Raw genomic sequence first — 71339 nt, forward strand, 5'->3', positions numbered from 1 at the left:
AACAACCAGTCGTATATTACCCTAATATACATTGTATTGCAATAACAATCTTTTCTTTCTTTTTTTCTTTTTGTCTGGGTTTTTTTCCATGACATTCTTCAGTTTAAGATGAGAGTTTAAATACTTGAGTGTAGTGTAAATCAGGCAGAAACACTTTTATGTGTGGACCTGGCAATATGATTATACAGTCGATAAGAACTTGGAAGTAATTCAAGGTCAAATAGATGGTAAAGATGTTGAATGGGTTTGAAATTGGTGAGCGTGTGTTCTGTGTTATCTGTGTATATAAATTTAATCTGTGACGTGCCTGATCATGTGAAAAGGAGAATTTTAAGATGTGTTCACTCAATATAGATATGTATGTGCCACACTGTCCTGTGTGTACATTATTTGTTTGCAACTGTGCATCTGTATCACTTTATAACTCAATTTCTGGTTGATCTGGATTAAATGTACTTTTGAACGCACATGTGCTCCACTTTCACAGCATAAGGATTCTTCTCCTATCTTTTCCCTTTTTCTTTTATCTTTTCACTGTCTACTATTCTTTATAATTTTTCCACTCATCCATCTGTCTGTCTTCTATCCTGACATTTATCTTCTCCCCTACCCTCTCTTTCTCTCTCCTCTTCTCCATCCTTTCTCAGAGAGTCGAGAAAACTCGTTCAGCCGTTCCCGGAGCTCTAGCGTTTCCAGCATAGACAGGGAGACTAAAGAGGCCGTAACCACCCTGCAGTTTATGGAGTCATACGGGCGTAAATCAGACCCCCTGCCCACGCCATGCCTGTGGGTGGGCACAAGTCTGGGCCTGGTGCTTATCATCCCAATGTCCATCCCTATGGATGAGCAGGAACGTCAGGAAGACCCCGTTACTGTGGTCCCCACTGGTATCTCTTGATTTCTTCCTTGTCTGATTCTTGAATGCCTCTGAATGCAACATTCCTATACAGTTTTCAACAGCCAGGTTCCGGAAGTAAAGACTCCCTTCATTTTTTCCTTAGGGAATTAGATTTTTGATCAATTATACACCTTTAAAGAAAGACCTGTTGTGAGCTCCGCGGTTGTTATTTGCCGGTACATTTTTGTTGAAGCCATCTGTTTGCATTACTTGATTTTAGCTCTGCAGGGAATGTCCACTCACATGAAGCACCACAAATTACACATTCAATTCGGTCTCCCTATGCTCTCAAAGTACTTAAATATCACACATTTTCAAATACTTTTCAAATGCCTTGAATAAATGCAAAATTTGAAATGTTGTGATTCACCTCATAAATGGTTGGCTTGGTTCTTGGATTACAAGACAAATTTTGTCTGTTTATTAACTTGCACAGATAATTGTTCACCACAAGACTAGTAATGTGCGCTTACAAAGTAGATGGGGTCAATTTCGATTTCATAACAACTTGAAAGACGACTTTTTAAATCCCTATGGGAAAAATGAATGGAAAAAATATTTTCGGAACCAACACCAGTGAAAAAGTGGCCGGGCATTAATGCACTATATTATCATGTTTTTGTTCTCTTCCCTCTTAGGCACAGTGTTAATGCTGAAAGGCTCCATTCTGCGGTTTAGTTTTCTGGATTTTGGGGGCGCTCTTATCCACAGTCCCTACGAGGTGTGGCGGGACCAACAAGCCCCAGGTGACCCAGATCGACCCCGCAAGCGGAAACTGGTCAACTTCTCGCCCTCATCTTCTCAAGAGGCCAGTGGAGACTGTCACTTAGCCGTGGTGTGTTCGGAGAAGCAGGCAAAGGTCTTCCTAATGCCCACCCAGGCCTGTTTATATGTACACAACATCACAGAGTCATCCTTCGTGCTGCGGGCCGACGTGGTGTCGGTTTGTAACAGCGTTTGTCTGGCCTGCTTCTGTGCCAACGGACACATCATGACTTTGAGGTTTGCTTTCCCTTTTTTTTTTAAAATTTGGAAATTGTGGTGTAGCTGGTAGACCTCAGGGCTGGTAACCAGAAGGTTGCTGGTTCTAGTCCCTCAAGCAAAGTGCTACAATTTTAAGTTTCTAATATCTTAATTGGTGATCAAATATTGACACTAAAACAGAAATTATTAAACATGTCTGTCCATGGTAATTGACAGAATCGTTCAAATTGAATTGATATTAAGCTCTATTGCTTATGGGAAAATTTAAATAAAATAGAATTAATTTAAAAAATATAGAAAATAAATTATTATTATTGTTGGTTTTATTATATCCATTATTGTATTACTGTTTTTACAAACTGAGGGACAAGTGTAAAGGCCTTGTAATTGACATAATTATTATTACTATTAATAGAATTATTAAAACTGAATGGAAGCTCTATTGACTGTATCCATGGCGTGGGCAGTAGGGGGAATATAGAATTAATTTTAAAATTAAAATAGTATTTTAACTTTTTACATGAAAAGTATTATTATTATATCCATTTTTTCACCCCTTTTATGACCATGTAAATCCTGTAACATGATCTGTTTACATCTAAAATCTAACCACAGAGATTACACTGATAATGCAAACTGTTTTTGTTAGTCCACAGATTTATGTACAGAATAATTAAGATAAGTGCATTAGCTAGAAATATGAGCTTTTAAAGCCTACAGAACGCCTTTCTATTGTAAGTGCATTATTGTAAACAGAACATTTTCTTGTTTTCACAAACTGAGGGTTGAGTAAAAATGTCTGTGTTAATCCACAGAATTTGACCGTTTCCGTCGATAGAGCTTAATTCATATTTAGCCTGCAACATTCCTTTAATACCGGCTCAAAACCTTTTGGTATTGATTTTCAGTTTAATCCAGTTTACAGAAACCAGCTCAATCCTTCAATAAACTCCAATCCTCAAGACAGAACAGCTGCGTGGTGCTTTTGGTGGCTTCATATTAAATCCTGCCTTCAGTGCAGTGTGATATTTTAGGCATGAATTTCTTCATTCTTCACTATAAATTTGAGTTTTCACTATCATTTTCTATACAAAGGATATTGGAATGCAGTTTCCAAGTTTGTTATCTTGTATGTGTGTATGTTTTGCAGCCTTCCTAGTTTACGGCCTCTGCTAGACGTTAATTACCTGCCGCTAACGGACATGCGTATTGCCAGAACATTCTGCTTCACCAACGGAGGACAGGCGCTGTATCTGTGCTCCCCCACAGAGATACAGAGAATCACTTACAGCCAGGAGATGTGTGACAACCTACAGGTGGCTGTGCCTTTTTGTGTGTGTGTGTGTGTGTGTGTGTGTGTGTGTGCATACTGATGGTGGCTTTTGAAGTGAAATGTCATGCTTGTCATGGATGCTTTGAGCTCTGCTGAGCTGAGCCCTGCTGCATCTCGGCTGTAATTTCTGCCACACAGGTTGTCATTCTGTCCTTTCTCTCCCTCTGTCGTTCCCTCTCTGTCTGGTTAGGATGGAAATAGCATAATGCCATACTATTCTTTCTATTTCTGTATGCATAGAATGTTCGAACTGCAATACACTACTGTTAAAAAGTTTGGGGTCTGTAGGATTTGTGTTTTTGAAAGAAGTCTCTTATGCGCACTATAAAGTAAAAACTGTAATATTGTGAAATATTGTACACATTTAAAATAATGGTTTACTGTTTTAATATTTGGTAACACTTTACTTGAAGGGGTGTGCATAATAAGACTAACATGACATGTCATGAATATGAAGGCGGTTTTATGCATGTTTATGACAACTGTCATTAAGTGTCATTCGCTCAATTATGACATTTTTAATGCAAATATGACATTGTTTGAGATGTCTTTATGACAACTTGACATAAACCAATACATCATAACCTGTCAGTGTCTTGGTAATGACAACTTGACATTATCAAGGCAACATAAATTGTCATAAATATGTCATAAACATGACACAGCAGATTAATTATCAAACTTTATAAACTACTTAGCTTCATGGGTTAACATTACATTAAACTGTCATGTGGTTGGTTTTAACATTGGCTGTCATGAGCCCATTATAACTGTGTCATTAATATTTTTCTTGACCTCAACTAAATTGGTACAAATTGAATTTGTCATTAAAATGTTATAATGGGCTCCTGACAGCCAATGTCAAAACCAACCACCTGACAGTTTAATGTAATGTTAACCCATAAAGCTAAGTGGTTCCTTAAGTTTGATAATTATTCTGCTATGTCATGTTAATTACATATTTATGACAGGTTGTGTTGTCTTAGTAATGTCAAGTTGTCATGACAAAGACACTGACAGGTTACGATGTATTGGTTTATGTCAAGGTGTCATAACAAAGACATCTCAAACAATGTCATATTTGCATTAAAAATGTCATAATTGAGCGAATGACACTTAATGACAGTTGTCATAAACATGCATAAAACCTCCTTCATATTCATGACATGTCATGTCATGATTTTGAAGGTGTCATGTCAGTCTTATGCACACCCCTTTTAAGTAAAGTGTTACCTAATATATTTTTTTAAATGTAATGCATTCCTTTGGTAGCAAAGCTGAATTTTCTCCATCAATACTCCAGTCTTCAGTGTCACATGATCCTTCAGAAATCATTCTAATATGCTGATTTGGTGCTCAAGAAACATTTCTTATAATTAGGCCTATGCATGATGAAAACTGTTGTGCTTATTATTTGAGTGGATATATTTTTGTCAGGATGTATAGAATGAATAGAATAGAAAAGATGAATAGAAGAAAGTTCAACAGAACAGCATTCATTTGAAATATACATCTTTTGTTAACGTAAATATTTTTTACTGTTACTTTTTATCAATTAAATGCATCCTTGCTGAATAAAATATTCATTTATTTATTTATTTATTTAAATAATAATAAAAACATTAACTGACCCTAAATTTTTGAACATTAGTGCATTGCAAATGCGATTTTGATCTCCTTCCTTCTACATTATTTTTTATTAAAATTAAGATTTATTTAGCCCAAATTTAATTAGAAATTGAAAAAAAAATCAATTTGCATTCAACTGTTTGAATTGTTTATTATTGCATAAAACATGATTCACATACTATGTTTCTTTATAACTGTCTCTGTCAAACACACAAAAGAGAGAGACAGAGAGAGAGAGAGGTTTTTCTTGTCAAAACTTTCCATTTTAAATAGTGAAATGTTTAACTGTACTGACATCTGCTGGTGGGTTTTTTAACTGACTGTGCTGCCATTGCTTTTGTTGCAGTATTTGTTATGATTTTTCTTTATTCAACACTTTGATTTACTATTCTCGATTAATTGCAGGAGATGTTAGGGGAGCTCTTTACACCCATCGAGACCCCTGAGGCACAGAACCGTGGCTTTCTCAAGGGCTTTTTTGGCGGCAACGCCCAAACCTTCGACCGAGAGGAGCTGTGTGAGTGGAGTTATTTATCATTTCTGTGTCAAATTCTCACAGATCCAGATCACATAAAGTCTGGTTCACATTTGAGCTCAGAACTGCCCACTTAGACAGGAAGGAGACCATGAGATTGACAATGTGAACAGTTTTAATCTGAAAAATCTTCTAATTAGTTTTAATCTGTAAATCAGACTATCTACTATCTTCCCACTACCCCTTGTTTTAGAGTTATTTTACTATTATTTATATACTATAGTATATATTAATATTTTGAATTAGCGTTTTATTTTTATATTTTCAGTTTTTATTAAAAATGTTTTTAATTTTGCTTAATTTAAAAAAGGTTTTTTAATACATTTCTATATCGCTTTATTAAAAAAAAAAAGAAAAGTTATACCCTTTTAAAAATAAAGGTTCCAAAAAGGATAGAAGAATACCATAGAAGAACAATTTCTTTTTAGTTCCCCAAAGAACCTTTCAGTGAACAGTTCCTTAAAGAACACTATTTTTCATGGTGTGAAGAACATTTTGATAATCAAAAGAACCTTTTTTCACTATAAAGAACCTTTAGTGTAATGGAAAGGTTCTATGTATTTTATATAAATTCTTCATGGAACGTCAATTCCAATAAAGAACCTTTATTTTAAAGAGTGTAGTTTTAGATAACAATAACAACCTTGCTTTTTTTCCCTTCGTCCCTCTTGTTCTGTAGTTGGCGAGGCATCAGCGGGTAAGGGGTCCCGCAGCCTGGCACAGCACATCCCTGGACAGGGTGGAATGGAGGGCATGAAGGCAGCAGCGGGCGGGGTGGTGGGGGAACTGGCCCGAGCTCGTATCGCCCTGGACGAGAGAGGACAGAGGCTGGGGGAGCTGGAGGAGAGGACCGCTCTGATGATGAGCAGCGCCGAAACCTTCTCTAAACACGCTCACGAGGTATGTAGGAGAGCGAGAGAATGAGAAAACCGAAATATAAATACAAATAAATCTTCATGTGCTTATTCAAACTCTTTGTTTTCCCTTTTTGCCCTCCACAGATGATGCTGAAATGCAAAGACAAGAAGTGGTATCAGTTTTAGAGGGTCCTCGAGGAGGGCGCACTCTCGTGTACTACTCTGGTACTTGGACTTTCACTCTTTAAAAGAGAGAGAGCGAGCGAGACGGATGGAACGAGAGACTTAAGGGCTGTTCAGCTTCTCTTCTGTCTGTGTACAGGATTGTCTTACTCTGATTGGTTAAAAAGGCGAAGGCCAGATTACGATATCGTTTATGAGTAAGTGGGGTTCCATACTCGTGTTGTAAATCAGACGTCATCTTCATTTATGTACAGGGGTTGATCGGGGTCTCCTCACTCACAAGAAGCAAATTGGCTCACGCCGTGTAGATACTCGTAAAGTTACGAAATCAACAAGAGTGCATGACACAAAATGGATGACCTATAAAAACGTAAAACTGCCATATTAAAAAGCAGCATGTTACTTTAAAACAAAAGGGAAATAAAAGATTAACAAACTTTTATTTAATAACCTAAGCCAATAATATAAACTATGACAAAAACTTTATATTTTTTGAAATAGCAAACAAATATATATAAACAAAAAATGTATACCTGCATTGCTACGAGGCCAAAATATTTCGTTTTTTTGGTGACGCCATACTGTTTCTTTCAGCGATGTATATTTTCAGAATATTTACCACTGTCTTGTCATATACAACACCAATTTATCCACTCTCTTACTGCAAATCAGGCCGCCGACGACTCAGTTGGCCACACCCACGACGTTCAGTCACAAACGCAAACTTTTTCCGTTTCCTTTGCTGCTAGCTCGCAAAAAGCACCACAAGCAACTTTTTAATCCGTCTCCAAAAGGTACTTCACCCTCTCCTAGAGACGTATGACGTGACATGGTTTTAGAAGTGCGAGTAGTAAAATGTATTTGGCGCCACGTGACGAGTGTGTGTCTGTGAGGTCCTTTTCGAGCGTGTTTCTCATATGTAATTCTTAACGTGCCATATTCTAGATGGGTGAAGTATCTTTAACTGTAAACTAGCGATGAATTAATTTGTCTGTGGTTGATGTTCTGGGCTCTTACATGTAGATAAGACAAGCCAGCCAAACTCAGACAGAAGCGTTGGCTCTTCATGCGTGTCTGTGAAAGTATAAATACGGTTTGATTTGTTTTCTAATTCGTCATGATGTTCGTTTTACTTTAAAAGACCAATTTCAGCTGGCCTGTTATTTAGTTTCTAGTCTTTTTGGTTGCCTCGGGGCATGTGTAACAAAGATTGGGCGTTGTTTTTTACCTCAACGAGGACAACGAGTGAATGACCTCTGTTTTCTCTGCCAAAGTTTGAATGCATCGTGGAGAGATTTACTTCACATTCCAGTACAAGGGACAACTTTTGTTCATTTTCTTATTTTTTTTCTCCCATTCAATATGACGTCAAAACGATGTTTTCTACCTTACTACTGTAGTGTCAGACGATTGTTAGCTTGTGTCTTCTGGTTGTCACTCGACTGTTGAAATGGTGTTTAGACTGATCAGTGGGCGCTACTATGTTTTTTGAATATGTGTCTGGAAAGATCAAACCGAGTGAGTCGCCCCGCGGTTCGCGCGTGACTTATAGTGTTACATGTAAGCAACATCTTCCAGAATCGTATTTGAGACTCATGTTGTGTTTCTATGATTGTTCTCTGATGACCTCTGACCTTCTAGTGCTTTACTGTAACAATCTCAGCATATCTTCCATAGTCCATGCCTCTGCCCATTTGGCTTTGTATATACAAGCTGCTACTCAGTAACGTAAATGTTGTGCATTGAAATACAAACTCAAGGCTCATGAGAATACACATCGTCAACCGTTAGACAAACTTGGGCTCTTACGCAATATTACCTTTTCCTTTATACTACTTTTACGTTAAAATAATAGCTCACAATTAAAGAAGGAAGACATTGCATGTGTGGAGATTTGGACTCAAGAAGGCACTCAAGACTCTTAAGATGCCAAAATCATGTAAAGATGGTCTCTGCTGAAGAAACCTGTTGGTTTTATTTCACGTTCACCATTATATTTGTTTCAGCTGATTCTCCAATGATTCCTCTTCAGTGTCGAAATAAGTAAAAACTGACTCTCACAGACAGGGTGTTTTGTTTGTATGTTCTCAGTTTTTATATGAAAATGTTCAGTTCAACCTGGAGGAGAGCGACATGGTCATTGAACTAAATTATGTGATTTGGATATTCCTCTGTGAATGTCGTACCTGTTTAAAGATGGTACCGTGTCTGATATTCTGACTGAAGTTCTGTAGGTCTAACTGTAGTTTCCTCCACCCCAACACCTGGTCCTCTGATACCTTCAGAGAAGGCAGCAACGTCGGTCTTGTTTAAATGGATAATGCCACCTTTCGTTCTTATCGATATTCTAGTAGTGTTATAGAGGTTATTGAAAATAAAATGGAAATAATGTTGATGCAAATCAAAATGAAATAAACATTTATTGATGTACACAACATCATAAGACTGGTTTGTTTCTGTTATATAATGGGCTAGTAAGTTGTCAACCAACAAGCCAACAGTACCAAGAATGTGTATTCTATGCTCACAGAAGACTGCATATTTTGAATATGCAAAATACATAAATATAGGCTTGTAACAATTTGTCTGTCTATCTATCTTAGTTTTTTTCTTCAAATTGCTTAGACACTAAAAGTGGAACTTGAGGCTCACTCAGTGAAACCATTCACTCGTGTACCGAATTTTCAGACCAAGTCTGCAAAACTAAAAGCACATTACGTGCTTTACACAACTTTTGCAAAACTCTAAACACAGTTCTCTACATTACACACGTTTCAAAACTAACAGCTCTTTTGTTTCATTTGGGAAACACCGCCATTTAAATGCCACATTAATTTAATGATTACCTACACCCAATGATCAACACTTATACATGAATTGATCACTTGGAAATCAAAAATCAGTGTTTTTAGAAAGAAATTATTTTTACCCCCTTGAATTTCTGTTTATAGTGTAAATATATATATATATATCAGCTGACATATGTTGAAGCGGTCTTCAAAGCATTACCATCCTCATCCTCGCTGACATCCTGCTCTTCAGTGTACAGCTCATCTATTAGAAAAACAAGACCCAGATTGACCATTACATCGACATTGTACGCACTCAAGTCAATACAATGGCCAAGCTACAAGAGAAACTCCCAGGAGCCATGAAGCGCTGTAAAGCAGAATGATCCTCTCCTCTGATCAGTTGTTGCCATGTTTACCATCCTTCTATCTTTCTTCTATCCTTCTATATATATACATTTATGTGTGTATATATTTACATATATGTATACATCAAATTTTTTAAGTTAAGAAATTAACTTAATAGCATTAGCATAGCACTTGATGAATAAGTACAGCAATTTAAAACATTTAATATACACTGTTCTCAACCAAAGCTCATGCTCCATTCGTCACCATGATGGTAACCCATAGATCTCAAAACAATGAAATTATTCAACTTACTTAAAATGTGTCAGTTTTGTGAACTCAAAAGAAAAAGAAAGTTCTAAATAATTAAGGTGAAGAAAGTTAATTTGATTGAACTAATTTGTATAATTTAAGTTGGCCCTACTCAAACCAATTAATATTTTGAGCGTTAGGGTTTACAGTGATTTTCCTACACACACACACACACACACACACACACACACACACACACACACACACACACACACACACACACAAAGCACTTTATAAATGTGACTTTCTGACTTGGCTTGTATGCATATTCAGTGTGTGTATATATATATAAATATACAAGATACAATATAGATTGTTTTTCAGCAACTTCACAATAGTAACAAATTCTAATTCTGCTGTAAAACAGTTCTAACAAGCCAATATAATAGTGTCATTATTCAGCTCAAGTCAGTTCAGTATTGATTCAGGTCAGTTCCATAACTGTAAAGTTCATCGTTACTGTACATCATTACTGTATACAGTGTACGTGTGACAAACTCCTGTAACTCCACTGCACACTGAACAAACAAAAAGCACTAGTAGTGTTTTACATTTTTTCACATCTGTCTGTAGTTTGGTGTGTGTATGTGGCTAACGTAATCATTCGATGTTTGTTTATGGAGTAACCACGCAAAAACCATTTTTGGAAGAGTTAAAATAGTTTTGAATTAAGTGTTTGCTTTTGCAACAGATGTCTGATGTTTTGCGTAGTTTTGTGTAGAGTTTCATAGTTAAAGAAAAACTAATAATAAGCCTTTACATATCTACCATGGTAGACCTACCATTGCAAGTGACAAGTCATTGTTGATGGAATCTCTTCAATAAAATTGATTTTTATTGCTGTGATGGATAATACTAATTTACCACAGGTTTTCTGTAGAAACAATACCATGGTCATTTTTGTACGTGTTATAAGATCATAATTTGTGATTGACGGATCCGCTGTGTAGCCTACAAAAACGAACAGCGCAAACGTCTTTCCTCTTCCTATTACACAGCCAATCAGCTTCCAGTAAGTTGCGTCATTAGCGTACGCAAGGTGCGAACGACCAATCACATGAGCGCACTGGGTCTGTTGCAGAGATTTTCTCACGAGGGTATCTGTGGGTTAGTTTGCACATCGAACCGCTGGTATTTTGGTGAATGTGAGTATGTGGTAAAATGTATCATTAGTGTTTTTAAGCAATGTTTTATTCATGTTTTATTATGAGCTCTTAAGAGGGTTGTCATTCTGATGAGGTTATGCACTAGCATCCACTACTGAAAGTGCTCTCACGCTCCATGGACATGTTGAGAAAACTTTTGCTGCTCTTGATGCCTTGCATCGTTTTCATGACGCGGAGATCAAAGGCAGCAGCGGCGCCCAGCGCGAGCAAAACTTTGATCTGGGGTCCTGGACTGGAGACAAACATTGTCCTTCCTGCTCGGTTCTTCTTCATACAGACAGTGGACACCACCGGACGAAAGTGAGTGAGTCCTGCTAGAAGACCATAATGGGCCGGTATGGCTTAGTGTTTAAACATCTGACTACTGTAAAATTAAAGTTGTAAGTTCAAAACCCGTCGACACTTAACTTCACGTTCAATTTTTATGCAAAGAAAGACACTACATGTGAATGGAAGGAATATGTGAATATCACCACACCTACCAAGCTGATTACAGGACATCAAGACAAGTATTACAAGTTTTCTGAAATGTTGTTTAAATATCCAAATATCCAAATTGTCTAATTAAATATGCATGGATGTTGCATTTCCTGAACAGATATTTGAACATAGATAAAGCCATGTTCAAGATTTAATTTAGTTGACATTGGAGCTAAAGGGTTTTTTACACACTGGATTTTTCTTAGCCAGAAAATATTTTTTGACAGCCAGAAAATATTTTTTTCAGTAAATAAATGTTTTTAATGAAATAAAACGTTATACAGTATAAATCAGGCGAATGATACATGAACATACTTCTATGTAAAGCCATTTTAGAATTAGATGGGAAAGTTTGGTGTATGTAAATGCTACTGAAGTGACAATTTCTGGATCAGTGCATGAGAAAACAGCCTTTAAAGGTGTGTGCTGTACAGACGCAAATACATAAAGTGTTATAAAATAAACACTTCACTTTTGAATGTGTTCTTTCCACTAGTCTAAAAAAGAAAGCTCAAATTTGTTCAGTTCCAACTAGAACCAAAAATTATATCATACACTAGTAGAACCTTCAGAGTTCCACCTAGATCATCTTATTCTGTAGATATAAACCATCTTGGTACTTGATGAAGCCAGAGACTAATACGCAGGTCTAAAGAACCTATAATGCAGCATCAACTAAAAGGTACTATGTAGCATAAAAATAGGCTTATCTGCAGATCCTAAAGTGATACGAACAACCAGAGCCCTTAAATTTAATTTTTAATTTTTAAATTAAATTTCCATTTAATCTAGGGCAATTGTGTGTTGTAAGTGCTTGACTAGATCTGCTAAAGGACAAATTAGTAGTGATTGATTAGTCTATGTCAGTCTTTTATGAATGTATGTTTGTCTCTAGACTGCATTGTAGCAGAGACTGTGTGTTCTGTGATAAATGAAACCGCAAATGCCTGGTGAATTCCCAGGACAGGTCTTTCTTTGATTTTCGCCAAGGGCAGTGAAGGCATTTTGTTTAAGAATTAATTTTAAGGCATCAGTTTAATTCTGTCATGGCTCAAATAATAATGTCTTTGACATTTTGAATGTCCTTCTCTTTAGTTTCACGACTTCTCCTGGAGAGAAAACATTCGAAGTGAAAATTACATCTCCAACAGACCCGTATGCCAGAATCTGGATCCAAATTTTAGACCGGAACGACGGATCCTTTTTGGTTCGGTACCGCATGTACGCCAGTTACACTGATCTGCACATTCAGATTCTGTTGAAAGACAAGCTGGTGGGGAAATCACCTTATGTGCTTAGAGGTGAGAAGAATCAAGTCTACTTCCATGATACAGAGATGAACAATGTCTAACCTAGTTTTCACCACCCAGGTGCAGTGTATCACGAATCATGTGACTGCCCAGAGCCCAGTGGTGCATTATGGGAGAAGAACATGCACTGTCCGGCCTCATTCTCTCAGATAGAGAGTGATTTATCCGGCTTTCCCAGTGTGGATCCAGATCGTAATGCCCATGAGATCCTTCAGCGTTTCGGGAAGAGACACAGCCTGTGCCACTACACCATCAAAAACAACCAGGTACACGCACATATACGCATGCAATGTGCTCATTACAATCTTTCTGTAGCCTTGCTACATAAAGAAGCAAGTGGATGCCAAAGTTTGAAATATGTTTCATAATGTCACGTGCCTTTGTATGCTTTGTTACTGTAGGTTTATATAAAAACACATGGAGAACATGTTGGATTTAGGATCTTCATGGATGCCTTCCTTCTGTCCTTCACGCGTAAAGTGAGTATTAGCTCAGTATACTGCAACTTAAAACATTTTATGCACATAAATGATGTGAAGTAATAATAATGTTATTTATAAACACATCATGTATGTTCTCAGTCATTTACTTTCAGAACCATTAGATGGCACTGTAACATAGATCGGTTGGAGGCATGCACAAAACAATTGTTTTTGTGCACGTATTGCAAAGTATTTAAGTATCTGTGCACGTATTACAAAAAAAAAGACTTTTATGTAGTTTTCAGTACTTATATTTTCATACACTACCTACTGTACCATTCAAAGGTTTGGGGTACATAAACATTTTTTTTAAAGAAATGAATACTTTTATTCAGCAAGGACACATTCAACTGATTAAAAGTGACAGTAAAGACATTTATAATGTTACCATAGAATTATATATCAAAAATAAACAATGTTCTTTTAAACTATCTATCACCAAAGAATAAAAATTGTATTCTACTAAAATAGAAAACAGTTATTTCAAATTGTATAATTTACATTTATTCATTTAGCAGACGCTTTTATCCAAAGCGACTTACAAATGAGAACAATAGAAGCAGTTAAACTAACAATAGGACAACAATATGCAAGTCCTATGCCTATGACCCTTCCCAGTTTAATCTAACGCAGTACCTGTATTAATATTTTTTTTGTATAAAATGTATAATTAAATTGTAAAAAGTAAAACAAAACAAAAATTCTTACAGGCCCAAAACTTTTGAATATTATGTATGTTATAAGTTAAATGTCTGAAATGAAAAATAAAAAGTCAATTTAATGCGGTTGTGTGTGACCAGGTCAAGCTTCCAGACATTGAGTTTTTTGTGAATTTGGGGGACTGGCCCCTGGAGAAGAGATGGCCCTCTGAGATGCCCAGCCCAATCTTTTCATGGTGTGGCTCCAATGACACACAAGACATCGTCATGCCAACCTATGACCTCACCGAGTCTGTTTTGGAGACTATGGGCAGGTAAAGAAAACTGAATTGTAACTCTTTTTAAACTTTTTATGGAACAACATAAAACTTTTTATGGAGAACAAAGAGTTTTAGGAAAATTTTGAACATAGAAAAAATGAGAAAAATGCAGTAAGGTAGTATATTCACTATTGGTCTCAAAGTTGGATTATGAGTGAATTCTTTTATAAGATATAAAATAATTTGATGTTAGGTAAAATTAGTGTCTGTTCATGAAAACAAGAGACAATTTCTATTCTAACCTTTACACAAATTTTACAACAAAAAATGTGATGAGGGGAAAAAATAATAGAAAAGTTCAGTATTATGAATAGTAAAATCATGAATCATGAATCATTACATAACATTAGGAAATCTCACTGAATAAAATATTTTTTCTTTGATCATTTTGTTTTGTGGCAGAGTGAGCCTGGACATGATGTCTGTCCAGGGACACACAGGTCCAACGTGGAAGCAGAAGATGAGCAAAGCATTCTGGAGAGGGCGAGACAGCAGGAAAGAGCGTCTTGAGCTGGTTAAACTGGCACGAGCGAACCCTGCCATGCTCGATGCCGCCTTAACCAACTTCTTCTTTTTCAAACACGATGAGAGCCTTTATGGGCCCCTCGTCAAACATGTGTCCTTTTTCGACTTCTTTGAGGTGCGTGAATTGCACATAACTTCAATACACACAGCATAGTTTTTTAAAATGTTTTATGTAGTGTTATTTTTTAACTGAGGTGACTTGTATGTTTCTCTTAACAGTATAAGTACCAGATAAATGTGGATGGGACGGTCGCAGCATACAGATTACCTTATCTGCTTGCAGGTGACAGTGTGGTGTTAAAACACGACTCCATCTATTATGAGCACTTTTACAAGCAACTCCAGCCGTGGGTGCACTACATCCCCTTTAAAGCTGACCTCAGTGACCTAGTGGAGAAGATCCAGTGGGCTAGAGACCACGATGAGGAGGTACTGTACATCATCCCCATTCACACACAAACATCTCATTTGAACACTAAATAATGTGTATTAAAAATTTTGGGAGCACAGAATTTTTTTTATCTGGATTTACCATATTGGGATTATTAATATTTTTAATAAATGTTGAAAAATCTCGAATCAAGGTCATGCATTGCAGTTATTTAACCTTGTGTTGCGATCCAGAAGGATCATTACAAATAAGGAGAGACGAATACCTTTACATTGCAAAATATCTGAGCTTTTTTTTACATTCTTCCTCAAAATGAGCCGAGATTTGACCATCTAAAGCCACAGGTATCGACCTGAAGGACAAGAAACTGCCAAGTCCAACGCATCCCCAGAGCAGACTCTCGCCGACAGGAAACATTCAGCTTTTGTAGGGAACGAAGAACACCTGCGCGACGGTGCTCCCAATCACGCCGCAATCAGCCAGTCACCTGCAAACAATACAGATGCAACACACACACACACACACAAACACGCACACAAAGCAAGGAACGGCCGACAGGGACGTCACACCCTCCCCCATAAAATAAAACTCAAAGAGCTATTGCAAGATTTACCCTATAATTACTCTGTTTCCAAGCATATCGATGTCACTCTGACACTGTATCAAAGCACATCTCCTTCACTGCCGCACCATCCCTACTACCCGACCTGGGTCCTAGGAAGAGAAAACAATGACAGACACAATAAAGGCATAGAGTAGCACATTAACTCTCAAGATAGAGGTGCACGGGACAATGCATCCGCCAAAAATGTTTTCAGTTCCCTTTATATGGCAGATCTCCAAATTATAAGGTTGCAGAAATAATGACCAGCACATCAACCTTTGATTAGGATTTTGAAGGGTTGTCAAAAACGTAAGGTTATGGTTATGATCACAATAAATCACAACGGACGTACCACCCCCTCCCACATAAACGTCAAAATGCTGAAGCGCCCAAACCAGCGCCAACACCTCCTTTTCAATAACTGAATAGTTTAGCTGATATGACTAGAATTTTCTCGAAAAGAAACATACCGGATGTTCAACTTCCTCATCGTCATCCTGTAAAAGGACAGCTCCCGCCCCTACCTTGCTAGCATCTACATGCAATTTTAAACGATCTATCCCACTGAGGACCGGCAAGGACTGGAGCACTAGTGCGCTTTAACATTCTCAAAGACATTTTGGCAGGTTGAACTCCAAACAAACGTACGTGACGCTTTCAACAGATCGGTCAATGGGGCAACAATTTCTGAAAAAAGTTCCTCCAAAAATTCCGATAGTACCCCACCATCCATAGGAAACACATCAACTCCCGCTTTGTACAGGGTGGAGATACTTATTGATTGCCTCAATTTTTGCATTCACCGGTCGAACAACGCCATGACCAACTACCTTACCTAAATAAGTCACGTGGCCCGAGCGAACTCACACTTCGCTAGGTTCACGGTCTTTCAAGCGATTGAACAAAGACTGAATTCAGAATAAATGTTCCTCCGATGAATCACTATACACAACTAAATCGTCCAAGTAAACCGCACACCCCTCAAGCCCAGCTACCACACAATTCATTAACCGTTGAAATGTGGCCGGTGCGTTTCGCAATCCGAAACTCATAACGTTATATGAATATGCACCATCTGGAGTAATAAAAGCAGCGATTTCTCGAGCACGCTCTGTCAACGGGACCTGCCAATAACAAGTCAAACTTGCTAAGATTTTCGCTGTACCCACCGATCCACGCAATCCTCTATACGTGGAAGCCAAAAAAAGGTCTGGTTTAGTGATTGCATTTAGTTTTCTATAATCTGTACAGAATCTAAATGTCCTGTCCTTTTTCTTTACTAACAAACAGGGAGAAGACCAACTTGAGAGTGACGGAACGGCTAGGTTATTATCAAGCAAATACTTAACCTCTGACTCCAGCTGTTTTCTTTTTTCCCACAGTACTCTATAAAAGCGCTGACGTATCTGAGGGGAATTACCCACATCAATGTCATGTTGTATTACGTGCGTCTGAGAAGGGACATTGGAAAACAAGGACGAATATTGCGGAATTAACTCACGCTTTTCAGTAGGAAGATGTTCAAGGAATGTTGGCAAATTTCTCAAAGTTTCCAAATTACTCATTTGAGGACACAAAATGCAGTCTTCAGGTTCCAATGCCTAATCTGTCAAAGGCTACTCGTCCCGTGATGAGCCCTGATCCACGGACAAAGCAACCGATTCTGTTTTATGAGGCGATACCCGTTCCTCCCGCACATAATAAGATTTAAGCAAATTCACATGACATAACTGGGTTTTAGTCCTTCTCTCTGGCGTACTGATGACATAATTTTCATCAGATTCCCGTCGTATAATGACATATGGCCCGGCAAATCTAGCTTTAAATGGAGATGAAAAACGGGCAACAAGGCCAGCATCTGATCACCAACACAAAAAGAACGATGTTCCGTCCTACGATCATACAAACGTTTCATTTTTGATTGTGCTTGTTCCAGGTTCACTTTTGGCACTTTAACCACTTCAAAAAGTCGTTTTTTAAAACCATCAACATACTCAGTCAACTTTTTCGGTGGTTCAGTAGGTAGCCTGCCATCTCGCAATACAGCTAATGGCCCACGAACGGTATGCCCAAAAACGAGTTCATTCGGGCTAAATCCAGTACTCTCCTGGGTCACTTCTTTTGCCGCTAACATAAGCCAAGGTAAGCCCTCCCAGTCTCGATCCAATTCCGTACAATAAGCACGTAATAAGGACTTAAGTGACTGGTGAAAGCGTTCTAACGCACACTGACTTTGAGGATGATATGCGGTGGATATATTATGCTTAATATTAAGTTGACGCAAAACCTCCTCAAACACACCAGAAGTGAAATTAGTACCCCGATCTGACTGTATAATTTTAGGTATTCCGAAAACCGACATAAATTGAGACAATGCTTTGATCACGGATTTTGCTGTGATTGACCGCAACGCAAAGGCAGCAGGATACCGCGTAACCTGCCACATAATGGTCAGCAAATATTCACTACCAGATTTGGAACGGGGCAAGGGTCCAACACAGTCCATGATTAGGTGGTTAAACGGTTCACACACAGCAGGAATCGGCCACAATGGAATCGGCTTTGGATTTTGATTAGGCTTACCTGACACCTGATATGTATGACACGTTCGTATGTATTTAGACACAACGCGTTTTAGGCGAGGCCAAAAGAAATTACGCATAACGCGATTATAAATTTTCTCCACTCCAAGATGTCCAGATAAGTCATCATGAGCGAGTTTTAATACGAGTTTTGAACGAAACGCCGTTGGAATTACTACTTGAACAACGGTTCAAGCTTTCAATAGCCTGAGGTGCCCATTTTCTTATTAGAATTCCCTCACAAACAAAATCCCCCTGTGCGGCACTGTTGTTGTCGGTCATTACCAGTGAAAATAGAACATTCAGAGTAAAATCTGTCTTTTGTTCCTTAATCAACTCACCCTGAGACACAGAGAAGAGTATGTGGCCACGAGATGCCTTCCTCCGCCAAAGATGGTTCCGCACTTTTTGTAGTGGCAACTGGCAGCACGCGTAACCACACATGCTGAAAAAACATCAGGTAAACTCTGCACACTCTCATCAATGTCCCCAGTAGAAACAGGTTTAGATGAAACAATCAAAGGTAAGGGCACATCACTCCAAACCCGCCCCCCAGCCAGATTGTTCCCCAGAATCACTGAAATTCCTTCCACTGGTAGAGCTGGTCTCACCCCCGATTCGACTTCACCTTGAACTAAATGAGAGTACAAAATAACCTTATGTAAAGGTACAGACATCTTAGTCAGACCTATTCCACAAATCAACAGTGAATCACCAGTAAAAGTTTCGTTTGAGAAAGGCAATAACCGATCCCAAAATAAACGAAGCAGATTCGCAAACGAAGCAGTCTCGCAAAATTTTCACCGGAATTTTTTCACCCTGCAGAAGAGATACAAACAAACCTTCAGAAACAAAAGGTGAAAAATCTGAATTGAACAAACTGTTTTGTTAATTTCTTCAACATCTGACGTGAAGCAAGAGGGAACCAAGCCACCAGTCATGGGTACTACAGCAGCCAACGCCGAAGGCTTGGAAACACTATAGTGATACATACATAACTGTTTGAATTACAGATGTTGAAGTTTTTCTTCTTGTTTTCAAAGCAGAAGGTTTACATGCAGCTTGTTATGTTGCTGTTCAGTAGTGTGAGATGCGGGTGAAAGGGGTTGCAGTCAACCCTTGATTGTAGCAATATTCAACTGAACAAACAATCCTGCAACCTGCAATTTCTGTTTGTTTTTTTAATCTTATAGGCGAAGAAAATTGCCCTGGCAGGTCAGCAGTTTGCACGAACCCATCTAATGGGTGACAGTATATTCTGTTACTACTTCAAACTCTTCCAGGTAATTTTTTTTTCTTTCTTCAGATCAGTGCTCTGGTGTATCTGTTGTGGCAAAGATTACACCAAGAGCGGAAAGGTTGTTGTTTCGCTGACACTACAGACTCTTGGTTGTATGCAGGGTTTCCACGGGGCATTAAAAAGTCTTAAATATGTATTTTTCCTTCTAGGCATTACATTTTAAGGACTTTTACCGTGTCTTTTTTTACATGGTACATCACAGTGCACGCTTCACCAGAGATGAGTAAGGGAGGGTTAGTCGCTTGAGAGAAGAGAGCAGGCAAAATGAGTGCTAATTTAACTCCCAAAAGTGCTAATTTAACTCTCAATATCTCGAAGATGACCCGTTTCAGAGATGGTTGGCAACAATGACAGCAACGAAGCAAAGCAATTTATGCCACAAGGCGTTTAAATTAGGCACTTTGGGAATGAAGGCGAATTTCTAATTATTTAGATTTAATGAATACTTTTACATCAGCTGGTGAAAATTTACAACATTGCGTGTGCATCCGCACTCTAATGTATGCAAGCCCAACATGGATGAGAATTATGAACGATTGAAGGAGACGCACTGAATAAAAATGCACATTCACTCTCTGACAGTAGATGGCGTAAGTTTGTTCTTTATATGTGTACAGTATTTTCATTTATTCAGGTCTTAAAAAGTTATACATTTGTTTTAAATTTGTTTTTTAACTCCTCTTTTCTGCTCACATTATTTTGATTTTATGAACTTATCAGTGTGTACATCTTATCCTCTCTTGATCTTCAATCTTCTTGCAAGTTTTATGTTCTCAAGGACTCGAAAGACAAAGGTCAGATAGTGCACGTCTTGCCATCTGCATAGCACACACATTAAGCAGTCATTTTACTGTATGTGTTGATAAGACTATGGTAATATGACTAGAAGCACTTTCCTTTATCATATAATAAAGACTCATGAGCGTGTTTCTGTAAGATTCAATCTTTCTAGGTCTGCTGTGGGTATTTACTTTATACATATTCAGTGTTGGATATATTTTCCCCATCATTTCCTAATTGTAAATTGTTCTGAAACTTGATATCTAGTAAATTAACCACAAAAACAAGTCTTATTCTAAATCAGTAATCACTAATTGGTGGTTTTGTTTCTTTACTCTGTATATCAACATTCTCAAAACAAAGGACAAAATTAGTAATGATTATAATAACAGCAGTAATATTCTAATAATTAAGACATTGCGATTTTTAAATATATGATTTATATCTAATCATTTATTTTTAAGTCATTTTGTTGTGCATATTTTTCATTTAATACATATGTATTTTTGATGTGTATTATGTATTGTTTGATTTGTTATTTTGTTCTGTACATGTTGACATGTACACTTTGAGTTTGAGAAAGGCGCATTGCAAATAAAATGTATTATTATTTGACCTTTTTAACACTGAGAACTAAATATCTGTAAAGGCATTCACCTCACTAAATATAATATTTTCCTTTTTTTCCATCAGATTTGTTTAAATATTTTTTTTAGCTGGTCCCAAGTTTCCTGAGTGCTCACAGTAGTCATTGAGCACAAGTATCCCTGAGGTCATGAACCTCAGCACTTTATGGTTTTCCATAACCATCGGCCCAAACATTAATCTTTAAACACACGTTCTGGCCTCAAAGCACTTCTCAGCAATAAACCTGTGTGTTTGAGGTGTGGAAGTGTTGGAGGTCAAGACCACAGCGGCTACTTGAATTTTATGTGATTTGTACTGCAGATAAAGATGCTTGTTTAGTGTGATGATGTTGCAGTTAATTAACATTTAAAAGTAAAAATAAAAATAATAGTGCTTTACCAGGACAATGAAAAGGGGTGTGTGATTGGGTGGATTAATCACAAATTGTGTAGCTGAACTTGCATATTGAGAAATAAATTATATATCTTTACTGCTCTGTTTTGCCAGTGAAATTGTGTACACCAAATGAAATTTCTGCTCTCATCTAGCTCTGTGTTTTCGTTTTTAGAAGTACTCTGAACTGCAGGTCACTGAGCCCAAGGTTAGAGATGGCATGGAGCTGGTGGAGCAGCCAAAGGATGAACTTTTCCCATGTTACTGCGCAAGTAAACAGGTCTGTGTGTCCTTGGTTATATTATTAAAAGAAATCACCAAAATGTGTACATTCATTGTTCGTAATTGAACCTATTTTACACAGTAGCAGAGATTGATACTAAAAAGTCATCATTGCACAATAGTCTATTCTTAGGAGTCCATCAAAATAAAATATCATAACCAAACTCCATTGGCCGCATTTACATTACATGGTTCAAGTGACCCAATTCCTATTTTTGTTCCCCTCTCATGTGGCACAGATCGGATATGACTGGCGAATGTGTAAACAGGAAAAAAACACATGGATTCCGATATTCTCAGATCGGTTTCAGGCCTCATTCATTTGTTGAAATAAATCTGATATAACTTAAATACATGGATTTTCGTCTGCCATGTAAGCGGACAGATCAGAAATTCCCCTGTCAAAGTGAGTCGTATAATAGAAAAAGCCACGGTGGCGAATGACGTCAACTCAAGTTGCGTACAAGTCGCATTTTATTTGGCTATTACATTCAGAAATAATGTATACAGGTAAATAAATTGAAATCATAAACACTAGGCTATTTTAGTTTCCCTCACTCCACAACAACATCTTTTAAATTCAACGGATATTCAGAACAGAACAAGAATGAAAAAAATAAATGTAGGCTAGCTATATAAACATTAAGCAAAAACAAATTCATTTAAGGCTAAACTAAAACAGAAACCGGCATTGGGCTCATGTAGCCTACCTCATTCAGCACAAATAAACTATTATTTACAGCTAAACTATTATTTATTGTTTAAATTATGGGCTTTGTACTTCACTCGCATTCCATTATCAACATAAAAAATCATCGACTGTGTTTATGCTGCTATTTGCGCATGTTAAACTAAACCCCTGGACAACAAATTTTGTTATTTTTAATGGGTCACAGATTCAGACTTATCCGTTGTAATTTAATTTAATTCTAATTTAACATCTTGCCAGTTACCGGTTAATGATCGGTTAACGGACGTAGGTTAAGGATAAAGACGAAATGAACATCCCTAAAGTCTACCTTGGTTGTTTCACTAAGTGTTGTGTAAATGCAGATATTGGATATGGGTCACTTTTAAAAGTTGTAAGGTGGTCATCAAAAAAATTGGATATAGTCAGCAAATCGGAATTGGGCATCAAGACATGCAGTATAAATGCAGCCTTATTGAATGTATACAGACATGTTTTCAAATGTTTTAACAAAGTTTCAGTTTATTCTGTTTTATACTATTTATATAATTAAATAATACTGTTAATCTTTGAATTTTCTGCACTATAAAATAAAATATTTATTGTTAAGAAACGACAGGGACTATAAAAGTTGTAAGGTAGCTACAGTTTACCACCATATGGTATAATGATGTAAGGTTAATTAAGTATCTGATGGATTTATTGTCATTTCATAAAGCAGACAAACTGGATTTATGAGGACAATACACTTTTATGACTTGGACTGATCAGCAGATTACTCTGATAAAATGTTTATATGAATTCTTTAAGTCTGCAATGCATTAGTCCTGGATCATATCAAACATTTCGAATTGTTTTTGTTTTTGTATACTGTAGGTCAGAGATGAGCTGTGATTCCTCCTGTTCCATCATGTAACAGCGGCCATCAAATTTAGATGGATTTGCACCAGAATATGTTTCTAAGGCCACAGACTTGGTGCATCAAGTGTCTTGTGACTGCAATGTCTTAACTGAATGTTGTTGTTGTTGTTGTTTTTTGTATTAAATCTTTCTATTTCTACACTCTTGCTGGTCTGGTTTATATGAATTGTATATTAGGTCCATTTTTGTTTAGAAAGTTTGATAGAAGGGCTTGCTTATTGCTTTAAAATCAGAGTAAACTTTAATATAAAATAACTATGCAATACTCACATGTTCCACCAAGATTGGACCAGAATAATCCTGTTATTTATTCGGAAAAATTAACTATAACAAAAAGGTCTTTACTCTTTTTTAGACAAGACTTTAATGTTTATGCGTATAAACTGACTTAAGCCTATCTTGAGAAATGTTTACTTGAGTAAAAAAAAAACGCCCTGGACTTAATTTCCTATCTAACATTAAGAACCAAACACACTTCCTTTTTTGAAAGCCTTTGTTTGTGAAGTGTTTCCTTAAAATAATAAAACGATGACATTCATATATTTTTAGTGTGCTCCATGTGTCTGAATTACCCCTTTACTTTAGGTGGCGCTGTTAATAACGTGATTCATTTGATCCGCATGTCTGGCGCGTCCACGTGTGAGTCTGTGAGAAAATTCTACCCGGGAATTTTGGAGCTCGACCCGTTCCTTCAACCACGCAAGAACTTACATTGAACTTCTACACTAGTCTTTGACGCAACAATTAACCCCTAAATGGAGTTTTCAGAGGTATTTTCTCTATAAAAAACATCGAAACCTACTTATAGTAACACTTTTCATTAAACAAATTGGAAAATGAGTGCTTCGCAGTGTTTTGCAGTTTCTAATGCCAAGCTTTACCAAGAATTTATTTATGAGAGCTTCGTTTTTGACACTTTTTGAGAGATTTTAATCAGCGGAATATTACAGGAGAGTGTGAGCATCCCGTTCGAGCAGAAAGAGCTGGAATGCGTGTTCACGGTCCCTGCTGACTTCGGCGCGGAATGCACCGCTGTGGTGTTGACGCACGGTGCGGGCGGAGACATGCACGCCAGACAGCTGGAGAGCCTAGCGCACGCTCTCGCACGTTCAGGAGTTCTGTGTCTGCGATTCACCTGCAGGGCGGTGAACTTCATGTACAGATTCAGAGCTTATCTCACCGTTGTGGTAAGAACTTATTTTTCAATATTATATGCACCACCGTGCACGTGAAATGTTTATATTGCAACCACATTTTATTATTGTATTGTTTTTAATACTACACCAAAACTATACAAATCCATCAGATACTTACATAAATGTATAGCAATAAATGAGAAGAAAATTGTTACGAATATTACTAATATTGCATAAATAACACTTTCAATTGTGCTATCTACCAGAATTACTTAAAGAGCCATGAGAGATTTGCACCAAACAGAATTTTCTTGGGAGGTAGGACTCACTCTTTTTTTTCTCAAACACTCTCTAATGGTATTTTTGACAAGCCTGAGAAAGTATACCAGGTTTTCTGTGAGAGATGAATTTGTTTGTTTGAATGAGCAAAAGTGTTCTATTTTTGAAGGAGGAACTGAAAAATTAGCAGATGCCGTTTTGGTTTTTAGAGGCTTTACTGTACTTCTCGGAAATACATTTCTTTATGTCTAATAAATTCTCTTTGTCTATTTGTTTCCAGGGCGCTCTATGGGTGCTCGTACAGCTGTTGCTGTTTGTGAACGTATGCAGAGACAGAAGGATGCAGTCCAGGGTGTTCTGTGTTTGTCATTCCCTCTTCATCTACCAGGAAAACCACTAACATATGTTGAGCGGAGCAGAGGCCTGCTTGCGCTGTCGCGAACTTCTGTGCTTTTTGTTTCCGGCACTACAGATAACTTGTGTGAAAAGGTGAACACGGATGAGAAGTTTTCCATTGATCTGGGGCTTAAATGAAAGTTGTTCCTGTTGAACCTTTAAAAGGAATAGTTCACCCAAAAATAAGAAATATTTTGATAATTTTCTCACCCTCACTTTATTCCAAACCTGTAGGACTTTTTCTATAGAGCACAAAAGAAAGTTTGAGAAATGTGTTTTTTTGTTCACACAATGAAAGTCAATGGTCACCACCAATACCTTTTGGTTTTCAGCATTCTTCAAAATATCTTTGTGTTCCACGGAAGAAAGAATGTCATACACAGGTTTGAAATGTGAGGGTGAATAAATGACATTTATTTTTTATAAAACATTTTTGGGTAAACTAGCCCTTTAACTTGAAGTTTTTAAACCTTGATTTACCTAATCTATCACATTCTTCTTTAATGATAAACAAAGCTTATAATTTGCTTGCCTTTCAGAGACTTCTAGAAATTATTAGGCACGTCATGAAAAACCCTTCTGCCGTTCACTGGGTCAAGGATGCTAACCATGGACTCAAAGTACGAGGCAGAACAGAAGAATCAGTACTGGAGGAAGTCAATCCACAGATTATTGCATGGGTACTACAACACAAATGAAATGTGCATTTATAAATACATAAATATTATTCTTACTGTTGGATGAAAAAAGATGGTGAGATGCTGAGCCTTACCCTAACCATCTGTTCCTCATTATATTAACTCCATTACAGATCATTTATATAACAATAATAAAGATCATAATATTATAAATATATATCGTTTTGTTTGTGTTACAGAAACATAAATAATTAGTATTATGGTTATTAATACTTTATTTGAATTGGATTACATACTGTACCAAACCGTCAAGTTTGATATATATATATATATATATATATATTTGGGGTGCAACGGTACACAAACATGACGGTTCGGTACATACTTTGGTATTGAAGTCACGGTTCGGTAAAGCATAGCATACTGTATATATCTGACCTATATATATTATTAATTTGTTTAAACTATATGATAAACCAAGTACACCTTTGATATTACAGTGGCTATAATACTACACTCTCATGTTAAATACTCCTTACACTCCCCTGTCAAAATTGGGATTTTATTGGTATAGTTCACCCAAAAATGAAAATTCTGTCATTTACTCACCCTCAAGTTGTTCCAAACCTTATGATTATCTTTCTTCTGCTGAACACAAAAGAAGATATTTTGAAGAATATGGGTAACCAAACAGTTGATTGGGCCCCATTCACTTGCAGTATGAAAAAAAAAATACTATTGAAGTCAATGGGGTCCCATTAGCTGTTTGGTTACCGATAATCTGTCTCCCTTAGTTAGCACCAAATAAACAAGAATGAACATCAGAAGGTATATTGAAATATACAGTACAGCTTACTGAAATGTATCGTCATGTCTCATGTACAGTACTCATTCAATGAGTGTAATGCTATGGCCTTTCAATGACCATAGGATGTTAGTTTGCTAGACAAATTAACTCTAGAGAGGAGCATTTTGATAAATATATGCGCTGTATTACATTTAATATATTTTTACTCTTATATCATTAAAAAACATGTTATATGAATACCAGCTGACTGGTTTCCCTGTATGTTTACAGCATTAGTTGAGAGGTAACCGGTGGTTCTTTTTTGAAAAAGTAGTGATTTAACTGAATCTGTAAGTCAGCTACACTGTTTACTTCTGAATATTATATTTTATTCTGGCGCGTTTAACGTTATAGTTTTCTCAGAGTTTAGGCTCCTGTGTAATAGTAGCCTTGGCTATTCATCAACTCCAACATACCAAACCAACAATTACTAATAACAGATTTTGCACGGGCATTGCATTAGTGCTTTAAACAACAAAATAATACAATATACACTTTGGAGCCAGGGGAGCAAAGAACACATACACACACACACACACAAAAGAAAGATGACATGCCAAAAAATACAAAACACACTTTCTTACATTCATAGAGATTACAAGACCTTTCTATCATTCAAAGATTTTGAAGACAATAGGCAGTCTTAATAGCTTTTCCATTAGTACTAGTACTAGAAAACCAATTTTCTAATTCTTTAAGGACTGTTGAGAAAATGTTTGTTTTTTTTAAAGAACTTATACGAATTTGAAATTTGACTAATACAATTATCAGATTAATTACAATAGCTTCCTTATTCGCACTGTTATCGTACACAATTACATTTTCAAAATGCAAATCAAAATTAAAGAGTAGACCTAACTTTTTCTTAATAAACACAGATGGCAGAAAATGTGGGGTACTGTTTCCAAGTGCAAAGAGCAAAAATAGCAGCACATCAATATCTTTCTGAAAAGGAAATATTTGACAGGGTATAATTTATTATCTTGAAAGAAATTTATTTCACCTTTTTTGTAACAAACAAAAAAACATATGAGGTAATAACCAAACACTTTCCCAATCAAGGTCATCAACACATTTAATCCAATAGAGCAAGAAGAAATAGAGAGCGAATAGATTTGTTATTGTTTTTGGACTGTACAAAACTCAGTTTGATTAATTATGGGCATATCAACAACCGAAGGGAAATTGTACCAGAATTGATTGCAGAAACTAGAAGAGAAAAATCCTTGTGAGTCACAGGAAAATTAAAGCGCAAAAGAAACTCGTCACCCTTAACAAATCAGCTTTTTCTAGTGTACGAATGCGGTGTATGTACCTTTAAGAACTATGACGTAATCGTTCTTTCTCGAGTCCCCGGCACTCCGGCAGTCAACTGTAAACATGGCGCAGGAACCCTGGAATAAAATTTATATTCCTTTTCCAAGTGCTGTTTCTTCGATTCGAATCCCTTTTACTGATTCAACGGGTATGTTCTAATATTTTAACCCATATATTTACTACACTTTACTATGAAGAATACATACACGGCATGAAATGAAATATAAAGCGAACAGTCAGTGTGTTTTCCTGCGACAAACCTGAACACGTGGATCCGTTAGCAGCTAGATTAATGTGAAACGGTGCGCCGTGACGTGATATAATTTATTGGCAGTGATAAAGCATTTAACTCGTAACTTTTGATCTCATTAGACCATGGATGGGCAACTTCAGTCCTGGAGGGCCATTGTCCAACAGAGTTTAGCTTCAACCCTAATCAAACACCTGAACAAGCTAATCAAGGTCTTCGGGATTACTAGAAAGTTAACGTTACAGGCAGGTGATTTTTTCAGGGTTGGAGCTAAACTCTGTAGGACAGTGGCCCTCCAGGACCGACGTTGCCCAGCATTAGATACTAGTGTTAGCGTATCTTCTGCATATTGTGCAATTCTTGTATTATTACTAAGGTACATTAGGTTAAATGTTTCCATGACCATGTTATATAGTAATTGCACGTGCTCAATGTGTATTATGTGCAAGTTGTTTGGTGAATGTACTCAATTTAACTATCACTTATTTATCACTAACGTTACATGTTTCACCAAATAGCAACTCTATTAACTATGAACTTTTTAAGTCAACGTGTATTAAGTGTGCAGTATGCCACTTTAAAAAAAATGATGTTTCTCTGTCTAGATATCTTGATTAACTGTCTGCTGGCTGACTGTGAGACAGTGTTGACCCTGTTATGTAGTGAAGTTCTGCAGACAGAAATCCGTGTGCTCTACGAACTACTTTACGTTTTGAACAACGGCTTCAGACAACACAAGCCATTCCGAGCATTAAAACAGGTCGGAACCCAGTGCTGCAATATACATGTTACATACATTACATAAGTTATTGCATAATTATTCCAAGCCCATAATAAAATCCATGGTTTTAATTTATATGAAATGTATGAAATATGCACCATCTGCAGGTTGAACAATGTGTAAACCGCTTAAAAGAGATGAAGTTACAAGCAGCAGTAGAAGATCTGCAGGAACTGTGTCCAAACAAATTTCAGAGGTAAGGTGTGTAGGCTAAAGCACCATGAAATCAAAATTAACCATTCTTATTTTTGTATGGAATATTGCAGTGTTTATTAGAAATGATTTATCAGTGCACACATCATTATTTATTTTTTTCATCTTTATGTGCCATCATAATCTTATCAAAATAACTCCCCCACCATCTCTTCTCTGGAGATGTGTTTATAAGCACTAGGGCGGGACAACCTGTCACTCAAATGAGATCATAGCAATAGCAAACCACAACCATCCAATCAATTCCAGATGGACAAAATAAGTCTAGTTTAGTTTACAAAATTAAGTCTCTAAATTTATTTCTCGTTCATTTTATTTTTATATGTAACAATCGCAAAGTCTGTCTTCAAAGAAAATACTTTTTGTCCAGTTTATGGTTTTGAGAATGAGTTTTGGTTTCTGCGCAGGGATGCTGGATTAGAGGTTGGCGAGTGTAATGTTCCCAGTCAGCCCATGTTGGAGTGGCTCTGTCTCAAACTACTTGGAGCCTCGAGTCTTTCAGCCCGAACGCTGGAGCGGTGCACCCAGGCTTTCATGTATCCTAAATGTTCACATTCACAACCATTTACTTTGCTTTGAAAACGTATAAAAAGTATGATCAAAGAACTGTGAATGACTGTGATCCTTCACACCCCAGTTAGACTGACACGACAGCACCTGCAGCTGCGCGAGTTCATTGTGCTGAATGTGGTGATGCTCAGCATGCTCAGTCGTCTCTGGTGAGTTTATGTACCGTTATTATTTACCATGTCTCTGTTGGATTCCCATATGTATGATATGGGATGTATGAAAATGCCAAGGTGGGAAAACTGCATGGAGGGAGCATCATTTCATATTTCTGTGCAAACTTGATGGTTGAGATTTGGAATAAATGTGCCTTAGTGTGTTCAGTATAATCAAGGAAACTGATTTGATGTTTTATTTTTACTTTTTTTTTTACCTTATTTTATGGACAAATTTGTATGTACCCAGAAGTGAGCTTGAACAAAGTCCCGTGAAAGAGAGTCTGTTCACTCGGCGGCCATATTTGCAATGCCTCCGGGCAGCTATTTCGGGCATTCAAGACCAAGTCCTATCTACTTGAATTGGGGAATCCTGAAATCTCCATAACTGCTTGTCATACTTGCATTTAAATAACATATTCAATATTTAAAATTGACTTCTGTGTAAGACGTTTGCATTGGTACATTATTGACAATAGACAATGGACCTTTTTTACCTATATATTTAGCAGAAATTTTGCTAAATTCACCGCACATTTAGGGTTATGATATGAGTTAGGGTTAGGTTTTAGAACTAACTGTATTACAAAAAACAAGTGTGTGTGTGTGTGTGTGTGTGCACGCATGTATTTCTAGCATGAAATGAAAAACCAAAATGTTAAGAATTGTTTAGGAAAATTTCGGAGTATTTTGAACCTTTCCTGAACAATGAACAACAAATATAATTCTGTAATGGTATAATGCTTTTTATTTTTTTATTTTTTTTTATCACTTTTTTTTTAGGGTATTCTTCAGAGGTATTCTGAGAGCCCTCATCCCCATGTACAAAAGAGCCACTGAACTCCTTCAGAAGGTGTCACAGTCCAAGCCCATGGCCTACCTGACCGACTTCACCCTGCCTGGAGACCTGAAAGACTTCCTGTGCCTCGCACACCCTGATCTACTGATGGAAGAAGGCACCAAAGACCTTTTAAAGGTCCCAAGGCCAAGCAAGTCCAAATTATCTGTCCTTTGCAGGTTGTTTGGGGACAGAGGGCAAGAAGAGAATAATGGAGAAGAGGAGCGAGAGATGATGCCAATATTTTCTGCTGGTTATGATGAAGGTTCTAGTCTGGATCTGGGGGCTGCAGTTTTACAACAACAGCCAGGTTTTGTTACCAATGATGATTTTGCGTATTTTAGATAGATATATATAGATACTATGTAATCATATTTGCTTGTAATTCTTCAGATGTCTCACCCTATGGACTGGAGATGAAGGTTGTGCTTCCACAATCTTGTAAAACCACCAAACAGGTATTTGATCTTGATTTGTATGTTGCCATATGACAGATCAAACTGAAGTATATTTTTGAGAACAATAATATGCTGACATATTCAAAGGTTAATATTGATGCATTATTCCCAAAGATGTCTCTGGATCCACAGATGAAATCGGACTTCTCAAGCCAAATTGCAGTCTGTCAGAAGAGGAAGTTCTTGGAGTCATTGGAGAAGGTGTCCTCGTTCAGAAACATGGCTGCCCATCTGAAGGAAGTGATGCACTGGTGCCGGAGCTGTAAGTTTCATCGAGAGCGTAAGCACCTGGCCTTCTTGCGCCTGAAGTGTCTGAGGATGGAAAGTCTGGAAGCTGAAGGTGTCAGGTACATAAAAAAAACTTTAAATGAAATATGTATTTATGAGTCATTCTTAGCTTGTGTGTCTAATTATGTTTTTTTTTTTAATTTTTTATTCAGGGTGGAGAAGAGTTTGAAGAAGTTTAAGCTAGAATTTCAAAAGGCATTGATGCTTCCAAAGACTCTCCCACCAAAACGTTCCTGTTCCTTCACTGCACTTTGGAGAACTCGATGGCACCTCAGAACCTTCATGGCACGCAACAGAACTATCAGATCTAGATCTGCATATACCAGGATGTGGTCTAAAACAGTTAAAAACTTGTCTGTGTCATTGAAACATGTGAGGAACTGCAGCCAACCACAACAATTCCCAAAAAAAGAAGTGTCAAGAAACAATATGGCACCTGGAGCCAAGGAAGAAAAAATGGACTCACAGACTGTCTTGCCGAAACCAAATATCCAGAAGAATGATATTGATGATATTTTTGAATTCTTTGGATTTTAAGTTGTACTATATGTAGGTTGAATGCATCAATGTTATTATGTCTAAAAAACCTAGGCACAAAAAGTAACCTCTGATCACTGTGAATTTTTTTAAAGAAATTGCTTCCTATACTGAATGTGATTTTGTCATTTTGTCTGCACAATTTAAATTTTCTACAGAGATTATGTTTGGCAAATGTTCTTTTCTTTTGAATTATTTTGCATGGAATGTGGAGATCCAGAGAAGCAAAGTGAGAAAATAAACCTGTAAGAAAGTTTGTGATCTGATCTTGTCAATTATTTATAATCTGATGATTGGATGCATGAAGCTTTAATAGACCCAAAGGAAATACATGTAAAACAGTAAAAAATAAATACTAAATAAACATTTTATATATGTAAATAATTTCTATATATCAGCATTGCTGGGAACGCCAACAAAAATGTCACATCCGTTTATGCCGTGGTGGAAAACAAGCTATTCGAATGAACGCACGTAGACCTTGTTAAGCGCTTTATCTTTACTCTTTAATGATTCGATTAATTTTTAGCTTGGTGCAATGCCGAAAAGTTGCTGTGTGGCCTTCTGCACCTCTAAGTTTTGTTGACTAATTGTTTTATATAATGTGCAAGAATGTCAGTTCTGTCTGTGTAAATACAGATTCAGAGAGTAGGTAAAATTGACTTGGTAAAGTAAACACTGTTGAACACAAAAAGAAAATAAACACTTGTATTTACACAATACATTTATTTTTGCAGAAATGTGCTGCATGTAAACTGAAAATTCTCACTTGCTTGTTCAATTTAACAAACCCCATTATGTCTTTCTCTAACACACACAATACATACTATCATATTAGTTACATATTGCTCTTTCAATGACAAGAATTTTTAGTTTACATGTAACACATTTCTAGAAAAAAAACATTTACTGTAAAATACCAATGTATTTATACAGCACTGATGTAACTGCTGCTGTTCAAACTTGGTTGATTGATTGATAAGATTGTGATTCCTATTTTATTAAAAAAAACAATTTGCCAATTTAGCAAACATTACAAACATTCCATGTCATAAATATTTATGGAATATAACATGTCTGCATTTAGTTATTGTGCAAATTGTAGACAGTTGTACTTGATCTTTTGAACACGTGCCAAAATACATGCAATTTGCTTTAATCAATACGAAATTCAAATCTGATGTGAACAAGAAACGAATTGTTCAGAAACCTGAACTTATTGTTTTGAGAGAAAAAAAAAGAGTCTCATTTGAGAACTGAGCCAAAGCGATTGATAAAAACTGTAATACATGAACTGAAACTAATGTACACAAACGCATGGCTCGAAATATCTCCTAAGTGCAGCACATCTGATCAGCACATTCAGAAATAGTCTGAATAGAGGTTTATATCAGAAAAGGATATTTCAATAGTTAATCCAAACATCAGTTTATGTATGTGTGCTATTTTTTTAAAAGATGAATTAGTAACACTCGCTACAGCTACATTTTGTCATGTTTGCACAGTGAATCCTGTTTGATGTTACACCAGGTTTATTAAGCATATAAAAAAGTAAATACAAAATTGTCATTACATGTAAGTGTATTTCAAATAAATTTTTCTCATCCACTTGCCAGGCGTTGTTTTTTTGTTGTTGTTTTTTTCTCACTTTAGCAACTTTTCTTTTTAGTTGGCTTTATTAGAGCTGAGTTTACACCATAACCTATCCCAGAATGCCTCGTACATCTCCGGTTCCTGTGGCCAGTCAAGATAGGTTCTAGTTTTTACCAGCCGCGCCAATCTATGATGGGAGGATAGCAAGCGAGACGGAATCATTTCTAGGAAGACCGGGATCAGAATGTCCCTGTGTTCTACCTGGAGCCTGTAGGTGGCCAGCTGCATCTCCAAAGAACACCAGTTGCTACAGAGGTAGTTGCGACTGACGAGACAAAGAGTCTGGCGACTTGAGTAGATGCTGTCCGTGATGTTTTCCACAATGTCTTCTCCCAACTGAAAGTCCCGACTGTGAAGACAGAGACGCAAAAACGGAGGGCCGCGCCGCTCTAAGTTCGGAAGAAGTTCCTCCATGACCCAGTGTTCATCCTTACCACTGTAAGACACGAAAACATCGTAGCGGTACTGATGTTTACCATTCACACGCAAAGCCTCTCGGAACCATCCACTGGCGATGTGATAGAAAGGCGCAATGTATTGGCCTGCAAACTTATATGACAGCACCACAATAATAAAAATACACAAAAAGGCAGAGGTGGAGGCAAAGAACATAAATTCGATTTCAAATGAGCAGTTCTCTTTAGCAAAACCAATAAAGTTGAGTTGGTCAATTCCATTGTCAGTCAAACACTGCAGCTGCTCTTTCATGGTGGGTTTGAACATGGCAACCTGCACCTTCCTGTTGTCCTTCGCCCATGAGACCAGCCAAGCATTATCACAACTGCAGTACAGACCCAAGCCCAGAACATGGAGGTATTTCAAACTAGTGAGATGTTCCACCAAGTTTTGAAGAATATTGACATTATCTTTTGGAATGAGCACTAGAGCTGTCAGTGCCTTTAAATCTTTAGTCAGACTTCCATCCAGAAAGAAGTATCTGCAGTTCGTCAGTATCAGTGTCCGGAGTTTCGTCAGATTGTGAAACATTACGGCCACGTTTGGCTGCTTAGTAAATTCAATGTTTTCCAGTTTTAAGGTTTTTAAATGAACAAGCTGATTAATTACAGCCAAGTCTCCAATATTGTCTGAGAACATTGAATTAAATTCCAGACTGACGAGTGATTGGACATATTGCCCAATGAATTCATTTCCACAGCTCACATATCTATCTGAAGTGTGACTACAGATGTCAAGAGTAAACTGTTGCAGTCCTCAACAGTCACATATTGACCTTTGATGTGGAAGTTTAGGGCCTGATCCAGTGTAGTATTACTCCCGATCACAAGTTGCATTGGTCTCAGGCCTGAACTAATTAAAATATTACTCAAATTATATGGAATTATCCCAAATATATCGGATAAATGCAGCTTGATCAGTGACATTCCTGGCGGGAAGTTCAGATCTCCCAGCAGAAGTGTGTTAAGGCTAATAAGATGTCCAAATGATCCAGGTTCGATATGAATTATAGGATTTCCTTGGAGATCTAGGAACATTAGTCCATATAAACCACTGAATGTGTGTTGATAAATGTAAGATAACTTGTTTCTACAGAGATTTAGCTCTTTCAAATTGTTCAATCCAATGAAAGCAACATCTTTTATGTTATAAATGTTATTCATGGATAAATCTAGAGTTTCAAGATCTGAAAAACACATAAATTGGTTGGAAACTATCGTATCTTATTTGTGCTTAGAAACATAAGGGAAATCTGTTTGACTATCTGTGGAAGTGTAGCACAAAGAGAATGAAAATCAGTTGGTCTAAGCACAGACTTAATTATTTTAACAGAAGTGAGGTTCCTAAAAATCTGGAAGAACCAATATACATCTAAGAGGTTTACAGTCTCAGTAAATATATTATTTCTGATTGTAATGTTCTTAACATCTTCACAGCCATCTGAGATATTAGGAGTTAGTAGCAAGTCAATACTCTCATAATGAACGTGTAAAGACTCAATCGAATATAACTTTGCTGCTGTACACAAGTCTTCAAAGTGAAGTACATCCACTGTGACACCCAAAGTATTGATTTTATATACTCCAACTAAAGAAAGATCTCTGAGGAAATCAGAGATTCATTCAAACAGATTTCCCAAAACTTCCAAAGCTCCCTCATCTATATACTCTAATGTTCCCAGATACAATCGAACATCTTCAATATTTAACACAGTAGATATGTCAGAGGTGTTGAAAACTGAGCAATTTGGGTACTGAAGTCTGTTTAATGCTTGATTTAGATGAAACAGCTTCAGTGATTTTACATTTGCCAGTCGACACAGAACCTCAGATATATCCTTCAAACACGCTTCGTATATGTATAATTTTTGCAAGTGAGGAATTGTTTCAAAAACATTTGGTGTCAATAATGATAATGTATACTTTGAAAGATGCAAACTGTTAAGTGAGGGAAGGCGACTGAAATCAAGAGCTACCACACAACAGCCTTCTACAGCCGAGTGAGATAAACTTAATGAAGTTACATTTGTCAAACCGTTAAAGGCTTCCGGAGGGATCTCTGAAAAACATCCAGTAATTTCAAGGTAATCCAGTGAAACAAAACGTGCGAATGAGTCTGGAGCCAAGGAGCCAAGGCACCGTGATCCAGTCTTGATCCATTTGAACACATAGGTTCCGTAAGTTTGATGGAAGTCCAAGCAGGTCTTCTTTAACGTCAGCGACACGATGGCAGTCGCCTGTGTTTGTTTTTCCAGCACAGGTTGTGGCAATAGGAAACTCTTCCACATCACTGTAGAATAGACATTTGTCAGCAGGCCAAGAAGAAACACAAGTCGTCTTCAGAAATAGTAGTAGAAATGAGAACAGAAGCTCCATCTTCAATTCCTCAATGATCTTTATAGCTTATGATTCTTCTCTTCTAGGCGTTGTCTCTCTTTTTCACTGGAGTTAACCAACCATGTCAGAACATTCGAACAAGATATAAACTTCCCTTTTCTGTGGCTGAATTTAGTCAGTTGCATTATTTCTCTGTGGTTTTAACACATGTATGAGGGCTTAAAGGGACATTTCACCAAAAAATTTAAATTCAGTCATCACTTACCCTCATGTCCTTCCAAATCTGTAGGACTTTTTTTCTTCTCATAAACTAGCTCTCATTATAGCAGACCGTCTGCTTAAAATCTGCTGATGGTCCCCCAACAGACATTCGTCTGACTGGCTATAAGTAACTTTGAAACTATGTCAACTTATTCTGCTAACTCTATCCTAACACTCTAATGAGAGTTAGTTGGCATGTAGTTGCAAAGTTACTTATAGTTAGAATGTCTAAAGTGGACCAGTGTAACCAGAATGTCATACAGGTTTGGAACAACATGAAGGAGAAAATGATAACAGATTTTTCATTTTTTCATTTTGGGTGAACTATCCCTTTAAGTTTAAGTTAAAATTTCTGAAAGACTTCAGTCTAAACTGATTATTATTCAGCTGAGGAATTTAGTCAAATGTCCTGCTATTTCTGAGAAAGTGCATTGGGACAGATGCAATATTTTCAGAGCAATTCACAACAACTAAGGGCTATTTCACAACAATGACCCTCATGCAGGGGTTTAATACACACCCAATATAATCAAGCTATGGTTAAGTGTAATCGTAAAATTTTACAGAATAGTAAAAACTTGAAGTCTGCTAAGATCAAAATCTGAAAACACATTTGAATATTAATTTATTTATGGTGTTTTCTTCTGCATATAATATGCATATATATATTTGAAATGACAACATCTAAAACATTTGATATATTTTAAGCAGTAAATGTTTAAATGTTGAAAGTCATTTAAAGAAAAAAAGAAAAAATAAAGGTGACCATGCTTTGGTTACCATATACTGTAAGTGGAAAAGTCCCATTGCCCGAACATGGTAAAAAAAAAAAAAAAGTCTGTATCATACATAAATATTCTAAAAAGCAAACCATTTCTTAAAGGTCTATTACAATTATGTGTATACAAAGTAACACTCAAAGTAAAAAATTAGCTTACATTCAACCTACTGGATATATGTACTGTATGTTATCTTAAACTATTAAACATTTATCTTCTTTTTTACACCGGTGGAGTTACTTGCATTTGTTTTAAAGACATTTGAGTCAGTGAATTTCTACAATGTATTAACTGAATGTTGCTGACCAAAGACAAACCTAAATGGGCAGACTCATCATAAAAACATATTTGAAGGTTTATATATATAGCCTATGTATATAATGTAGGAAAGTGCATCCAGTTGTGTTGACTGGGGTCGACTTTAACTCTTCACTCTCTGATTGAGCTTATAGCTTGTTTACAGTTCATGTCTCCAGAAGATCATCGTTGACCAGTCAGGCTAGCAGAAAGATGTTTAGCTCACAACTTTGTACCTTTGTCCTTATCCTCAGAGTTGCCGTTCTCATCACAGTGAAAGCCACCATTCTCCAAGGCGTAATTCTGCTTATTCTGATCCTCAACGGTGCCTTCCCCATCCTCGTCCGCTGATATCTTCTGCCTACAGTGCTTGATTGAGTAATGGACTGAAAATACATACAAAGGTTTATGATATGGAATTATCAACTCTTCAAAATCACAACATGCTTATCCCCACAGTCCCCTCTCATATTCCTAATGCTTAAATGCAAAGTGAACAAGAGTTTCATCTTACGTCCCACTGCAACCACAGCCACAACCAGTTGGAAGATACTGTAGATTAAGGGGAAAGCGAACATGACCTCAAGCTCTGCAGGGGTGAAGGACAGCTGGGTAATGGTACTTGCCAGCTGGGCATTCTGCATGCCAGTTTCTAATGCGATGGTACGGCACCTGCAATCACGTTCACGATAAATGAACCATCAGAGCAAACAGCACGTGTTTTTTTCGTCAAACTTTATGGCACTTTTTTTGATGCCTCAGAACGTGTGCTAACTGCTCCGAACAAACTAGCTAATGCTTTATGGGAAAACAAAATGTACAGATTTTTTACCTGTGCCAAGGTTGTCCCACAAAGCGTGCGAGGAGAAAGCCCAACCCAAAGCCGATAAATGGATAAATGGTACCGATGATCCAAAGCGAAGGAGAAATGGTCCATGAGGACTGATAGAGCACACCACCGATGACGGCAATGATGATGATTAGGAGGATTCCCACCACGGATCCCACCTATACATACAAATACATAACACAAGTGAAGCAGTATGGCATACATAAGAATTTACAACATTAAATGCAGAAACAAAAACACACCTTGAGGATCTTTTTGGCTGCGTTAGGCCATCTATGTTTTGTGTATATCCCAAGGGCGACAGGCACAAGCAAACTCACTAACGTGATCCCTGGAAAGATCATCAGTCCAATTAAGATACGAGATTAAATAAATTGAAAAATCTTGTTCAAGTTATTTGAGGCCGTTTTACCGATGCTGTCGTAAGGGATCTGGATAGCATCGCCTGAAGTCCAGACTGTGGTGTAGATGAACAGACAAAGAGGCATCATTCCCAGAGCCAGGATTGAGGAACATGCCGTCATGCTGATGCTATAGGCAGCAGAAATGAGTGTATTTGTTAGACATAAATAATGTCTTTCTGTCCACAAACTTAATAAACATGCATCATTGAATTACAATATATTGTTCCTCGTGCAGTTTAAACATTTTAGGTCTAGATATGTGAAGGAAATCAGGAACAATAAGAATTAGACATTTTCTATAATATATTTAATCATGTTCTATAATATAATATTCTATAATTACTATATGCTTATTATATCATTATACTAAAATAAATGATCAAATAAATTGAATAAAATACTACCATTCTACAATTTTAAGTCATTTTAGAAACTATAATTTTATCTATAAATATAATTTAGTAAAAGGGAAAAATATCAAATTATCTAGTTTAGCCTAATAGACATTTTATCTGAACAATGAAATGAAAACCAACCTACAAATGACACTGCTGCATAGAAATAAAAAAATAAAAAATCAACAGAGCCTGTTTACACAGCTAATTTCTTGGAACTAGAACGTCTTCACTGTTACAAGCAACATAACAATAATGATAACGAAAAAGTCAAAGGATTTACAGTCTCACCTCAGGTCCATGTCTCCGTCAAGCCAGTAGCAGAAAACATTGGAGCTGGAACCTCCAGGGCAACAGCCCATAACTATGATAACTACAGCCTGGACTGGAAGCACGTTGAAAATTAGTGCAAGCGCAAAGGCAGTGAAAGGCATGATGCCAAACTGGCACAGGAAACCGATAAAAATGCCCCATGGCCGGCGGATGTGTACCCAGAGCTTTCTTGCCTCGACGGTGCAGCCCATTGAAAACATGACCAAGGCAAGCATGACGGTAAGCGTGGTACTCATCACCACGTTGAGAATGTCATTGAACGGATCTCGCGGCACTAGGCAGGATGTGCCCGAGCAGATGGTGGCATTTTCAGGGCAGGTGGGCTCTGGTGTGCACATGTTGACAAAAATGAGTTTGAATGAAGTGGTGAAGAATTAAAAGTAGAATCCTATAGGGTCAATGGCGTATAGATTCCAATGGAGAGGTTGCGGGGATGAAGCTTCTTGGAGCAAGTGAGCTAAGATTCCAGAGTGTTTCTACACATTTTCTTAAACACCTTTTCAGCCTCAGTTCCCTTTCCTGCATCCCGGGTGACAAAGAGTGAACTTTTACCTGTCCCTTAGAGCTTTAATAGTTGCCCGGGGTATATCAAATTCAGAGGAAATTTTTTTTTTTGAAAAATAATTAACTTACTGCAAATGTTTTATGGGGTCAGTGTCCAAATGCCAACACATAAAAAAAGAGAGAGGGCGAAAAAAAGAATGTCATTGTCGAGGTTAAGTTTACGCACAATAAATGCAATTGCACCCTCTTGCCATTTTATAACATTGTGGCACTTAAATTTTATTGTTTTTCTCCAGGTACAGCCCTGTACCATCACCACCCCTGCTGTTGTAGAGAAGACATAATGCCTGAAACAATGTTGTACGTGCATCAAAGATCATGGATGAAATAATGCCTGTATAATTATTTTTAAAGGACCCATTAGAGATATGACTAAAGAAATGTATGGTACCTTACTCACTCTCCTTTCAATACAAAATGCACACACATACCTTTGGGCACACAGTTAAAATTTAAAATGTTAAAACGTTTGAGGTGTTTATATAACTGCTTTAACCCTATGCCTTCTGTAATGACACTTCAGTGCAAAGTTCATTGATGGAATTGGTGCATACTGTTCTCTCAGGGTATGTAAAAAAATAAAAACATAACAATTAGCTTGTTTAATGCTTTTTACTCTCTGTTCAAGGTCCCTTTCAATTGTTAAGCATAATTTCCCCATAATTTTAAAAAGTTTAGTGTAGCTTTTAACTCTGGGTTATGAAGCCCTGTTCCAGGGTTAGAATGGCTTTTGTTTACAATAAGCATTCATTACACTATGAGACTGATATCATAGTATCAGTCTCATAGTGACTACAAAACTACACTGGTGTTCAGGGACAGGCATTAAGCTGGTTTAGATCGTACTTATCTGAACGTTATCATTTTGTCTCTTTACACGGGGGAAAATCAAAGTTAACGTCAGTAGACTACGGAGTGCCGCAAGGATCGGTGCTAGGCCCTCTGCTATTCTCAATATATATGCTGCCACTTGGTAATATTATAAGAAAACATGGAATTAATTTCCACTGTTATGCTGACGACACTCAATTATATATTTCATCACGACCAGATGAAAACATTACCTCATCTAAATTGACAGAATGTCTCAAAGATATAAAATGCTGGATGACGCGTAATTTCCTGCTATTAAATTCAGATAAAACGGAGGTATTACTTATTGGTCCAAAAAACTACACACAAAACCTCTTACAATACGACTTTAATATAGAAGGATGCCCTGTTACTTTTTCCACTACAGTAAAAGACCTGGGTGTTATACTAGACCGCAACTTGTCTTTCGAAAATCATATTTCATCTGTTACAAGAACAGCATTTTTCCACCTTAGAAACATTGCTAAATTACGTAACATGCTATCTGTTTCTGATGCAGAAAAGTTAGTTCATGCATTCATGACCTCGAGACTAGATTACTGTAATGCTTTATTAGCTGGTTGTCCTGCATCCTCAATAAACAAGCTACAGTTAGTGCAAAATGCAGCCGCTAGAGTTCTTACTAGATCAAGAAAATATGATCATATAACACCGATTTTATCATCTCTGCACTGGTTACCTATTAAGTTCCGTATCAATTACAAAGTACTACTACTGACCTATAAAGCCCTTAATGGTTTAGCTCCTATGTACTTAACGGACCTTCTTTCGCCCTACAATCCACCGCGTTCTCTAAGATCACTAAATTCAAGGCTTCTGGTCATTCCTAGGATATCGAAGTCCACGAAAGGAGGGAGGGCATTCTCGCATTTAGCTCCAAAACTCTGGAATAGCCTTCCCGATACGGTCCGATGCTCTGACTCGCTGACACAGTTTAAAACTAGACTAAAGACGTGTCTCTTTAGTCAAGCATTCACATAATGCTTACCTTTTAGTCCTCTGCTATGCCATACGGAACCGTTTGCCACTGAAACTGCTTAACGCACCAGTGGGGCTCGACAGCCTTATAGACAAACGGGTCGGTCCGTATGGTTGCGGTTGGGTTGCGGAGAGTTTGGGTTGCGGAGAGTTGTGAGATTATGGTTTTCTAACACCTACTCCCGTGTAATGGAAATCATTATGAACATCGGCTATGCTAATTATTTCCCATCTGCCTTCTGCTGTTATCTCGGGACGCTTGTCCCGAGAAAAATGGCGTTCGTAGGCTCCAGTTTGGTATCCTGCCTCTCACGGGGATTTCGGATGCCTCAACGCCTGTGAAGAGACGACTCAACGCCTGCGAAGAGACGACTCAACGCCGGCGATATGTTATCCCCTAAATATTACATGATTAACTAAATGTATTTTTTCCAGGTACTCTCTGATATGCACTTACTGTAAAGCTTCTTTAAAACCCTATGATTGTTAGCCAGAGGAGAACTGGCCCCTGACTAGCCTGGGTTCTCCCAAGGTTTTTTTCTCCATCCAATCTGATGGAGTTTTGGTTCCTTGCCACTGTCGCCTTGCTTTTGGCTTGCTTAGTTGGGGATATTTAATATTCAACAATATTATTGAACTGTGTTGTACTACTTTCATGTTATCACTGTGAAGCTGCTTTGATGCAATCTGTATTGTGAAAAGCGCTATATAAATAAATGTGACTTGACTTGACTTGACTTGATATCACCATGACTTATGATCACAATGAGGGTTTTCAGAGTAACATTTTTAAATCTACAAGTTTAAAAAAAGTACTATGAAATAACTCCTGAATATTGTTTAGGATATTTGGCAGATTTAATGGATTTAAGTGTCTACGCAATTACAACAAGTAGCACGCATGTCAAATGCTGTACTTGTCCAATCAAAGACGATAACTTTGTAATATACAAATAAGAATGTTAACCCTGAGTTGAAATCTCAAATCCTGACTTACGGTAGTTACCAAAATTAAGGTCTTGTCCATGATAATACGCTTTCGTTTGAAAACACATCTTTTTCTCTCCGTTTTGGCCTTCCGTCCACACTGAGATGGCGTATTTAGCAACAAAAACAAAGCTTTTTGAAAATGCTCTCCAAGGTGAATACATTTGAAAACGCAGTTTTCGCATTGTAGTGTGGACTGTGAAAACCATAGACAGTATAAGAAGTGGACAGAGCCATCTCATTGGAACTCAGTTGAGACAGTTGAAGCCCATTTTTAGCGATTTTTGAGCACTTCCGTTCCTGACGCGCAGACTCAAACCGACTCAAACTAAGCTTGATGACGTGAGCAACCTGTCTGACAGACGTTACTCTTCTAGTAGCTGTACGTGAAAATGGCCAACGTTAATCTTGCAGAGACGGGGAACTTGAGCAAAGAGTTCTTTGGCGTGAGTGAGCAGGAGTAAGTATTCCGTTGCTTTTATGGACTCATTATCTATGGGCTTCTCCCTTGACGGGACGTCCCCCCGATTGCCTGCGAGCTTCTCCTCCTGTCTGTACGGTAATTTCTGTACAGCGCGACAGAGAGTCGAGTGGTTATGACGCAATCGTTAGCCTATTTTTACTAAATCTGTTTCTACACAATGTAACATAGAAGGTAATGGAGACCTTTATACATAGTTGTGTTTCTTTAGAAATAAACAATGGACAAATGGAGTCTTTAAACGCCTCAGATGTAAAGTTATTCGCTGTCAAAGTGACGCCAAAATGAATGGGAGTCAATGGAAATGCTAACGCAAGTGAAGTTCTGCTACAACATGGCGGCACCCGGCCGGCTTCAACTTCCGGTCGATGGATTACCCCCTTGGGTGAAAACGGAGGTATTTAAAAACGATGACGTAAGTTTAGTCATGTGACGCATATTGAACACATATTCATGTGTATACCGGTATTGTGCCTGTTAGGTGCTATTCACTTTCACACAGTTGCTAAGTTACATTGCACACTCTTCATATCACAGTCCTGCAAAGATGACAGAAAATTCACTCGTATTTGCTGTCCTGCGGCAAAACGTTTTAGACCAAACATATAAGTGAGTGCTACCCGGACGCATCAGTTAATGGTGAGATATTTTGCGAAATCAAATTACCCTGCCAGAAGAATTGCGTGATAACTTGATTTTGTCTTGATCTGTCATCTCAGTGAGGGTTTATGCATGAATTGCGTAGTAAGGTGAATTTTCTAGTATTCTAGTATTCTAATATTTTCATTATTCTAGTAAGGTGAATTTAGTGTTTTCCAAACGTTTCGTGGATGAGAAACTTTTGGAAAACGCTAGTGTGCACGGAGAGCGTTTTGAAACGAAAACTCCGTTTTCAAATCTATCCGGATACACCAAACCGACGATTCGGTTCGTATGACGATTTTTGACCCACGATTCCATACAAACCGCAATTCTTTTTTTTGGAGGGAGGGGGGGAGAAAAAAAAGAGAGAGATTTTGAAAAAAGAAAGAAATTTTCATTAAATAACATTTGAAAAACCTACAGGTAAATCTTCTATCGACACAGGTTCGTGGATCTGAGTGTCGCTATTTCGGTTTCATATCGCATATCGTTACAGCCCTAGGACTGATGTAGACGTATGTCTAAAAAGTGTGTAACAAGGACCAAAACACATAATGGTTACAATAAACCTGGAAGATCAATTTCATGAGTAAGAAGTCCATTTGTCATCCATTCACTGGGTTTATACCATTTGCTGGGATTTAGGTTCAGTGATTAATTCATTATATAAAAAGCCCACAGTTTTAGAGGAACAACTGATCTGGAACTTGATCTTTTCATCATATTGATAAGTTTTGGTTTAAGCTCAGAAAGCAAGAGCAGAATTTAAAGTTTAACAGATTCAATGCAACATTTACTGTCATTTTATTTGGAAGAACAAATATTCTAGTTGAATATACAGCAACAGACAGGAACGAGTCCACTCAAATATGCATGTTGTAAAATTACAGAGCTGTATGAATCCTGAAACCAGTAACAATGTGATTCCTGCCTCTGCATTTGGAAATAATACATAGATTCAGCAAGTATTTAATCATTCATTAATCATTGTCAAATTGGTTTTATTCACGGTTTACACCATCCCAGATAACATTGCAGCCAGGCCTCAGATTCATCTGTGATGTGTGACATGGTGAGGCAGTGCAGTACAATCACAACTGTTTAGTGGTAAGATGTAGATTTCCTGTTACGTGGGCTATGAAACACCTGAGCAGGTAAATCCCAGAGTACTGGACTGAACTGCAGGTCATAGGAGGGGGGGATAGAAATGTATACATGTTATAATGTATGTTACTTATCACCTTTATCTGTGAAAAACTGACTTCCTGTATTGACACAACAAAGCCAATGCAACTGTTTCCAGAACCCCAAGCCTTATCTTATCATCAGGTTGATAACCATCTGACCACATTAACAGATTTCATCTAACAGTGAGCGTTCCTCACTCTTATAAAACTACAGGTCAGAGGCACTGATTTATTTGTATAACAAGATATATGGGGAACCTCTGACAGATGCACACTGACATAAAACCAAAAATGTGACTAAGACTGAGTGCGTATTATAAATTCAGCACTGCTCAAACACGCATCGGCAGGATGACACATGCTGATGGATTAGGAAATAACCTTGATGTGGGCGATAAATGCAGATTATCACACACTCACACACATATACTACCATTCAAATGTTTGGGGTTGGAAAGATTTTGAAAGAAGTATAATAGTAATACAGTGAAATATTACCCTTGAAAAACTTTTTCTATAATATAATTTATTCCTTTGATGTCAAAGTTGAATTCTCAACAGCCATTACTCCAGTCTTCAGTGTCACAAGATCCTTCAGAAATCAGTGTAATATGCTGATTTGGTGCTCATGTGAAATTCCTCCTTATTGTGTTGAAAAGATTATTTTTTTGTATCATTGTAAAGTCTGTCATTTTGACAAATTTTATATGCCCCAGCTGAATAAAAGTATTAATTTAAAATAAAGTACCCCAAACTGATGGTATTGTGTGCAGTCATGTGAAAAAGAAAGTACACCCTCTTTGAATTCTATGGTTTTACGTATCAGGAAATAATAAGAATCACCTGGTCCTTGGCAGGTCTTAAAATTAGGTAAATACAACCCAGATGAACAACAACACATGACACATTACACCATGTCCTTATTTATTAAAAAAAAGAGGCCAAAATGGAGAAGCTATGTGTGAAAAACTAAGCACACCCTTACTGCTTCCATAGGATTTAAGAGGGTAAGTAGCAGTCAGACACTTCTAATCAAATGCCTTTGATTAACTGTTTATCAGCAAGGGTGAATATAAAGATAAAAGCAGAAGTTTTGACAGTTTGCTGGTCTGAAGCATTCAGGTGTGTGTTAACACAATGCCAAGGAGAAAATACATTAGGGAATGGTTATAATGGAATCTGGGAAGGGTTATAATGCCATTTTCAAACAATTTGAAGTTTATCATTCTACAGTGAGGAAGTTTATTCACAAGTGGAAAACATTCAAGACGGTTGCCAATCTTCCCAAGAGTGGACGTCCCGTCAATTTCACCCCAAGGGTCAGACCGAAATGGCAAAAAACCCAGGAACTACAGCTCAGACTCTACAGGCCTCAGTTAACATGTTAAATGTTAAAGTTTATGACAGTACAATTAGAAAAAAGACTGGATGGCATGTATGGCATGTTTGGAAGGGTTGCCAGGAGAAAGTCTCTACTCTCTAAAAAGAACATGGCAGCATGGCTTAGGTTTGCAAAGTTGCATCTGTATGTGACCTGTGTCTATTTAAAGTTGACTTCACTCTACATTGATATTGTGCCTGATGAAGACCTGAGGGTCGAAACGTTGCCTTTTAATAAATTCTTTTGGAGCAGTGATTTTCAGTGTGCGGACTTCACACTTCTTTATTTGTGTACTTAGTTTTTCACACGTGGCTTCTCCAGTTTGGCTTGATTTTTGGTAAATAAATAATGACACAGTGTAATATGTCATGTAAATATAACCTCAGATGAACAACAATACATTTTAGACCTGCTAAGGACCAGATGATTTTTATATAAATGATGAGTGTAATAAATTAAATATGTTTTTCTTCAAAATATATGTGCCAAAATTATTGTCACCCCTACAAATGTTAATGAGTAAAAATCTAACTAAAGTATATTTTTTATTGTGACACACAGGCTAAATTCCTACAGTCATCCATCACTATGGGAAATACCTGAGAATACAGTAATAATGTGTATCATATATATATATATATATATATATATATTTGGGATGAAAAAAGAGTCCACAAGCATGGACCTCTGAATCTGAAGGATCTGGAGAGATTCTGTATGGAGGAATGGTCAGATTTCTTGACATATGTTCTTCAATCTTAGTATGTATTATAGGAAAATACCCAGAGCTATTATCTTGGCAAAGGGAGGTTACATTAGGTATTAAATGAAGGGGTGCCAATAATTGTGGAATACATAAACTGTATTTCAGAGAAAAATAATTATGATAATAATTTTTTCAAACTATTTGAGTTTAATTAAAAATGAAAGACCAAATCAGTTCTGTTCATATTTACCAAGGGTGCTAATATTTGTGGAGCCCACTGTATATATTCTTTCAGGGCTCAACAATAAGGATGGACTTTGGTCAGTATATGAGACCTTTCAGTCTAGTCCATTTCCCTTTATTGATATTTTCTACATTGTTGTCACAACATCTGCTTATTTGACACCTATAAATTGTTATCTTGCTGGCGAACATAAACAAGGTTTTGTCAAAACTGACTTGTTGGAGTCTTCCAACAAAAGTGTTTATGAATTTATAGATTTAAATGATATCTATATAATTCAAGCAGGAAAAAAATGCTCATTGTTGAACCCTGTTTGTACGTGTAAACCATTCTGGATGCAAAATGATTGGCATTATTATGATGTGTGTCTATATATCTCACCTCACAAGAAATGGTTGAGGGAAACATGTGCTGGTTTGATTTTTGATAAAGTCCCGAAGCTGTAGAAGAAGAGCCAACAAAGCGCCCTGTCGAGTTCTGTCTATTTTTGTTACAACCAGCTAAAACATGACAAAGAGAGAAAACTGGTTAAAACCTTATAAACCTTTGAGTTGAAAAAGTATTTTGTACTTGTTCCGACTAAAATCAATTCTTATTAGTATTTTTAACCCAATCTTTAGGACTGACACTCAGCATGGATATCAAATCAATTATGTGGTTTGGATCGAGCTTGTGTAAATTATTTAAAGCATTTTTGCTGTTATTTACTACAAAAAAAGAGGGGGAACTGCGGCCCATCTGAACAAAGCCTTAGAATAAGTTGATCAATGTAGATCAGTCATTCTCAACCTTTCTGACTCCATGGCACCCCATTTTCATGGATAAGAATGAGTGATTTTCTGGATAAGAATTAAGGATTATACTTTTTCTAATACAATTTTTTATTCAATTTCAACCTGATAAAAATATTAGTGCTTGGCATTAATAGAATAGAATAGAAAATTCATATACATAAAATGTGTAAAAATTCCAATTGAGTTATAAATTTTATTAAATTTCATGACTTTTCCAGGTCTAGAAATCACACTTTAAAAATTAGGTTACCTCATATATACAGGGTTTTCTACACAGTGTTAACCTGGGTTCTTTAGAAAAGAAAAAAAAAAATTGGTCATTTTAGTTTCTTTTAATGTTATCTTGATGCCCCCTTGGAAGTTTGCTGAGGCCCTGGTGGAGAACCACTGATCTAGGCTGATGTTGCTAAAAGTGTATAGTACTCTAACGACCCCTGCTGGACTGTCATGGTAAAAGCATGAGAGATAAACACTCACCACAAAAGGCAAATTGAACTCCTCACACATCTCCACAGCAACTAAATCTGCCTTCTGCAGACCTGCACCTCCATCCACCAGCAAGAATGTCCTCACCAGACTAGATAGAGACACATAAGTAAGGAGATTAAAAAAAGGATAACTAAGAATTACATATATTGTTTTAAGCTAGTTATTTACATATTTTGCTGTAGTGTGTTCCCTTTGACACTAATTGTAATAATCCAGTGATATTTTTGTATGCATAAGGAGTCTGACAACAGCTGGTATACTCCACAAGGAGATCTGATCTCATCATCGAGTCCGTCTGGGATTACATGAAGAAACAGAAAAAAACGGAGACAGACTAAATCCAGAAGAACTGTGGCAACGTCTCCAAGACACTTGAAGAAACCTCCCTGCAAAGCTACCTGAAAAACTATGTGCAGGTGTACCTAGGATAAAAGCTGTTTTAAAGGCAAAGGGTGGTCACACCAAATATTGATTTGATTTAGTTAATGGAAGTTAATTGATAAATAAAATCTACAGTATTTATTTCTATCTATCTTTATTTTGAAAGCATCTTTATATTCTTGTGTATGTATATATATATATACACACACACATACATACACATATACAGTATATATGTCATAACTGACATGAATTTTATCATCTACTACTTTTTAAACTCAACACAAGCACACAAGAAGGAGTATCCTTAAAACAACATCAACCTACTTTTGACGCTCTTGAAGGTATGGTTCAACCATCTCTACAAAGTCCCGAGGGGCCATGTGTCCATACCCGGGCATGTCTACAAGCGTAAACGCCTTTCCCACAGTGAAGAAATTAAGCTTTTTGGTGTGACCCTGTGTCAAAATAAAGATTGAGAAGAAGCAACTTCGAAGCACAAAGGAGTGAACGGTGGAGAACATTCATAACATATACACTCACTGGAGTTTTAGAGACTCGCACATCTACCTCTGGTGCAAGAGAGAACAAGGCACGGATGAGAGACGACTTCCCCACATTACTCCTGCCCATAAAACACACCTGTAATACACACAAGCACACAGAGCAAACATGATGCACAGTTTTAAATGTCTAGTGCAAACAGAGGGCTTCAATAAACTTGCAAGGGGCTGCAGGATGACTTAAAATGATTACAATTGTTATTACAAATATAATATAATATTATTATATTACAAAAATCTAACTTAATTAAAATGGAAGAAAAACATTCAATGCAGATGAAAGAGAAATCATTTCTTTTTTTTACCTTCTATAATTATTATTTTTATTGAAGAACAGAGTTCTTGAAACTTTTGGAATCACAAAATAAATTGTGGTTTTGTATATAAAATAAGTATATTATAGTTCTGTTATTATATTATATAGCCACTTCTAAAAACAAAAGTCTGAATTTCATTGCATTGGATTATTAAAATTAAATTAATTATGTAAAAGTGTCATCTGCAAACAAACAATCACTTTTTTTTTTTTGGCACTTAACTAACCTTTTTTTTTTTTAATTCAAGTACTTTGTCATTTAATCAAGTGATGACAATTAATGAAAATTTTCTCTCACCTCTGGCTGTTTAAGAATAGGTACATGGTCCATCCGGACCGCAGAGGTTGAGTAGTTGATAACATGTTTAGAGGAGGGAGTGAACAGTGTCTCTGCCTGACGGAGCTCCACCAAGCTGGGATGGAAGATGTTGAATTCTGCCTGATTGACCTGTGAGGGCAGGTGCTCCACCAGACCACTGAATGGGTACAGAAGACCCTGACGCCTCCTCTCAGAGAGCAGACACACATGTTTAATGGAGGCCTGCCGATGACCTCTCTGAAGGACCAAAGGCCAACATGATCTGTGTGTCTGCAGTAGAGGCTGTGTCTTTATCCTCAGCATTGTGTTAGATCACTTCACTCAGTGTGACAATTATTGGTTGCTGATGTCAGTTTTAGTATGCACTGCCATCTGCTTCATGTATTATAATGTGTGTCATATACATTCATTGGTACTTTGAGTTGAATAAGGCTTGCTTGATGTTTTCTGAAGTTTAAATCTTTCCACTAAGATGTACTAAATTGCATATTATGGTCCATGTCCATCCACGTGTTTACATAGTCATTCACAAATATTATCCGCATTTAAATGATTTTACAAATAGACATATGCCATGCACGTGCTGCCTTTTGAAAAGTTCCAAGAACTTCTAATTATACACAGCAGTAAAAACTCACATCTTACTGCAAACCCGATAGCATCTTACATTCACTAGGCTGAAAAATATTTATAACAAATCTTTCACTGCTTCCCGAAAAAAAAAAACTAATCCAAAACTCATTCAAAAGCCCATTTCGAAATGCTATTATATTAATTCAAGAATATGTCTATGTCAACTACTATGTACAGAGGGAAAAACAATTCATTAATGATAAACGTGTCGTACTTGTGTACCTTGTGTACTTGCGCGTGCTACATCAGAAACAATCCGGATGAAACAAAAAAATGAACAAAGGTTCCACCCTATACTGAAAGACTGCGTGTGAAAAGCATAGACTGAAAAAAGGTGAAAAATGCGTGGGATTTAAAAAAAAAAATTGTATACAAAACCTGTAAGTTTTATTAATCACCATGCAGCAATATGTATATTGTGTTCTTTGTCTTTTAAATCACTCGAGGGCAAAAATGAACAAATCTTCGTTTGGTTTCAGCTAGCCCCTGCTACTTAATTTGAGCATATTTTTTCCCATTTAAAGGGTTAGTTCACCCAAAAATGAAAATTATGTCATTAATCACTCACCCTCATGTCATTCCAAGCCCGTAAGACGTCCGTTCATCTTCGGAACACCGTTTAAGATATTTTAGATTTAGTCCGAGAGCTTTCTGTCCCTCCATTGAAAATGTATGTTGTCCTTGTCCAGAAAGGAAATAAAGACATCATCAAAGTAGTCCATGTGACATCAGTGGGTTAGTTAGAATTTTTTGAAGCATCGAAAATACATTTTGGTCCAAAAATAACAAAAACTACGACTTTATTCAGCATTGTATTCTCTTCCGGTTCTGTTGTCAATCCGTGTTCACGAGTCCGCGGTGACGCTGGTGACGTAAGACGCTGCTGACGTGTATCTGGTGCGTCTGTGTATTCAGGTTCAAATAAATATGGCTGGGCAAAAAAATGCAAGTCTTCCTCTGTGTCGAAATCCTTAGACATGTTTGCGAAGATTGTTTTGTTTACAGCGTGCGTCTCCCTCAGACTGTAAATGAAGCTCGGGCGCACAGATAACACGTCAGCAGCGTCTTACGTCATCAGCATCACTGAACGCGGCTTGACAACAGAACCGGAAGACTACAATGCTGAATAAAGTCGTAGTTTTTGTGATTTTTGGACCAAAATGTATTTTCGATGCTTCAAAAAATCATTCAACCCAGTGCCATGACAACACCGGCCCTCCTGACCAATAAAACAGACCGGCCCACCGGGAATTCTCCCGGTGCTCCCGATTTGCCAATCCGGGCCTGCCTACAGAGTGACATGGTATTGCATTTGTTACGTACTGTATTGCATGTGAAAAGACGGCTGCGACAGCTTAAAGGCACACTATGCAAGAATTGTACCTTAATATAACAGCTTCAAAGTCATTTTGGTGGTAAACAAACTCATAGTAGGGCGAATCATCCTGGTAGTAAAGCTTGGGGGGGACGCCGCTTGAAAAACCAGCAATGCAACTTTGAGAGGAGCGCCCCCGACAAATCTCGCAAGAATCACGACATGCTTTACGGCAACGACAACACACACATCAACAACAACATATGAAGCATGAAGACACTTGCACGCATTTCAGACGTGATACTCGATGATGGAAAAAGCAAAGAAAACGCGGTCGGAAGAGACTAGGAAAAGGAAAAGATAATCTGACCGTGTGAGGAACAGTCCCGAAATCTAAGCTGTTGTCCCGAGTCCGGCCCTAATTGTCCCGAAAATTATACTAAAGCAAAATCTTGGGTAGTTATTGTCTGATAAAATATTAAAAACTGTCCGTGGAGATTGAGTCGGCCCCCGCCGGCGGCTCTTTGGCTGCAGCATCTTTTCTGTTTCTTTTTTTTTGAAGTTCTACAAAGATCTAGGCGTGAATTTAGATATACATTGATAAGCAAATTTTCATTCATTCGTTTCGTTGACATGGCTGGTGTACCGGAACCACAACACGCCGTTTTTTAGTGGCAGACTAAAGACAGACTGTTGATCTTTGAAAAAAAATGTTTGGTTCAGGTTTGAAATTCATTATCTTTGATTATAGGCTATGTAGTCTAATATCATAGTAGGCCTACCCATAAACACCCCCTAGATATCTTATTGAAAGGCACACTATGCAAGATTTGTACCTTAATATAACAGCTTCAAAGGGGTATCAGGCCGTGAGTGCAGAGACGCTCTGCGTGAGTGGTATTTACGACAGTAACGTTAAATACAAGTACTCCACAGCGACTCTAGGGGTCGCTGTTTGACAAAAACGGAATTCCTGCATAGTGTGCCTTTAAAGCAACTCTTCCTCTTCTCAACATGGACTGTGTGTTCCCGGGGGCAGGGTTTATGTAAATTTTAGGGTTAGTGATGTTACTAACCCGGGAGGAATGTGGTGTAGTCCCTATACCAGCCGTTTGTTGTAGTCCTTAAACAATATCTTCATTTGCTTTAAACTTTGAGCGTTGTAACTTTGCAGATGTTAATATGCTCAAACAGCAACATTACACAATAACTAAAGTTAGAAAAGTGAAATCATAATCAAGGACCCCTTTAAGATGAGGTTTTCCTTCATGAACCACAGTTTCGGAAACTGACATAATATAATGCCTAATGCACTTCATATTGTTGATAAGAAATAATGGAATATATTTTAATCTCTTTGTATTTTTATATCAACCAATATGGTACAAAATCATCCTATTCAATTCAATGTGATAAACAAGTTAGTTCAAAAGTTATAGGCATATTAATAGCTAAATATATATATATATATATATATATATATATATATATGGCCATATTCCTAGAGTACCAATAACTGCAATGATAATCAAATGTTTTAACAACATTCGTTTATTTGATAAATTTTTTTTATTTTCATTCATCAACCAAAGCTTTGTAGATAGATTTCTTAGAGCTGACAAACCAGTATCCGTAGACATACATCCGACCGTTAGGAGGCAGTAATATCTAACAGTTATAAAAACAGGATCAGAGTTCCTCTGTATCTCAGCACTTTTTGAAATTTCAGTTCTTCTCCTCGCATTCTGTTACACATCTAAAACAAATACTTCTTAATAATATTTATATATTAATAATAATATTAACTTAATAATATAATATCTTGAGTCATATTGTGTAGAATTCAGTTGTTTATGCATGCATCTGCAGTGCATGATTACATTCAAATAGCATAGGTCTATTTATTTATCAACTTCTCCAGAACTCACCCTGCCCAACCTTCCACTGCCAGAAAATGAATAGGTACTGTTGGGAATTTATCCCTTGGTAAGAATGTGAGCTGTAATGGCCTTTAAATCAGTATAGGGCTGATGTAAGTACCACAGCAGTTGAAAGGAGCATTTATGGGGACGGTTATTGCCCACCATCTAAAATGTTTATAGAGCTATAGGAAGAGGAAGTTAAAGTTGATTCTGGAACAGCCTTCTGTATCCTACTGTAATTCAACCATCAGCCATTATAAACCACCATACTGACATGAGAGCAGATACGCGCCGCCGCGTAAGAAGCATTTACAGCCTTCTTACAAAAATCTAGAGAGGAATAGCAACATAAAGCAAAGAACACGTGCTTATATCTGTACATTTCATTGAAGAAAGACTGATGACCTCAGGCACGTGCACAGGTAGGGCTCAACCTGTGCAGAGCACATGCCCTTTTTGCCGAAGTGCCCTTTTTTTGGTGGTGGTGTTTTTTTTTTTTTTTTTATAAATGAATGCTATTGGTCACCCTTTAAGTCTATCTGTCTGTTTTAAAAAATATTTAGCCAATGAAAGATCTTAAAAAGAGCTTGTGTAAATCTTGTTCGATCTTAAACTGTCAGTAAAGCTGATAACTCCGCCCCCTCTATCGTGACTGAATGAACTGAAGCTCCCAGGCAGCCGCAGAGCAGACAGCAGCTGAACGAAGTTTTGCAAGGGTAAACAAAGATATTGTTGTTTAAATAAGTACTAAACACGTTGTCTATAAAAGCGCATATTTTATTTATTTGATGTCTGACTAAGATATGTGGGACCAGAGAGAGAGGGCTATGCTAGCATTTGCCATAGTCATAGGCAAAGCCAATACCTACACTTAAATAGCCTGTGCATACAGTAGCATTTCATTTTTTATAAAATGCGATTTTGACCAAATGTATTTTACAACAGGAAAAACTGAGCGCCTATATAGCTATAACAATCTAGTTGGTAAGCTGTTGATGAAAATGTAATGATGCCGCCGGCGCCGTTTCCATCGGAGAATCATAATCACAGGTGCGCCCCCGCGCTGTTCGTACTGGAACTACACAAAGCAACGAGTGATCCTCGTCACCTAGGTAACATAAATTTCTAAGAAATGTGTTCTTTGATTTATGATTGCTGATACACTTAATTTATTAACATTTAATCATTTAACATTTAATGTTATGGTAATAATATTAAATTATGGTTAATTCAAGTCTGTTAATATGCACGTATTCGCTATCTAATTTTTGAATCTACAGTATTCTATACTCTCCGGTCGTCCTCACATGCATAAATGTAGTAAAACATGGTTTTACTACAGTAATGTTGTAGTAGTAACTAAAAAATATATATAAAAAAACATTACAGAAGATCAATGTGAAATCTTTATATTTTATCATGCAGAATCTAATTCATGATTTAATTCATTCGAAGGCTTAATGTATTTGATCCAAAATAAGCAAAAACAGTAATATTGTGAGATATTTTTACAATTTAAAATAACTGTTTTCTATTTGAATATATTTTAAAATGTAATTTATTTATGTGGTCAAAGCTGAATTTTCAGCATCTTTAGTTCAGTACTCTGCAGTGTCACATGATCCTTCAGAAATGCTTTTCACTGCAACTGTACTTTTCACACTATTTTATAATTTTCTTCATTGCTGGCTTATTTTATGGGAAGTGTAGTGAATAAAAGACCTTCAACAGACCAACATTGGTCCTCCACAGTATCAGGTTTTTGCCATCAACTGCAACTGTGGAGAGATCCTTTTCCAAAATGAGGTTAATTAAGAACCAACTCCGAAGCCTTTGCTCAGAGGAGAGACTCGCAGACCTTCTCCTCATAGCCATAAAGAGGGACAGCCCAGTGGATCACAGTAAAGTCATAAACATCTTCAAGCATGGCTCACAGAAGGTTGCTGTTGTAATTAGGTTTAAAGAAGCCCTGGCCTGAAACCCTGTATATCTATATTATCTATTATTATTATTACGGTTATTAATAGTGAATAAATCTAAAGCTTTTGAGACTATTTTTTTTTATTGAATTTGTCATGAAGATGAGACCATTTCCTCCTTTAATGTAGGCTTACTAAATAATCTTGATATAAAAAAAAGGGAGGGGGGTGCCCTTTTTTAGTTTCAGCACATGCCCCTCAAAAGGTCTGTGCACGGCCCTGGATGACCTAAACTTAGCCATTTCTTATGAAGACACAAACTTAATTTCCTCTCTCATTGACTTTAACATTAAACCCAATGGACAGACACACAGTGATGAAAGAGAGAGATGGGGAATATTTTTAGATGGAAAGTCTAATAGGAGAAGAAATGACAAGTAGTCAGAGTTTGGAATTGAGCATATAATGAATAATGATACTAAATGGAAAGATGGAAAGAATTAGATGTAGCTATGCAAATATTAAGATGGAGATCCAGAGAAGTAAAAACAGATTCCCAAGACAGCCTATACTTTTTAAAAAATGGAATACTAGCTTACTGAATACAGTGCAGTACTGCAAATTGTTGCTTTAAAAAGGATACTATGTGAAATAGCGCAGTCAGCAACCATACATGTTTCAAACAGCTATAATGCTGTCACATGACCTCATTGTTACAGGTAATTCAGTGAGTGGTGCCCAGACACCATCTTGAAAAAAAAAAAAAAAACTAATTAAATAAAGGCTGGCTGAATTCTGAATAGTATGATTGACCAAAATGATTTGACCTTTCGTTTTCATTGTGACAAATGACCTGGAAGTAATATCAGCTGCTATTCACAATTCAGACAATGATTCAAGAAAGACATGTTTTAAATTGCTGCTTAAATTACAGTTCATTCATCACACTGGACAATACAGGTAAAATTAAGAGTACAGCATTGTGCGATAGAGTATTTTACAAATTGTGCACAAAAGGGAAGTGAAGTAATTTCTGCCACTCTTTACAGTTCATTAATTTAGATGCAAAAGGTCAAACAGTTGATGGATGATCAGATGTCATGTATGGGATAGAATAATCATTACACATTAGAATAAGATGCATCCATCCTTCTTTTTTTCTCTGAATGAATCTCTTTGGGATCAGTCCAGATTGGCAGAGATCTTTTTTTTTTGCTGCTTTTAAATGCAATAGAAAAGTGCCAACGAGAGGCAGCTGCCGTACTCTCACACTCAGCGTTTAATACCCCATCATGGGACGAGCGCTTGTTAATGTGACATTGAGTGATGTCCACCCTGACCTCTCCTTCTCTCTCGTCTCATTTGCATGTTAAGCATCCTGCCTCTTTTCACTTCAGCATTGTGACCGACACACAAAGGGACGTCTGCCACCCTTAACGCCTCTTTTCTGCTCCGTCTCTTAAGAATGAATCCATACGCAGTTCATCTCAGATGACTTCACACAAATCAGAAGGGTCAGTCGTTCAAAGAGCTTAATAGACTGAAGGAATGTAACTTATATCTGACACACAGACACTCATAGGCAGTAAAAATGACACAGTGGCACTCAAGACAAAGACTCGGTCAACGCGATGAACACACCTATAACACAACCTCACAAAAGAACTTCTGCTCCAGCCGGACACCCTGGGCGGCCAATCCTCTTTGTGTGTTTTATAAGAGGGGAGGGAACATGGAGGAATATATTGGAGGGAGAGCATCTTACTGATATAATTACAAGGTGTTCAGATTTTTACCACAGTCTGGAAGTGTAGTGTTCAGAATGGATAAATACTGTGCCAACACACATGCATTTATAAACATTTCACACAGCCGTATGTCATGTGGTCACATGACATCACTAGGTATGTTTAATGCAGGAAATTCTGTCTATTTATGATAAATGTTATTTTTAAATGTAGTTTTATAAAAAAAAATCTAGTATTATTCTAGCGTAATTCTGCCTAAAGTTTGCTAATGTTACTGTAGCTTGCTTATTAGAAAGGCTTTAACTGGTTTAAGATAGTTTCCCAGTCTGACCAGCAGAAAGGTACCCAGTAATACCAATAGATCAGCTTGACCAGGATGGGAGACTAACTAAGACCAGCAAACCAGCTTTTCAGCAGTGATTACTTTTGTTTTATTAGTCACACTAGACTTTTAGTAACAGTAAATGCAATGACAGCATCATTTATAGTACATCATTTTAGTATAGTTTTAGTAAAATATTTAGAATTATCTTATTATTTAAATATATATATATATATATATATATATATATATATATATATATATATACACTATATATATTTTTTATTTTATTTATTTTTTGGTTAATTTTTTTATTTAGTTTAGTAAATTTAAAATGTTTTTCCGGATTTTTTTGTAATATGCTCTTGTCATTTTTATTCGTTTATATATATATTTCTAAATAGTTTTAATGAAATTTTATTTTACTGTTTTAGTTTTGAGTTAGTAATTTTAGTACTTCAACTTAAACATATTTAAGTTATTTGGCAAGGCAATATTTCAATTTTTTTGTTTAGTTTGTTTTTCATGTAATATTTTATTTTCATTATTATTTCAATTAACAAAAATGTTTTTTTTTTATGTAGTTTTAGTTAATGATAACATTGGAAATTGGAAGGTAAAGTTGAACATGTCGCATTGTAGTATATAGTATGCACATCATGTATTCCATGCACAGGCAATTCACAAGCTGTACATTACAGGCCTATATGTTATACTTCAGAAATAGTAAGAGCAGTATGCTATAATGCTATACTGAATGTATCCTCTGTTCTATGTTCTGTGTCTGTAAATGAAAAAAAGGAAATGAAAAGGGTAGAAAAAGTGTAGAACAATTTAAACCATCAACAAAATAGCTACAAAATGAAGGTGTATCATCTCACTCTCTCACTCAGTGTCTTTTTAAGACACGGTAGCATAAATATTTTGGCAGGTGGTGTTTAGAGAGTATTAAAGCTCAGTGTTTGGGATATCGATCGGGATATGTGTGCCAGGATCTGCAGAGAGAAAGAGAAAGAATGACCTTGAAGCAGGAAGGTGACTTGATAAATAAACTGCAGGAAGGAAATGCTCGAGAAAACAAAATTGGTGGCACCCGGGAACACTAAGCCTGTCCCACTTACATAGAAGCTAGACAAGAATTCTCACCTTTGTATACATGTGGATTTATTTAAGTGTCAAATCATTATTTTTTGGAAGTAACAACTGAAGCAGAAATAAAGCCCGTAAGAAGTAACAATGGATTGTAAATAGTTACTTTTATTAGGTTAAATAGGGTATAAAAGGTATTAAAAGTAACAATCCTTAATGCAATAGCTTTTTGTTGCATCTACAGCATTAAAAAAGAAATGATGTATGGTATTGTGATGAAATGATCTGTTTCCTCAAAATTAGTTCTTATTGCAATTTGAACAGGGCAATTCTTCTGCTAGCAGGTGATTTTGAAAAGTAGGCTTTGGAAACTTCTGCAGACTCCCGATCTGGGACTGTACAGCATCACTGTGATCCAGACACCTGAATCGGCTCTTTAAAATGCTAAAAGTGCGCTTGACTCTGTGCCTGGATATGTGCCTGGTTATAATCACTCTATCATTTGCCATTATCACTAGAAAATGTGCACAAACATCCTAGCTTTCTGTGCGGGTGGTAATAACACAGTGTTAATTGCATCAGGCATATAATCCTGACAGTTGTGAATATGGAGCATTATATAATGATTTTTATTTGTATTGAAAAAGTCATGTTTGCACATAAACATGATGCAGCGCTATATCAGCACATATAGCTCTGGGTTAAATTGGACAGTATAGGTAGTTTGTGAATGGTTTCTGCACTGAAATAGACCACATGCTGAAGTATGAATTGCCCCTAAATGTTTCAGTACACCCATACATGAAGTTCAGGTCAATCCAGGTTGTTGTGGTGTGAGTTTCCATCCATTTCCAGGTCAGGGTTGAATTGGCCTCCTCTGAGTTACAATATCGTGTATCCCGTATATCATTACATACACAGACTGTGTGAAGCACTCTATAGGAATCCTCAGAGTCCCTCAGGGACGGCTTTGAAAGAATGTTTATCCTCGTCTGGAGTTCTAGTCCTCACAAAGTCCAGAGCAAGAACATCACAAATAAACCGTCTCTGTCATATACAGTTGCACCAAAGGACACTGCATGAGATTTCTGGTTCATACACATTTCTACACACATTTGCAGAGAAAATGGAGTTCAGACCTCCGGAGTAGTGATGAAATATATCAAATCGGCTATGATTTAAATATATCATTTATTACTGATAACTGATAAGCTGATTATTGGCCCATAAATCACTGATAAATGACCGATATTAAAATATGTAGGCCTACAGTTTATACTATTTGTCTAAATAAATCAAACACTAAAAACTAAAGTCAATCGTTTTTTAAATGTGAATTAAGGCATCACAACTTTATAATATAGAGATTAATAATTTGTAAATTACTAGTCTGGAGTTGATTCTGTGAGAGGACATGTGCTGTAGAGATGAGAGATGCTGTTATAAACAGAAAAGGAAAGGTTGAGAGAGAGAGAGAGAGAGAGAGAGAGAGAGAGAGAGAGAGAGAGAGAGAGAGAGAGAGAGAGAGGATCTGGACTGGAAGGAGCCCAAGTCAAAGCTCAGTCTGATAGAGAACCTGTAATTACTGCTGTCAGAGAACACCCTGCAGTCACAAATGACTGTGCAGAAGCCAAAGTCACCCTGCTTTAACACACACACACACACACACACACACACACACACACACACACACACACACACACACACACACACACACACACACACACACACACACACACACACACACACACGGTGAGTGATGGAGGTTGAGAGAGACAGAAAGGGGTTGGTGTATGTGTCCTCAGTTTTAGTCTCAAGACTTGTCCTGAGTGTGAGGGAGTAGGCCTACCTTGTTTTCCCACACAAAGATACACGGCAAGGGCACCCGGAAGGACAAAAGCCCTGGCGCATCAACACCCATCTCTATTTCTAATACTTTGAGTCCTGTGGGCCTGGCTACTTTCAGAGATTTCAAGATTTCAGAGGTGACAATAAATGAGGCAATGTGAACCCAAACTGCTGTCCACTGTGCTGCCCTGGGCCTTGACAGCACACAGAATACTAACAATGTGTTTAATGGACACATGAACATGTGGTGTTTCACCCCTGCTGCAGGTGTCAGCGTGGGGCTTTTGTGTGGAGGACGGGGTATTAGGGTGTGTGGGCTAAGTCATCTGGACTCCAAAAAAAAAAAGTGTTTTGTGTGTCTTGAACTGAGAGTAAAGTGCAAGAATGGAGTCCGAAGTCAAAAGTGTAAGTATACATCTGCGTGTTAAGGCAATCTTTTGAAAATTTTATAAAAACGTATACATAGTTTTTCTGTTTATTAGTGATTCGACATGTCAACTTTTGGTCCAATTTGGAGCAAGTTTGTTTGTTCAGTATTGAATGGGGTCAGGTGGAAAATGCGGTGGGAACGCTTGGAAAATTATTTTTTTGCAATTATTTGTTGTCTCTATCGACACAGAAATATAAAGTTTAGCTTTACAAACTTTAAAAAAATAACATGACATGAGGCAAAGAATATTGAAAATAAACTAGGGATGCACAATAAAATATCTGTTACGGATTGATATTAGTTTAGGGTTAGTAAGGTTTTTTAATGTTTTTGAAAAGTCTCTTATGATCCAAAGCTGTGTCAAAAATACAGTTAAAAGATTAACATTATGAATTACTATGATTTAAAATAACGGTTTTGTATTTTAATATTTTCATTTAATAAAAATACAGTAAAAACATTAACATTACGAAGTACTACAATTTTAAATAACAGTTTTGTATTTTAATATTTTTATTTCTTTTAAAATGTTATTCATTCCTTTGATGCAAAGCTGAATTTTCAGCATCATTACTCCAGTCTTCAGTGTCACATGATCCTTCAGAAATCATTGCTGATTTGGCGCTCAAGAACATGTCTTAGCATTGTTAAAACATTTTTTTTGTGGGAACCATACTTTTTTTTTTTTCAGGATACTTTAATGAAATTTAATTGTGCATTCATTTATTTTTTAAGTTTAGATTACCTTCGCCATGATATAATGCTCATTTCAAGTAAGCAAATTTTTTTAAATAACATTGTCAAATGTAATTTTAAGCAAATCTCAAAATAATGTCAACAAAACCTATATAATGTTGTGATGCTTAAATTCACATGTAGGCCTAGCTATTTAAATAATAATTTAGTTTTTTTGTTTGTTTTTAGTGTTTTTATTTTTAACTTAAACAAAATATTATGGATTTAACATTTATTGGTTAATTTATTGGTTATTGGCCATAACATGAAAATAGCTATCAGTTTATCTTTATTGGCCACAATTTTAATATTAGTACATCTCTAATATTAATAGAAAAATTATATTGTTAATAACAATGTCCAGTGTTTATGTGCTTGTCTGATTTAACCACTTGTTTCTGTCTTTGTAAACCTTCATCTTAATGCTTTTCCCTTGAGATCCTGATTCCTCACTTAGCAATAGAAAGCATCCAAAACCGTGCATGAATATACCCTAGGGTGTTCATTCTGTCCCTCTTGTCTCCACGTCTGTCCCAGACATGATGGGATGCTCCCTGTGGCCTCTGTCTTGTTAAGAGCTCTGATTGATTAAGGCGATCTGGCAGTGCAGAGCAAGCCGTCCCCCCATCATCACCTTTCCTTCACTTCCCGACCCATCTGCCCACCGTCGTCTTCTCTTCTCACCCCATTTCTCTTGTTTGCTCTGTGTGTAGGAGGGTCATTCATCTCTTGAGTTATGATAGGGCTTTTTTTTGTTCAAAATGCCCCCTGCACAACAAGTCAAGGTCTCATGATTTGTGTGTACCCTCCATCTGCAAGTTTTGGCATTTATGTCTCAATAGTGTGAATTAGTTCTTTGCTTAGGGGTTTATGAGAGAGACTTAAAATGCTTAAAAAAAAAAAAAAAAAAAAAAAAGATTTGCACGTGTGCCACACCAGTGTGGTTATCGTTAACAAAAACTATTAAAAACAGTTTTGTTAACTGAAATAAAGGTGAAATACAATAAAACAAAGCTATTACATAAAGTATAAAATTAAATTAAATTAAAACCAAATCAAATAAGTTAAAGTTGAAGTAGGCCTACTAAAATAACTAAGTAGCCTAAATGAATAAAAAATAAAAAAGTAAATGAGTAAAAAACACACTGAATGAATGTAAAATTAAGACTAAGTCAGTAAAAAAGTAAGCACGTAAATAAATAAATAAATTACAAACTGGACAAATCCAAATTACTAGAACATTAAAATGAAAATGACAACTGAAAGTATAAACATCAAATCTAATTCAAAATAGTACTAAAATGATGATGTTATTTAGTGAGGAAAAGGAACATCAAGAACATCAGGATCCTCCATTTTTCAAGTTTTCAAGACACATTTTAAATGTAAGTTACAAGGAAATAACTTAGTTTATTAAGTTTTGTTTCTGACAAACTTACTCTTTTAATTCAGACTGCAAGTCAAATTATTGGTATTGGTTGTATATAATTTATGTAAGTGATTTCAGACTTGAAAATTCATGTGATTAGCAAAACAGCAGTGCTATAAATATACAGTATAAGCCTAATGAAGATAAAAATGGACTGCTCCCATTACCTTGTATTTTCATATCCAGCAGGAGGCAGTAGATCTCTTCATAAGCACTCCAAACATATCCATCCCCCACACCTCAAGTCAACCCAGGAGATTACCAAAGGCATTTCCCAAGCCAACACTTCACTTTACCACACCTCTGGTGTGTCTATGAGGACACTGCCAGCAGGGGGCAGTGGAGTTCCACGAATCTCCTGGGATGCACAGTTTCCACAGTCACCCAAGCTGAGTTTTGGCCGCGCTGCATGAGGTCCTCGGAGACTTGAGCCTCTAAAGCCGCCTCTTAAATCATGTCTCTGTATCCCTCCTTAACCCCAGCATGCTCCCAGAACAAGGCCTTGCTTTTCCAATTTGAGAGAATGCCATACACCAAACGTGTGGGAGAGTGGAACTAAGCTAACCTTTCACTGTAGAGTAGGGCGCTGTCTGAATGTCAGAGGGCCAACGTGGGGACAGACAGAACATATTTCCCTAAAACAATGAATGGAAAGGATTTCACGAAATGGCCGTTTTCCAGGAAAGACACGGTGGGCGGCACTGGATGAGAGAAACATGGGAATGAAATTTGATGTTTTTCAAAGAGCATCTGATATTTTTGCAGTGTAGGTCCAGTAAAGTCAGAGTCATGTATAAAAGTCATGGATGAGTGAACGCCAAACATCTGGAGCAGAAGGCGGCTGGCGAGAAACAGTTTTTGCATTCAGTTACTATCTAAACACTGATTCGTGTGCCACTTATTGAGTTATTTAAGAAATATCGCACAAGAAAGAAAAATTTTACATTTATAATAAAGGCTGTAAAAGTTTTGTTCATTGTTAGTTATTTTACTAAAGTTAACACATTGAACCTTAATTTAAAGTGTTGGCAAAAAAACAAAAAAAAAAAACAGAAACTCTGCTCTTCATATAGCAATCACCCTCACAAAGACTGGTCTGGGAATCCACAAGCCTAGAAAAGCGGAGCAATACAAACAGTGAAACGTCCCAGGATTGTTGAACTAGCAACATTGTAAAATGCATCTCGACCAATCATATTAGAGGACTGGCACTAACTACTGTACAGAATAGTCGGGTTCCAGTAGTAAAAATCCTACGAATTTTCTCCATAGGAATTAACACTAATTTATAAACATGTAAAGGCAGACCTGCTGTGAGCTATGAGGTTGTTAATCATGGCATATGCTTTTGTTGAAGCCATCAGCTCACATTATTTCACCTTTTTTATATATTATGTAAATAATCATGTTTAACAGTGGTGGAAAAACTACATTACCCATGATTCTTCAAATATATCTATACCAATCATAACATTGTGACATAATTGTTTAGCATATTAGTCATATATAGTCATGCAGTCTCACTAAGCTTTCAAAGTACTTAAATATTTGTATGAATATTCCTATTTTACAATAAACAAAACATGTACATATAATCAACATCCTATAAATAAAATGTAAATCTTTAAATCAATGCTTTTAGATTTCTCTATCAATTTAATTTGATTATGTCATTCACAATACTTCATGGGATTGTAGTTCTTTTCCTCACTAATGTCTTTGTCTTTTTGTCTCAATTTTTGCTTCAAATCAAAGTTTGTATTGTGATATCATCACCTCAAGGTTGGTTTGGTTCATGGCTTACTCTTTTTAATATCCCTTTGGAAAAACTACTTCCGGAGCCAAGGCCGCTGAAAAAGCTGATGAGCAGTAATGTCAGCTGGTCATTAGACTTTCACCAAGCAAAATTGATATACTTCAATTTTAAATAAATTGTAAAAATCTAATATTGTAAAATTACTAATTATAATAAATTCAAATGTGAAAATAAACAATCTACTCCACTTTACAACACTGGAAAACATGCATCCTTAACGTTCAAATCTAAGTCACACATCTTCTCGTCATATGAATTTGCAGGTCATCATTCCCAAACACAGCGTTTTGCAGGCTTATGAATGGAAGACTATGGAGCGGAAAGGCTAGTGTGACTGCGGCTTAAGTTCGATATATCAAAAATGAATATAGATATATTCCAGAAACTGTTCACAGCTGGCTGCTGCAGAATCTGTATACACTGCGAAAGTGTCTCAAGAGAAGGGAAAATGTGAGGCAGCGTTTTGATTAATGAGATTGCGGCGAGAGCGGTGAAATACTGATGGGAATGGATGAGAGGGCTATTAAACACTGCCTCTCTGGAGTCGAGGAGTCAGAGCGCCTCTGAAAGGAGATCAGGTCAGGGTAGATGCATGTGAGGGAGTTCCACACTGCGTCCCAGGGGAAATGACGTGGATGTTAAGTGGGATAGCCTGTGCTGGAGATCTAGGCAGACCTGGTTTACCTGGGTCTGTCCTATACTTTGTCCTCCTTAGCTCTTGGGGTTGAGGAGGGGTGGGGGATGAGAGAACAGAATTCCAGCCCATGGGAGGCACAGCCATACCGGAGTAAATCTGCCCTGATCCAAGGGCTGTGTGTAGCTACAACCGTTATCTCTTGAGTTTAGAGGTTTCAGATGTCACTAGAGAGTGAAGACTAACAAGAATGGAAGTGAGAGAGAGAAAGAGAAGAAAGAAGTGAGAAGGGGTGGTGGAACTCTTATAAGAGAGAGAGAGAGAGAGAGAGAGAGAGAGAGAGAGAGAGAGAGAGAGAGAGAGAGAGAGAGAGAGAGAGAGAGAGAGAGAGAGAGAGACAGAGACAGAGACAGAGACAGAGAGAGGGAGACTTAGAGAGGGTGAGGCAGATTAGTTGGTTCTTTGCTCTGAATTCAGATCAGTCTGGCATGAGTGAGACCCAGCTGATGTGAGAACAGTGAACATGAGGCAGAGCTGATGGATAGTGTATCTTACAGAGCATTACCCAGAACACACACACAGATGCACGCCACGCCACGCACGCACGCACACACACACACACACACGCACACGCACGCGCACGCACGCACGCACGCACACACACACACACACACACACACAACACACGCACACACACACACACACACACTTTGTACAGTGCCACTGCATCAATCTATAATGAATCTTGTCTAAACACACACACAGATGCACGCCACGCCACGCACGCACGCACACACACACACACACACACGCACACGCACGCGCACGCACGCACGCACGCACACACACACACACACACACACACACACACACACACACACTTTGTACAGTGCCAGTTGTTCGTAGATCAACTGGTAGAGACTGTTTTTCAAAGATGGCTTCTGCCTGTATACGCGAAGTTGACTGTATGTATAAAATATCTTCTTATTAAACTGTCTGGACACTGATAAAGTTCTCAATGCTTCGGTTTGAAGGTAGGGACCCTCATTATGCTACCGTGTTAGTGTGGGGCTATTTTGAGCCTTGTTAGTGGTATTAACAAGCGATTTTTATTTGTCATTACTCCATGCCCAATATACTAGCGTTATACTAGCTTTATAGGCTAAACTGTTTTTAGAGATAAAACTATTTACATTCGATAATCATGAAAACAAATCTCAGATAACGGTTGACTAGGTAACAATGTGTAATTAGACCAAAGGTTCATTTTGCGCCGGAGTTCTCCTTTAAAGACCTTTCTAAAGGCTTGAGCTTAAATGCTTGAAATTATTTTATGTAGACAAATATATTGCATGGATGCTAGTTTTTTTTACACAAAGCTAAAAATTTGAATCATTGTTATTATTATTTTTAATGAAAAAGCAAGGGAGTGAAAGAAAAGCAGGCAACAAGTGCAAGCGTACATGAAAGCTCCATCCTAGACGAAAAGCCTACCAAGTGGCTCCTCATGAAGTTGGTTAAGAGAAAGCCAAGAGTGTTCAGAGCTGTAATGTACTGCAAAGGTTAGCTTTACCTAGTAAACATTTTTATGATTATCATAAGAGTCATTTGCTTGTGACTTAAGGATGCGCGGTATATTGTTGATTCATTAAAAAGAACCGACTCATAATTTGTTGATGAATTGGACTTCAATAGTCACATGGCATGTTTGTTTATGAGTGCAGCCGAGGAGACAACTCACCATTAAAACTAATGTCTTGCCATTATTTGACATCTTTTTATTTTATCACATTCAGTAAAGACTGCATATTCTCAGGTAACTCAGCCAGGTAAAATATGACTTTGTGTTCATTTTGATGAATTTGATAATATTATTCTAAAATGTGCAGGACAACAACAACAATAATAGTCTCCAACGTTTTAACCTACTGTATAGACTGTAGTAGTATCCTGTGAAAGCAACATTTTTTTTACATTACATATTTAATGGATTAGTAACACTTTTGTTTCAAAAACAGACGTGCCAACTGGGAATTACTGGAAGAGAAGAGGTTAGGGTTCTGTGTGTGGGATTGAAGCAGGAAACTCTAAACTGACACCTCGGGTAAGTGGTCAATTCACTTTTGAATGCTAAATTATCATTTTTGAATGCTAAATCATAACATTAACTATGTCCTTCATCCTAACCAAAAAACCCAGGTCATAAAATCTAACATTAACCAAGGCAATATTGCAGCAAATCTGCCAAAAACGTCATTGCAGGTTTCCCCAAGTGTGGCTGCTGTGGTCTTTGAACCCTGGCCCAGATAAAACACTCTCCAGTATTACATCTGGATTTTGAAGCCATGCTTTTAGGACTTGGAAGCAAGGGTGCTAGGTGGTTCCCTGGCAGCTCCAATGAGGAGATGACTCACATGGCTGGCAAAGTTCTCAAGCAGGCCTTCAGAATTCAAGCCAGTGGAAAGAACTAAACCCTTCTCAAGCCTCCTATGCTTTCAAGAGGAAAACAAATCCTTTGAAAACATAGCCAACTCGATTTGTAGCTTTTTTTGGTCAGATGTCCCTAGCCAAGACAATGACATGACAGACTTGTTCTCTTCAGAGTAAAATTTGGAAGCGGAAAATTAAGTGGCGGTTTTGTGGCCACTGGAGACCCACGATCTGAAATGATTATTTGGAAGGAACACTATTAGAGACTTAGTAAGAAATGCTGGTCGGTGGTGTTGTTAAAACTCAGCACTCCATAGAACTTGAAATGATGAAATAAAATCCATTACATGGTGCATACATCTGCTCATTACCAGCGTCTTCTCCTCCTTGAATTTTAACCCTCCAGGTGAGGTTTGTTTCTCAATTTTTCGCAGATTCATTCTCAAATTACACATTTTCATGATCAGATTAGCTTATTAAATCTATGCTTATCTATCAGCTTATTAACAATTTCCAAATTTGTTTTATACAGATATCTTATAAAACAGTGGTTCTGGATGCTGAACACCACCTGTGTTAAAATATCACAACACAGCACCCTAGAGGCCAAATAACCTTAGTTAACATGTCAAGGACTATCTAGTGGCACTTGATGAATTTGCTCAATAAAATAAGGCACTTAATACAAATAGTACTTGATCGTGAAAACGTTTATGCAAAGTTATTTCAAGCATTACGCCTATGGATTACAGAGGATTTGCAAAGGGTACATGGTTCAGTCACACAGAGGGTGTTCCGTTCACAGCTATATCCCTTGATGCTGAGAAGGATTTTGATCGGTTGGACATTTCAGCTGCATCATTGACTTAATCTGGTTTTGGGCCCATTTCATAAAGGTTATAAAGTATGCTAATCCAAAAGCAGCAGTAAAACATTTTCATCATTGTGTCTTTTGCCTTCACCTTTAGTACTAACCCTAGATTAACCGATGTATAGGGCAGGACATGGAACACAAGACAATGTTGTATGTGTAGCAGTATAGTCTACCCCTGACGTAAGTTGTTTGTAAGAGGAGTGTTTCAATTTCCCTCCTGTTTTGGTAGCGTATAAAAGTGGCCGTACTGACGCTATGTGTGTGCCAGAATTTCCGCTAGAAAAAAATGGTGCCGGTCAAAGTGACCGGCAGAGGTTTAGTTTAACGGACGGGATTTTGATGATATGCCGGTCAAATATCGCCTCTTAATTAGTCAAGTTGAGGAAAACTGGAGGCAGGCTATGTAACTTAAAAAATGACATAATCAGGCCGTATAGAATGCAACATGTTTATTAGCATAACTTTCAAATAGACGGAAATCATGAAAACATGAACGTCCGATTGGCGTCAATCAACGCCATTTGTTTTTACTATGGTTTCACATTAGTTTAACAAACCAATCCCCCTTCCCCACATACAATATCTGAATAGTAGCCTATTGTTTTTACTCAAGCGAACTTAATTATTTACACTCTCAGTAGCGTCTCATTTAGCTGGTAACATTTAAATTGGCCACTGTGAAATGACTCCTTGTCAAATTAACTGGAACAAACAAATGACTAGGCCTATAACACTGTCTCGCGTCATTTTAGGCTACTTTTTACGCTGTTTTGCAGTGCTGAAATGTGCAGCTGCCGACTTAAAATCAAAACTTCCCAGTATCTCTCCACAACTTGCAATGCGCACATACCTGTCAACACTCCCGTTTTTCCCGGGTTTCTCCCGTTTTTTAGCCCTATCTCCCGGACCCCTCCCGGTTTGTTATTTCTCCCGGGAAACTCCCGTAATTTGCATGGCCCAAACTCCTTTATGAATAATCGGACCAATATGTTTGTCTAATGTTGACCAGTTGCCAGATTGTATTAAATGCATTATATTCACACAATCCACAGACCATTTACAATTTCAACCCGTTTGTCACCTCAACCTGGCAACCTATAACCCAGTTGCGCAGTCGCGGAAAGTTGAACCCGAAAGCGAGCCGATAGACATGATGGCAGGTGAAGGTGGTGTCCCCGCAATGAAACTGAAGTACAGTTTGTAACGCGTTGCTTCAGGAAGATTAGGGATAGCTCACAACTGAAGTTATTGCATGCAGAGGCCAGACAGACACACGGAGGCGATTGGCATCTCACAACTCACACTTTATTCCCAAATCGAACTCGTGTAGCCTAACTGTCTGTCACACGTTCTACCGTCCACATCGTTACTTAATAAACAAATTAAGATAAAAATTAGCATCAAACAGAAATTACCCGCATACATGGGGTGTTCGCATAGACAGTAAA

At 37.2% G+C, this 71339-nt stretch overlaps 6 protein-coding genes and 1 pseudogene across 26 annotated transcripts in view; 4 read left to right on the forward strand and 3 right to left on the reverse strand.

Annotated features, from left to right (window-relative positions):
- The window catches only part of stxbp5l (syntaxin binding protein 5L), a 207934-nt gene extending 201333 nt beyond the window's left edge, over nt 1-6601 (forward strand). For all 19 annotated transcript variants that reach the window (XM_056242082.1, XM_056242087.1, XM_056242084.1 and 16 more), the window contains 6 exons: nt 648-887; nt 1537-1900; nt 3033-3198; nt 5250-5361; nt 6059-6279; nt 6381-6601. In XM_056242082.1, coding sequence (XP_056098057.1) covers nt 648-887; nt 1537-1900; nt 3033-3198; nt 5250-5361; nt 6059-6279; nt 6381-6422 — 1145 coding nt within the window. In that variant the 3' untranslated portion in view covers nt 6423-6601. The remainder of the gene's footprint in view (nt 1-647; nt 888-1536; nt 1901-3032; nt 3199-5249; nt 5362-6058; nt 6280-6380) is intronic.
- A 4486-nt stretch (nt 6602-11087) lies between these two features.
- Nucleotides 11088-23517, forward strand: poglut2 (protein O-glucosyltransferase 2). Of its 2 annotated transcripts, none has more exons than XM_056242076.1 (10): nt 11088-11334; nt 12610-12815; nt 12885-13090; nt 13226-13303; nt 14107-14279; nt 14688-14925; nt 15030-15239; nt 19581-19670; nt 21663-21767; nt 23334-23517. In XM_056242076.1, exons 1-10 carry the CDS (start codon nt 11150-11152, stop codon nt 23349-23351), a joined length of 1509 nt encoding a protein of 502 aa, XP_056098051.1. In that variant the 5' UTR covers nt 11088-11149; the 3' UTR covers nt 23352-23517. The 2 variants fall into 2 exon arrangements, with proteins under 2 accessions (XP_056098051.1, XP_056098052.1); XM_056242077.1 differs by lacking the exon at nt 11088-11334 and adding an exon at nt 11347-11414.
- Nucleotides 23518-24061: 544 nt separating this feature from the next.
- On the forward strand, nt 24062-26040 carry tex30 (testis expressed 30). The gene is made up of 5 exons (XM_056242074.1): nt 24062-24148; nt 24329-24565; nt 24781-24832; nt 25074-25282; nt 25729-26040. The coding sequence occupies exons 1-5, from the start codon at nt 24134-24136 to the stop codon at nt 25885-25887; spliced, it is 672 nt and encodes a 223-aa protein (XP_056098049.1). The 5' UTR covers nt 24062-24133; the 3' UTR covers nt 25888-26040.
- Nucleotides 26041-28015: 1975 nt separating this feature from the next.
- On the forward strand, nt 28016-32161 carry nepro (nucleolus and neural progenitor protein). Of its 2 annotated transcripts, none has more exons than XM_056242105.1 (9): nt 28016-28139; nt 28847-29001; nt 29130-29218; nt 29643-29771; nt 29877-29954; nt 30741-31105; nt 31189-31253; nt 31368-31600; nt 31694-32161. In XM_056242105.1, exons 1-9 carry the CDS (start codon nt 28055-28057, stop codon nt 32076-32078), a joined length of 1584 nt encoding a protein of 527 aa, XP_056098080.1. In that variant the 5' UTR covers nt 28016-28054; the 3' UTR covers nt 32079-32161. The 2 variants fall into 2 exon arrangements, with proteins under 2 accessions (XP_056098080.1, XP_056098081.1); XM_056242106.1 differs by having other exon boundaries at nt 31386-31600.
- Nucleotides 32162-33743: 1582 nt separating this feature from the next.
- Nucleotides 33744-35386, reverse strand: LOC130076819 (toll-like receptor 13; annotated as a pseudogene).
- Nucleotides 35387-37909: 2523 nt separating this feature from the next.
- On the reverse strand, nt 37910-40404 carry slc10a2 (solute carrier family 10 member 2). Its single transcript, XM_056242107.1, has 6 exons — nt 39801-40404; nt 39123-39241; nt 38953-39041; nt 38693-38868; nt 38375-38532; nt 37910-38246 (listed from the first exon to the last, which is right to left on the reverse strand). The coding sequence occupies exons 1-6, from the start codon at nt 40178-40180 to the stop codon at nt 38083-38085; spliced, it is 1086 nt and encodes a 361-aa protein (XP_056098082.1). The 5' UTR covers nt 40181-40404; the 3' UTR covers nt 37910-38082.
- A 4943-nt stretch (nt 40405-45347) lies between these two features.
- On the reverse strand, nt 45348-51596 carry gtpbp8 (GTP binding protein 8 (putative)). The gene is made up of 6 exons (XM_056242110.1): nt 50727-51596; nt 50093-50191; nt 49877-50007; nt 49157-49256; nt 48267-48385; nt 45348-45546 (listed from the first exon to the last, which is right to left on the reverse strand). Exons 1-6 carry the CDS (start codon nt 51048-51050, stop codon nt 45459-45461), a joined length of 861 nt encoding a protein of 286 aa, XP_056098085.1. The 5' UTR covers nt 51051-51596; the 3' UTR covers nt 45348-45458.
- Nucleotides 51597-71339: the final 19743 nt, after the last annotated feature.

Source organism: Rhinichthys klamathensis, unplaced genomic scaffold (genome assembly GCF_029890125.1).
Source record: "Rhinichthys klamathensis goyatoka isolate OS25496 unplaced genomic scaffold, OSU_Roscu_1.1 h1tg000693l_1, whole genome shotgun sequence".
NCBI classification, from domain to species: domain Eukaryota; kingdom Metazoa; phylum Chordata; class Actinopteri; order Cypriniformes; family Leuciscidae; genus Rhinichthys; species Rhinichthys klamathensis.

Bases quoted from the DNA above. Each gene is read 5' to 3' on its own strand.
- poglut2 (XM_056242076.1), top strand. From the start codon at position 11,150: ATGGACATGTTGAGAAAACTTTTGCTGCTCTTGATGCCTTGCATCGTT. The intron at 12,816-12,884 runs GTGAGAAGAATC...TTCACCACCCAG, and splicing joins ATCACCTTATGTGCTTAGAG to GTGCAGTGTATCACGAATCA. The intron at 15,240-19,580 runs GTACTGTACATC...TTAATCTTATAG, and splicing joins CTAGAGACCACGATGAGGAG to GCGAAGAAAATTGCCCTGGC.
- tex30 (XM_056242074.1), top strand. The intron at 24,566-24,780 runs GTAAGAACTTAT...GCTATCTACCAG, and splicing joins GAGCTTATCTCACCGTTGTG to AATTACTTAAAGAGCCATGA. The intron at 25,283-25,728 runs GTGAACACGGAT...CTTGCCTTTCAG, and splicing joins CAGATAACTTGTGTGAAAAG to AGACTTCTAGAAATTATTAG.
- nepro (XM_056242105.1), top strand. From the start codon at position 28,055: ATGGCGCAGGAACCCTGGAATAAAATTTATATTCCTTTTCCAAGTGCT. The intron at 29,219-29,642 runs GTAAGGTGTGTA...GTTTCTGCGCAG, and splicing joins TGTCCAAACAAATTTCAGAG to GGATGCTGGATTAGAGGTTG. The intron at 29,772-29,876 runs GTATCCTAAATG...CACCCCAGTTAG, and splicing joins CGGTGCACCCAGGCTTTCAT to ACTGACACGACAGCACCTGC.
- slc10a2 (XM_056242107.1), bottom strand. From the start codon at position 40,180: ATGTGCACACCAGAGCCCACCTGCCCTGAAAATGCCACCATCTGCTCG. The intron at 39,042-39,122 runs GTAAAACGGCCT...TGATCTTTCCAG, and splicing joins GATCCCTTACGACAGCATCG to GGATCACGTTAGTGAGTTTG. The intron at 38,247-38,374 runs GTAAGATGAAAC...ATGTATTTTCAG, and splicing joins GGCTGTGGTTGCAGTGGGAC to TCCATTACTCAATCAAGCAC.
- gtpbp8 (XM_056242110.1), bottom strand. From the start codon at position 51,050: ATGCTGAGGATAAAGACACAGCCTCTACTGCAGACACACAGATCATGT. The intron at 50,008-50,092 runs GTGAGTGTATAT...ATTTTGACACAG, and splicing joins TGCGAGTCTCTAAAACTCCA to GGTCACACCAAAAAGCTTAA. The intron at 48,386-49,156 runs GTGAGTGTTTAT...GTCATGTTTTAG, and splicing joins AGTTCAATTTGCCTTTTGTG to CTGGTTGTAACAAAAATAGA.